Source organism: Mus caroli, unplaced genomic scaffold (assembly GCF_978045245.1).
Source record: "Mus caroli unplaced genomic scaffold, Mus_caroli_1 scaffold_7, whole genome shotgun sequence".
NCBI classification, from domain to species: Eukaryota; Metazoa; Chordata; class Mammalia; order Rodentia; family Muridae; genus Mus; species Mus caroli.
This window is the reverse complement of record NW_028227262.1, coordinates 22,575,869-22,647,957: the sequence shown is the minus strand read 5'-3', so window position 1 is coordinate 22,647,957 and position 72,089 is coordinate 22,575,869. Positions and strand designations below refer to the sequence as shown.

The 72,089-nt window shown below is 46.9% G+C and overlaps 1 protein-coding gene and 1 non-coding gene across 2 annotated transcripts; one reads left to right on the top strand and one right to left on the bottom strand.

Moving 5' to 3' along the window:
• Positions 1 to 18,187: 18,187 nt before the first annotated feature.
• Kcna5 (potassium voltage-gated channel subfamily A member 5) lies at positions 18,188 to 22,142 on the bottom strand. The gene has a single exon (XM_021165341.2). The coding sequence runs from the start codon at positions 21,844 to 21,846 to the stop codon at positions 20,038 to 20,040; it is 1,809 nt and encodes a 602-aa protein (XP_021021000.1). The 5' UTR covers positions 21,847 to 22,142; the 3' UTR covers positions 18,188 to 20,037.
• A 3,481-nt stretch (positions 22,143 to 25,623) lies between these two features.
• On the top strand, positions 25,624 to 25,731 carry LOC115031464 (U6 spliceosomal RNA). The gene has a single exon (XR_003837084.1). It is a non-coding gene; the product is annotated as a U6 spliceosomal RNA (small nuclear RNA).
• Positions 25,732 to 72,089: the final 46,358 nt, after the last annotated feature.

Here is a 72,089-nt window from a genome sequence, read left to right as displayed (position 1 = left end):
ATAATCACATCTCTAGCCTACTGGCTCTAGCATCACCCAGCCCTTGACCTCTTGCCATAAATAAGTCCCCTCTCACTTGTAGGAAGGAAGATTCTCCTCAGGAGGAGGGTAGATGGAATTTCCCTGAGACCCACCTCCTCCATCACACCTCCATCCCCCTGAGATACAGCTTCCAAAAACAGAAAATGGGTGACCAGAAAACTCACACTGCACGTCAGCAAAGAGATGAAGGATGCCACCACCACCACCTTTCCTCCTCACCCCTGCCCCCATCGGCTGATGTCTGAGCATCACCACCGAGACAGCTGCCTCTTGAGAACCATTACCCCACACCTGCCTCCTCACTGCCTGAGTGGCTCTGCCACCTCAGCTCCCTCCCTGGAGACACGCAGAGTGGATGCATAGCAACCAGAGTGATAAAGAGGAGGAGCGAGCTGCCTGACAGCAGACCGCTTCACTGTGTCCCCTGTCTCCCTGAGATAAGACCCTCCAGGCTCTCTGGGAAGCAGAAACTTAGACTCACTGAGCTAAACTCACTGAGCTCAAGGAAGTCACAGAGGGAGAATGGAAGCCCAGAATGTCCTCCTTGTAGAGTGGTGGAATGTTGTCCTCAGTGATGACGACCTGCAGGATTGACGTTTCATCTTTGGAAAACCTTGTCGGTTTTGAGTTTTTGAACACATTTTATTCTCATGTCATCTTTATTTACTGGGAAGGCTGTGTTCCATATACAAAGAAAACTGAAGCTAGATACAAAGTTCAATTTATTTCAGAGGAATGCACACACACACGCACACACACACACACACACACACACACACACACGGAGCTTCTTGCCTTCCAGCCCCATCATGGTGGCTTTCTCTGGAGTCTCAAAACACCTTCCTTTTCCTCACCTGCGTTCTTTGAGTCTGAGTGTCGAATATCCAGCTTTAGAGAGTGATCTGTTACCCAAAACTCTTCTGAAACAATCAGACATAGGACACAAGAACAGCCCTTTCTGTCCTTTGTCAAAGAGATAATGCCAGCCTTGACCATGATGTCCTTTATATAAATCACCTGCGACTTCTGCAATTGAAAACCTCTGCCTGCTGCCCGAGTCATTGCCAACCCTCTGCTGCCTTCTCTACAGTGCTCGCTCATCTGCATGAAGGGAGGAGCTTCAGTGAGCATTTTCATTGTGAATGAGGTTGGAATCTTTGCAGTGCTGGGCTGTGGTACTTCCACACTAGGCACGTGATACACTACTGTGATATCACCATAGCCAATTAGGTATTTTTCATCAGCAGGAAGCTTCCAGAAGGTCCTCAACCTGTTCAGATAGCCAGCTTCCCACGCCAGCAGTGTTTCAGAGTCAGGTCTAGGATATTCCTGCGACTAAGCCTTTGGCAGACTCTCTGCAAGGTTTTCTAGGCCTTTGTCAATGTGATTATGTCTAAATTTTATAATGTTTTCAACAGTGATTTATGACCCACTTCTGTGAAAGACATTATTTCCCTAGGTAACACAATGCAAACAAAGATGATTGAGCTGTGAGGCTAAGCCTGTGGCTCATGGAGGACATGAGATTTGCATATGTGTACCCACAACACAGGAGTGCGGTTAAAATATCACGAGAGGCAGGTGAGGGAGGTGTCTCTCATGAGTGGGGGAACTAAATTGTGTACAGATAAACACAGGCCAGTCTCAGGAGAGAAAGGCACTTCTGCTGACAAGGGCTTCTTACACAACCATAGAGAAAAGATAAAGAAAGCTTCTCACATGCCACACCTACCCCCAACCTCACCACAGGCTTCCCTGAGACGCCTCCTCATGATGTGCACAGGCAATACTGGTGAACCATTGCAGCTAGGTACCTTTTACTTCAACAGAGTGGGCAGAAACCTTATTAGTATAAATATTATTCACCACAATGCTTGGGGGGCGCCCTTTCATAGAGTAACATTCTTTCTGAGGTATAAAAAGTGTCACCTTCGTCAAGCTTCACTAACAACTTCCTGAGCTGGGTGCATTGCTCAAAAGGGAAATACACATGACCCCCAAGTTCATGAGACCCACGTACAGATCACAGCTGGAACACACAAGAAAGCCCTGCTTATTGCCTGCCAGCTTGACACTACAATTTAAATTTCCCTAACATGGAGACCAGTCAGAGGATATCTGAGTGCTCAGAGGGTGGTAACAACTGCCCAGAGGAAAGGAGCCCCTTGAAGGAGATAATAATGAAAGACCACCTACATTGGAACAACGTGGCTTCATATAATTTTGACAACTTGACAACTAGAGTCCTCTGGGAAGAGGAACATCCACTGGGGAATTGTCTCCATCAGACTGGTCTATGGGCACTTCTGAGCAACATGTTTTTGATGAATGTTTGACATGAGTGAGTTCAGCCCACTGTGTGTGGTACCATCTCTGAGCAACTGGTCCTGGGTTGTATAAGAAATGAGCCTAAGTGAACCATAGAGTGCCAGTCAGCATGCTGACAGTAAGCAAGCCATGGTTTCTGCTTCAGGTCCAGGTCTACTGTTCTAGATTCCCGCAATGATGGACCATAACCTGTAAGCCAAATAAGCCATTTCCTCCCCTAGGTTGCTTATGGTCATAGTATTTGTGACAGCATCAGAAACCACTATCTTGTACATCCCAAGTCATCATACCAGAGAGAGAGAGAGAGAGAGAGCCTTGCCTTGGTAATTATATATGCTTGCTTAGAAATGGTACATATCATTCTGCATCCACAGAACTAGTCACATGGCCCCTGCATGCCAGGAATGATGCAGAAAGAGTGATCCTCCCCCCGAAGGGAAAGAAGGTCAGAAACACAACAGGGGTCTCTGCTCCCAACCAGTAACTGAGACGTGAGATTATTGGGACACAGAGGCTACCCAATGCTCAAGTTTCTGGACATTGTTTCTTCCTCTAAGTCCACGGTTTGACTATGATTTTTCTTCCTTGAAGAACTTTAGTGAATGAAATTAGTTCATTTTCTGAGTCACTAATTCCTGGGAACTCAGATGGAATGGAATGGAAGAATCCAGAAACCTTCTTCAGAAGAAAGAATCCAGAGACCTCCTTCAGAAGGAAGAATCCAGAGACCTCCTTCGGAAGCCTCCACCATCAAGATTCTTCAAGGATGGATGACAGAAAAGTCCCGCTCTTTCCTGCCCTAATAAACACACACCACCCCGTGATAAGCAATATATACATATGCTAGGCGAGGTGACAGAGGTTTGTAATCTCAGAACTTAGGCTGTTCAGGTAGGAGAGTTATTAAGAATTTGAGGCCAACATAGGCTACACAGTTTCTCAAAAATTAAAACAAAACAACAGCAGAAACTTACATTGCAGACCCTAAGTTTGTGACTCTCCTCCACAGGAGTATGTAGTGACATTCATGCCAGCCTACAAGGCAGCACCAGGGACTCTAGGATTTTACCATTGAAGAATGATACCATTGAATCCTCCACTTTACCATTGAAGGTGAGCCAGGTACAGAGGCCTTTCCAAATAGGCCAGTGAGACCTCACCTGCCTGCAATATTCTACCTCCTCAGCCTGCTCTACATATGAGCCTAGCAAAGGTCTGGCTCTCTATGAGGTCTGTGATTGACACCTGCTTATAGAAGACCTGAAGAAAAGTCAGAGGCTATGTGGCCTTTACCAGCAAAGAGTGGCACTTAATAAATACTTACTGAACACATGAACTGGCCTCCATTGTGATGTGGCAAGATAGAAGGAGCTTGGGCTTCGGATTAACTCAGTCCCCAGCTCCAGGGGCAGATTGCTTGCAATTAAATGCTAGATTTGCAGCTTTCTTCTTATGAGGTTCTCTCTCTCTCTCTCTCTCTCTCTCTCTCTCTCTCTCTCTCTCTCTCTCTCTCTCTCTCTCTTTTTCTCTCTCTCTCTCCCTCCCTCCCTCCCTCCCTCCTCTCCTCCTCCTCCTCCTCCTCCTCCTCCTCCTCCTCCTCCTTTCTTAGTTCTGAATGATTCTTACAGTACTGCCACCCATGGGTGATAGATAGAATATACCACACTTAAATTAGTCTCTGACAGATAGAAGTGATTTATGAAAATGTTCTAACTACATTGGGTACATTGTATACATTGTGATCTGATATCAGAGCAGACTAGAAACAACTCAAAGAGGAAAGACTGGTTTGGGCTCACAGTTTGGGGAATAGAGTCCATCATGGTAAAGAAAGTATGGGGGGTGGGAGTGGCTCTTGGTGTGGTGGCAGGAGCATTGAGTTTGTTCATCTGGGAAGAAGGTGAAGCAAAGAAAGGGAATACCAGGGCTCAATGCTCAGTTAAGGTTTGCCCCTTTTGGTCTGAGACTCCAATACATGAGGTGATACCATCCACATTAAGGACAGTCTATCTTCTTCAGTTAGTCTCACCTGTAATCACTCTCACAGACATCGCTAAAGGTGTGCTTCACTAATTCCAGGGATGTTCATTAGTCCACTTAGGCTAGCAGCCCAGTGACAATTAAGCACCACCGTGGGGAATTGAAGAAGCAGCTTTCATTCTGTCCTTTGCATGATACAAGCAAGGAGGTTACACTTATCCATGGAGGCAGATTTGAAAGTTAAGATTTAAAAATTAAAAAAAAAAAAAGATGCTTCAAGTAGAATTGTCAAGAGAAAGCACCGGCTATATTTAGAGACATAGCTAGAGACAGGGTAGCACAATTGCCATCATTGACATTGAGATTGTTAAAGGAATCTGGGTGAAAGACCAGGGAACGTTGACTAAACAGATCAGACGGGTATAGGACTAGAGAAAAAAAAAAGTAGTGATTTGTTGTATGGCCTATTTCTCTGAATTTCAGCATTGCTTCCAAATTAAAACTAAATTAATGGGGGAAAGGGAGGCTGGGGAGCCCCACTCAGGTGGTAAACATGAGGTGAGCGACAGCTCACAAATGGAAAAGACTAGAAGCTTAGAAGATTCTTGAGGTCCCCTGATGGCAGCATATGAGAGAATAAACAGCTGCTGGGGTGCAGCTGACCAGCCCAGTGTAGAAAGGTATGGGTGTCAGGGCTGTGAAGCCACCTGCAAGCTGCATAGAGAGCTTCAGGGTTGCAGACTGAAGAAATTGTTGCCCATGTTGGGGTGGGCTCTGGGTGATTTGGCTGCTTTTGAATCATCACGGCTCCTAGTGAGTAACCACTCACACAGAGTCCTGGTAGTAACCCCAATAAAACACCCATTGGGTCATCAAGTCTCACCTGTAATCACTCTCACAGACATCGCTAAAGTCATTGATGCAACGATTGCTTTGGTCTGTCCTGGGCCTCCTTTCTGGGGACAGATGATGTGTAAGTATGCTGAGTTTCCCCAGGTGAAGTCTGTCACACACACCCTATTTGGGTTTGAGGGGGGAAAAATGACTCCAATTGTATACATGTCTGAAACAAATTCCACATGGTTCTGCTAAAAAACAAACAAACAAACAACCCTCGGACACTTGCCTTAAGAAGAGAGTCAGCTGTTAGAAGGTACATGCGTGCATGTGTGTGTGTGTGTGTGTGTCTGTGTGTGTCTGTGTGTGTCTGTGTGTGTGTCTGTGTGGTAGCTAATATTACCAGTGTGACAAGATCTAGAATTATCAGAGTGGCAAGTGAGGGAGTCTATAGATTACGATAAGTAAGCGAGTATGATGGCCCACTCTAACTGTGGGCTGACTAGAGAGGGGAAGCAAGCTAGTGTAAGCATTCATCACCCTCTGCCCCTTAACTGTGAAGGTCGCAGGACCATTTGCCTTCATGCCTTCCCTGCCATGAAAGCCTGGATCTTCTAAATAAACCTTAACTCCATTAAGTTGGGCTTTGTCACAGTATTTCATCCTAACAATGGGGAAGTAACTAATACTGTGCAGTGAGGACTCGAGAACAAAACCACCTAGGCTTATACCCCAGGATATCATCCCAGGGAATTAATCCTTTCCACTGAACTTGGACATGCCTCCGTCTAATCATTCCGGGCTCCAGCTTCTTCATCTATAATATAAGAATGAAAGTAGGACACCAATCTCCCTGAGTGCAACAGTGTCCCTGAGGTACTTCGAAGATTACCTGTAAGAATATTGTAACAAGGGAGCTAAAACCATCCAGTGGAAAAAAGACAGCATTTTCAACAAATGGTGCTGGCACAACTGGCGGTTATCATGTAGAAGAATGCGAATTGATCCATTCCTATCTACTTGTACTAAGGTCAAATCTAAGTGGATTAAGGAACTCCACATAAAACCAGAGACACTGAAACTTATAGAGGAGAAAGTAGGGAAAAACCTCAAAGATATGGGTACAGGGGAAAAATTCCTGAATAGAACAGCAATGACTTGTGCTGTAAGATTGAGAATCGACAAATGGGACCTCATAAAGTTGCAAAGCTTCTGCAAGGCAAAAGACACTGTCAATAAGACAAAAAGACCACCAACATATTGGAAAAGGATCTTTACTTGTCCTAAATCAGATAGGGGACTAATATCCAATAGATATAAAGAACTCAAGAAGGTGGACTCCAGAAAATCAAATAGCCCCATTAAAAATGGGACTCAGAGCTGAACAAAGAATTCTCACCTGAGGAATACCAAATGGCAGAGAAGCACCTGAAAAAATGTTCAACATCCTTAATCATCAGGGAAATGCAAATCAAAACAACCCTGAGATTCCACCTCACACCAGTCAGAATGGCTAAGATCAAAAATTTAGGTGACAGCAGATGCTGGTGAGGATGTGGCGAAAGAGGAATACTCCTCCATTGTTGGTGGGATTGCAAGCTTGTACAACCACTCTGGAAATCAGTCTGGCAGTTCCTCAGAAAATTGGACATAGTACTACCGGAGGATCCCGAAATCTCTCTCCTGGATATATATCCAGAAGATGTTCCAACCGGTAAGAAGGACACATGCTCCACTATGTTCATAGCAGCCTTATTTATAATAGCCAGAAGCTGGAAAGAACCCAGATGCCCCTCAACAGAGGAATGGATACAGAAAATGAGTGAGGTAACCCAATCACAAAGGAACTCACACAATATGTACTCACTGATAAGTGGATATTAGCCCAGAAACTTAGGATACCCAAGATATAAGATACAATTTGCTAAACTCATGAAATTCAAGAAGAACAAAGACCAAAGTGTGGACACTTTGCCCCTTCTTAGAACTGGGAACAAAACACCCATGGAAGGAGTTACAGAGACAAAGTTTGGAGCTGTAACGAAAGGATGGACCATCTAGAAACTGCCATATCCGGGGATACATCCCATAATCAGCTTCCAAACGCTGACACCATTGCATACACTAGCAAGATTTTGCTGAAAGGACCCAGATATAGCTGTCTCTTGTGAGACTATACCAGGGCCTAGCAAACACAGAAGTGGATGCTCACAGTCAGATATTGGATGGAACACAGGGCCCCCAATGGAGGAGCTAGAGAAAGTACCCAAGGAGATAAAGGGATCTGCAAGCCTATAGGTGGAATAACAATATGAACTAACCAGTACCCCCCCCCCTGGAGCTCGTGTCTCTAGCTGCATATGAATCAGAAAATGGCCTAGTGGGCCATCAGTGGAAAGAGAGGCCCATTAGTCGTGCAAACTTTATATGCCTCAGTACAGGGGAACGCCAGGGCCAAGAAGTGGGAGTGGGTGGGTGGGGGAGTGGGTGGGGGAGCATGTGGGGGACTTTTGGGATAGCATTAGAAATGTAAATGAAATAAATACCTAATTAAAAAAAAGAAAAGAAAAGAATATTGTACATTAATAATTTCTACATTTCTCAAGAATGAGCCTAGAGTGTTCCATTGCCACCTCATCATTAGAGCCTGGTATGAATGCCACTGCATAGGCTCATGGAAGAGTCTGCAAATGCAGAGCCTGTGTAGTCATGAATGTGTAGATGTTAGACCCAAATAAATATACCATGAGTTTGTAACATAGACTACATGTCTAGACAATATATTTGTGGCTTCATTTGCTTTGGAAGGAGAGGTGAAGTAGAAATTTCTGGTTTCTTTGGAGACTCGGTTGTGTCGTGTGATGTTTTTCTGAAAGCTGTCTTATGAGAGGATGTTTTGTTGAGGCAGACACTTGAGAGGACATTTGATGTTTGGAAAGAGTTTGAGTAGAACACAACAGACAATACATGAGGCTCTTGCATTAGTTCATCTTGAGACACTTTGCTGCTAGCCTTAGCTGATCTTCACTTGACCTTCATAGACAGAAACTCATCACTTGGTCTTCAGAGACAGAAACTCACCGAAGAACTTCTTGTGGTACTCAGCTGCTTCTTGCCACCTTTACAGACTGTGACAATTCAGTCATGCCTCATGGTTTCTTCTGGTCCTAGCCACTGCTGCTGATTCATGTTTGGTGTTTGCCGATTGGACTGAATTGGCACTACTGATTCGTGGTTGATGTTTTGCTCTGAACTGCTGATATCCTGACAATGAATATTGGAATCACCCTCAAAGATCTACTTGTAAACAGGTGCACACCCCCCTTATCCTACTAACCATCTTTTCTCTGACGTTTGGTCATGGGCTAGAAGGGAGGTTGAAGCACTTGAGAACCCTTATTAAAGTAGGTTTTGAAAAATTTAAGCCTATAGAGAGATAGTCTCAATAAGGGTCTACATGAAATGACAGGAATTGATCCATGATTTGAATTTATAGATAAGGAATGTGTCAGTGCTACTGTACGGCTCTATGTGGAGCAAGTGCTTAGCAACCAGATAGACCAGATAGCCTTTTCTCAGACTTCCTTCTTCCAGACTTCTGCTCTTCCATAATGTGTCAGAGTACCTTAGTCACAGGGATGATTTTCTTGTCCAGCTTAAACATAAAAGAATCAGCTCCTAAACTGGGCAGTGGTGACACATGCCTTTGATGCTAGTGAATCTCTGAATCTGAGGTCAGCCTGGTCTTCCAGCAAGTCCCCAGAAAGTCAAGGCTACACAGAGAAACGCTGTCTCAGAAAAAAAAAAAAAGATTCAGTTCCTGCTAATGATGACAGAGTTCCAACTAGCAATGCAGACTCCCTGGTGTGCAAAGACAAGACGTACTGAGAGCTGGTGTAGAAACTCAGCTTCTTTAAGGAGTACCCAGGTGATTCTTAGATGGAACCTTGAGTACACTTGGCTCTGAGACAACTTTCAGAGCTGTGGGTTTAGAGTACATCCTCACCGTCTTTGGCTTTCATTGGTTCTACAGAACAGCAGCATTACCTTGATGACTGAGGGTAATGTACATGAAAGAGCTGCTGCCGTACATGGTGTACAATAGATGCTTGCCAAGTGTAGGTGCCTACAGTAGCAATAAATTCCAGAATCTTGGTGGAACACTAGTACCTCAAAATAGCTTGGAGTCTTCACTCTATATCCCCCATCCCTGCCACAGCACTTAGCTCTCTGGCTGGTTTCTTAGAAGTGTTTAGGAGAAGATAGTTTCTGAGATCTCTAGGTATGTGTGCTGAAAGTTCTCTGGGTGTTGTTGTTGTTGTTGTTGTTGTTGTTGTTGTTGTTGTTGTTGTTTTAAGTGAATAAACAGAGATGCTGGGAGCTGAGGCCAGCTCTGCACTCACCTGACCAGCCATTTTCACAGTGCCTGGGGACACACACCACATCACATCACATCACATCACATCACATCACATCACATCACATCACATCACATCACATCACATCACATCATATCACATCACATCACATCACATCACACCATGTCACAGCCTTTGGATAGAGTCAACATGTGCCCACCCCAAGGGAAATTCTTTCAAAGTGACAGCCTTCATTTAACAACTGAAACTCCGCTGAGCTGCCTGGGATCCCAGACAGCTTGCTAAAGGAACCTCTTGGTTGTCAAAACATAACCCTGGCTTTCCTTGGCAGGGGGTGTCAGCCAATATCTCTTGTTGAACAGAGGAAAGCTCCTGGGATCTCAGTGCTAATGTGTGATTAGTAAATGGCACATAGGCCCAAGGGACTGATGTCAGTGGCAGTTCCAAAGTCACTCCTATCTCAAGGCTGTGGACAATTGTAAAGTCACCAATTCCCTTCTACTGACCATGGTCCATATTTTAGAGCATAGAAACCGAATGGCTATGTGCCTTTTTGTCTTATATTTCTCAGTAACAAATCCTCCTGTACACTAACACTAAAAGCTATTTTCATCCCTCCCTCCCTCCCTCCCTCCCTCCCTCCCTCCCTCCCTCCCTCCCTTCCTTCCTTCCTTCCTTCCTTCCTTCCTTCCTTCCTTCCTTCTTTCCTTCCTTCCTTCAACCCTCTCTTATCTTTCAGACCCACAACCTCAATGTCTCCTTTATCCCACCCATGTGTCTGGTCCCCTGTTGTAACTGGTTCAGGCTATCAGTGAATCCAGTTAAGCCAAGTTTGATGTCAGGGCTTTGACAGAAGCTCAGGCTTCTTCCTGGAGTTTTATGTTGTCGTCATAACAACTCACCTTTACAGAAGCTTTCCTGCCTGACAAACAGGTATGTGCTTTCTTTTATTATTCAGCCGTTTTATTTTCTGGTGTTGAAGGTAGAACCAGGACTTTATTCACTCTAGGTTGGTGTCTGTAGCACAGAGCCAGATCCCAAGACTGGTCAAGTTTACTAATGGAGGCATCTTTTTGTATGATGCATGAGCAGAGGCAGGAACCGTGGAGGGACGTTGCTTACAGCTTGCTCCCAGGTTCATGTTCAGCTGCCCCTTCTTATGTGGCACAGGCCCATCTGTCACCCACAGTTAGCTAGACCTTCCTTCGCTGATTAGCAATTGAGAAGATGCCCCTACAGACATGCCCACAGGCCAGTGTGATGGAGAGACTTTCTCAGTTGAAGTTCCCACTTCCCAAGTGTTTTCGGTTGACAACCAAGATCAGTCACATCCAGCATCCTCTTTTGCCTCTTTCCCAGTTGCCTTCCACTCTTAATGCCTGAATCACAACCCTTTGTGCCCTACCTCCTGGACACAGAGTGCTCTGAAGCTGCTGTACGGGGACTCCACACTACATCTCCAGCACCTTATCTCTGCAGCTATGAGGCAGCCTACTGCCAAGACTGGCTTCCTCTATCCCACAGCTGAAATTCACATTTCCAGTTTGGATATCCTTAGTTGCATTTGATTTAATTCACACCAGAGTGTGAACAAGTATCAGCCTTGTAAGGTGCAATAGGAACTTGAAATCTGTGTCACCTCCAAGGCTCGGCTATGAATCTGTTCCCTAAAGAGAATCCTTGATTGAGCCATGGTAATATTTCCTGGTTAATTGTATAACATGCTCCAAAATGGCCCCTTTGGACATTTATCTACCTCATCTCCAAATGTGCGTACCCATGCATTCACTGTTCAAGCTCTACTGAGTTCGTAGCCAGTCTTCATTCATGTCTTTCCCACACAAGTCTCACTAATGCACAGTTTCCACTGTGGAGACACTATTCCTTTGTTTCTGACCAGGCTCCCTCATCTCTGAAATACCTTGTTGTAGTACATCCCCTCTGCTACCCATAGCCTGAAGGTGGCCCAGGCCAAGCATCAGAGACCAGAGAGCTTTAATTCACTTAATTAAATAACAAGCAGATAATTAAGTAGACTTAATCTTCAACCCGGGCTTCTCCTCGAGAGCAGGCCCCCTTTAAAGCTTCAGAGCAAAGGCTCTGTCCAACTCAAGGAGATTTCTTCCAGGCTCTGTACCAGTGGCCACCAACTGTTCCTATCTGAAATATATTTCCCACGTGCAAAGCCACCCAGATAAACACCCATGATGTGGCTAAGCCAGTGTGGGACACTAAGGTCAAATAAAACTCAACTCAAAGAGGAGTGTTGTGGAGCTGGAGAGGTGGCTCAGCAGTTAAGAGCACTGGTTGCTCTTCCAAGAAACCTAGATTAGATTCCCAGTGCCCACACAGCATCCCATAACCATCTGTAACACTGCAATTCCAGGGGATCTGAGGCCTTCTTCTGACTCCCTCAGGCAAAATACTCATAAGCATAAAATATCAAAGAAGGAGGAGGAGGAGGAGGGGGAGGAGAAGGAGGAGGAGGAAGAGGGGGGAAGAGGAGGAGGAGGGGGAGGAGGAGGAGTGCTGTAAAAGACTGTCTGCAGACGGCACAGCCAACATTCTCAAGAACTCACAGTGTTTGTGGTTGCCTGCACAAAACCTGCCCAAAATGGAGCCTGTGAACATTCCAGTGAGGATCAGGATCAGAATCAGGGCAGGCCAACAAAACCTTACTCCTACATGAAGAGATATTGGCTGTCAAAAGGTGCAGGGGGAAGGTAAGTCATTTTATTTAGTGGTATAGCTACACATGGTTTGTGTGTGTGTGTGTGTGTGTGTGTGTGTGTGTGTGTGTGTGTGTGTGTGTGTGAAATAGCAACCTGAGCATCCAATGCCAGCTAAAAAGAAAAAGTAAAATATTTCTGAAATGACTTGGCTTTTGACATTTCTACACACACACACACACACACACACACACACACACACACCAAAAATAAAATCAGTAAGGAAAGCATAGAACTCTGGGGCTTCTGACTTTCTCTGGCTGGTACAGTTTTATCTTGAATTTTACATTCTTTTATGACTAAGATATCACGAAGCTTAAGCTGAGGACTGGATTGTGGTGGAAGGAATAGATTAACTCCACAAGGTTCCCTAACGTCCTATTTATACTGAAATCAAGCACAGCAGCTGGCACAGAAGAGCTTAGAACATCTGTGGGAACATGGTTGATCTTGGCTCTCCAGGCACTGAGCTACTGCTGCTATTGTGAACTAATCCAGTGACCCCCCCCCCCCCAGGCTCTGAAAACACAGCCAGGAACAGTGGAAGGAGAAGATGGCACCACCACCTCACTTATACCTCCTCTGAGTGGTCATTAAACTAGAAAACGGGGGAGAGGGGAGCTAGAAAGCCACACACAGTTAGAAAGGTTTCCTTATTTATAGCATGCTTGCCTGGGTTGTCCTTGGCAACCCAGACTCAGTCAGTCCATCCATCATCAAGGTGCTGACTTTCCTAGCTTGCCACCGCTGGCTTCAGCTCACTCTCTTCCATCCTTGCTCCATGGCTCCCTCTTGGTCTTGATAGCACTGCCCTGAGTCCTTGTTGATAAAACTGTCCTTATGATTCCAGAAATCTCAGCTCACAAGATATGCTTCATCCACCTGAACTGCATCCTTGGCACATAGGATAGCGCAAAGGAAAATGGTCAATGAATGTCTGCCATTCTCCCACAGCCACCTCTATGCCAAAAGCATTAGTGACTTGCTGTAGAACAATGTTCATACAGGAGCCTGAGTCAAAAGAAGTCGGTGTTTTAAAACAAACAAACAAACAAACAAACAAACAAACATGTGTGTACCTGCTACTAACACCAGATTAAAGGTATCAGGATTATAGGAGGGAAGGAGCTATATTCTGTTCCCAAGAAGGAATTTGAGCCTGGGTGGGAAAGAGGCAGGTAAGCCACCAGCCACCCACAGATGCACAGAACACGTTTGTGAAAGGAACACTAAAGGAGGAGAATGGCTGGAGAGACTAAAGACAGCTTCATGGAGAAGATGGATTTGTCATCACACTCTGGAGGGCTTTGAGAGTCAGGCTCACAGGACTAAAGTCATTTTGGAAGCCCTGGAATGATATGACAATAGGAGCTGTCCTCTGGAAAGATGGATCTGAAAACTGCAGGCAGAACTGCCTGGAGACGGGAAGTCAAAGGGAAGCAGGAAGACCATGAGGAGGTGACTATGGTTACCAGAGATGATGCAGTTCTCAGAGGTGGCATCACGACAGCCAAACAGGAACAGAGAACAGCAAGGGAGGGGGAAATAGAGGAAGAGCTGTGTCAGCAAATATCAGCTGCCCTGGATAGAGAGTCAGCTTGGATTGCAGCCAGATGCAGCTGGTCCCTGGGCACCATGAGACCACGTGCCTCGATAATTGAGGTGATGCCCACTTTAAAAACAGAACTGGCCTCCGTGGAGAAAAGCTGGAAAGAGAAGGGCAAACACATGGGTGCTAGACTCTCCTGTGAGTGGCAGGCCGGGCATTCTGAGGCACCACCCAGGCAGATGCTATCTCAGTTTTTACAGTAGCCCACCAAGGTGGCAGCCGTTACAGCAAAGCTGCTAATCATCTCTTGAGTTCCCAAAGATCAGAGTGTTGTGGAATTTTGTAATTCTCATCATTACATGCTGGCACGTTATATTACTGGCTCTTGGAGCATCCGAAAGGGCAGGATTGAGTTAAAACACAATTTATATGCTTACTAAACAATGGGCCTGAAGAATTATTAAAGGAGTCAGTTTCAAGAGATCAATTATTATAAAAGCCAAAAAAAAACCCACACTCCATTTTTTATTTTGAGTATGCGAACTCAACAATTCATTATGACCTCTAACTATCATATATTAGGGACTTGTCCTGTGTCACAAATTGCCACTGTTTTGTGCCTGTGCCTGTGCCTGTGCCTTAGCTCCTAGCTTAGGAGATAAAACACAAGACAAGATGCAACCAGTTCAAAAGGGGGAACGATGGGGGACAGCTGTGGGGTTGAGTGGAGCTTCCTGGGGGCAGGAAGATGGAGACTGTAAATCAGCTACATCTAAACTGAAGTGTCCTTCACTGCCTTCCAGACTTAGGTCAGCCTGCCAAGCATTTAGACTCAGAGGTATTTTCTGGGGTGCCTGTAACTGGGTCTTTGGATTTCAGCTCTGCCTTCCATGGCCCCCAGCTCTGGCAATGAGCTCTTCTGGTTGCAGGGGACATGGCATCTCCTCAAGTCCCCATGGACCCCACATTCCTGTCCTGACCCTGTGTTTTGCTAAGCTTCAACCTCTTTAATATCAAGAATCCCTCTGAGCCTATAAAGGCTTGGAAGGAAATAAAGGCAAGTAGATTTGGTTTAACAGGTACCCAGGAGCTGCAGTCCCAGAGAGCTGGAAGCAAGAACACAAGGCAATGGGTATGCCTCTAGAGGCTAGGCAGAGGGTGCAGCTTGCAGGGAATTTCTAGCCTTTTTTTTTTTTTTAGAACTTGCACATTGGCTTTGGAGTCAGGGAAATACAATTCCAATCTTACTTTGACAGGTGGTATGAATCATCTCTTTCTGGGCCTCAGTTTCCATGTGTAAAATGGGTAAGACAACCAGGTTACACATGAGAGCCCTTCCAGATGAAACAATCCAGGACACACAGTTTGACAGTGGAAAGGAAACACTGAGGAAGGTGGCATGTGTGTTGCTTTCTCTGGAGGCCTGCATGCTGGGGCAGACATACCACCCTCATCAGTGTGCAGCACTTCTGCAGTATGTGCATAGCATGTGCACATAGAGGCTGGGCCAGCCCAAAGCACTCTCTCTCTCTCTCTCTCTCTCTCTCTCTCTCTCTCTCTCTCTCTCTCTCTCTCTCTCTCTCTCTCTCTCTCTCTCTCTCTCTTCTCTCTCTCTCTCTCTCTCTCTCTCTCTCTCTCTCTCTCTCTCTCTCTCTCTCTCTCTCTCTCTCTCTCTCCCTCCATCCCTCCTGCCCCCTTCATACACATGCATTTAAAAAGTCCCCACAGATCACTGAAGAGCAGCCCTTGGACTGCCTGTGTGGTGTCAAGGGCCAGAAGGAGGGTTCCATGCTCTCATAGGCTACAGCCTTCCACAGAAAACTTAGGAAAAAACCCTGGTTAGGATGTCCAGTGTCACATCATCTCCATCTGCCCCACAGACAGGTGGCCAAAGCTGACTTCGACTAAGTGTCAGGAGAAAACTAGGTCTCTCCAAACGTGTTTTCTGAGCGGTGCACTGCTGGTGCACTGCCCTCTTCACATCAGGACCTTGCATTGGTGATATGTAAAGCTGAATACAGGGAAATCAGAGGGACTGCTCTGGGCATCATGGATCTGATGAAACCCCCAAGAAGCAACACAGCATGACAGCTAAGCCAAAGTGACAAGAGTGTGCAACTCTCCAGCAGAGACAGATTTGACACATGTAAAGGTTTATATTTGAAGTGGCTATATAAAGACCTACAGTAAGACAGATTTTGCCTCAGCCTACAACACCTAAAACATGCTCAAACTGGTCCCTTTCATAAATGTTGCCAAAGAGTACCACCATTGCTGAGTCTGCTGACCCTCCCCCTGAATTCTCCTTAGCAAGATTGGACACTGTGGCCCTCAGTCTTACATCAAGACACTAATTCAAAGGACCATGACAGACTTAGGTCAGGGGCTCCCTTTAGATCACTGCTGGAATTCCTCTTTGAGGTCTCTAGAAGGTCTCCAGTGGCCTAGCCCAAATTCCACCTGATCCTTGACCTTCCATTTGGTTATCCCTAGGAGGGACTTGCTCACTCACGGTCTTGTAGAACTTGCTTGTTTTACACTAACTGACCCTTCTCCATGAGTCTGGAAGCCTTAGGTGTTTGGACATTTGTTCCCAGTGTCCCACCGCCATTGGAAGAGAGTAGGCCTACAACAGAGAAAAAAGATTGCTTACCTCCACCCCAGGACCAAACTCCATTGCAAACAAACTTGTCATTTGTGGAGGCTACTCAGAGCAAGGTATCCACCCCAAACCAGACAGAGTTGCATCAGACGGAATAATGCAATACAAACCCTGTGGAGGCCTCCTCAGAGACCTGCAGTTTGAACTGTTTGAACCCCCTCCGGGGAGCAGCCCCAGCAGGGCCAACCAAGGATCTGGGGATTTTAAAGAGACTCAAGGATTCTTCTCAAACCCACAGCAGATAAAGCAAAAGAACAGAAACAGCAAAAAGAAAAAAGAAAGGGGGAAATGCTTGCCTTGCTCAGCTCCCACGCACGGCACAACCCAAAGCTCTGTGTACACCTTAGCAATGAAGATGGCAAAGGTTTCCTGATGTGGGAGCCAGGAGGAAACATCTGGAAATGTAAGCATGACTGAATCCACTTGATTTCCCTTCTTCAAGGTAAAGCATGTGGAAAAACAAGGACAGGAAAGAGAGGGGTCGGCGAGGGAAAACTCCTCAGCAGGATCAGCCTGGAAACAGTCCGGACCTCAGGTGGCTTTCCTGGTCACTGGGGCAGAAGGGAAAACTACAATGGTAGGATGGGTGACTGCAGCAACATCCAGAATCAGAAGATCAGGGGCAGTGAGCCTCTTTGAATAGCCCTGTGCGAGCTATTGACAGCTAATGACAGGCTGGTCCCCTGTCATTGCTGTGTGGGATAAGAGGGTGAACACAGAGACTGGGAAGCCTCATTAAATAATCTTGGTCTCTTTTATAGCCCTGAGCGAACACGTCACCCTGCACACATGCAAAAACATCAGTCTTGCTTTCTCAGTTCCTCTGCTCAGTCCCTAAGCATGCATGGAACAGTGTGCCCATTCCCTGAAGACTCTAAAGATGAAGTCCCTTATAAATGGGCCAATAGCTTATCAAGCCCTTGGATGACTCTAAGTCCTGAGGGCAGCTCTGTCTGCCACGGCTAATCCTGCCTATCTGTTTTGCTTTGCAGGGAAGGCTGAGCCCTAGGGGTTACCTCTCAGATCCAATTCCCAGGCCAGTGCCAAATCAAAAACACTAGCTTCCAAGGTGCAGAGGTCAGAGGTGACTCCATGGAGCAGGTCTCTGGCAGGTGCCTTGCTTTTCAGCATACTGCAAACTGTGAACCAATAGGGTCTCATACTCCCTAAGCTTGTGCACTGAAAACCAGCAGAGCCAGGCTGCCTGGTCCTACTGTCTCCCCAGTAGATCTGCTGTTATGAGAAGAGTTCTTGAGTAGAAATGACTATGGGTATCAGACACTGGTTTATTCTATTCTGTCTTATTTAAATCCACAGTCCTCAGACTTAAACTTAGTGGATTAAATAGGGAGACCCAGTCACAAATTCCCCGGGTCATCTTGAAGTGGGAATGGACCAGTGGTACCTTCCCTGGTGAGGCTGCAGAACAACCAGCCTGCCTTCAGTAGAAAAAGCAACAGCAAGAATCCAGACAGCTCAGGAACCCAGAGAGAAATTGCTGTGGGATTATCCCACAAGCCACCCAGTTGAAAGAGGAACAAAGAGAATCATTCTGAGTTGAACGATTATGGGAGCGAACCCACAGTTTGTCCTTTAACTGGAACAATGAAACCTTTCTATGCTCCCCACCATGAAGACATGGCTCCTGTGGTGAACAGCCAGAACAACACAGACCTTCATCAGACTGTGATCCTCTGAAAGGGCTTGTCTGTGAGCATCAGGCTTGCTTCTTTGAGCTCCCTTGAGCAATTAACAAGAAGGACTTGGGACTTACAGTAAAAGAGACAACCTTGAGAAACCCAGAGCCTGGGACCATAAGAGAACAACTGCAGGGTGGGGCTCATCACCCCTTTCCCTTAGCCCCAAATCTAGAGTCTGTGTTGACAGTAATATGCCCACATCACACACAGCCTAGACACAAACAATCCATCTATCATCCTTCTAAGCCAGTGGTTTTCAGCCTTCCTAATGCTTCGACCCTTTAATACAGTTCTTCATGTTGTAGTGACCCCCTACCCCCAACCATAGAATTATTTTGTTTCTACTTCACAACTGTAATTTTGCTATGGTTATTAATGCAAGATATCTGATATATGAACCCCCAAAGGAGTCTCCCCCTAGAGGTTGGGAACCTCTGTTTAAGCTAAGTGAGATCTATTAAAAAGAGGATGCTGGACTAGCCTGTGTCCATGGGATCACAGAAACTGAATCCCCAACCAAGGAGCATGCATACACTGGAACTAGGTGCCCTACACATTTGCAGTAGATGTGCAGCTTAGCTTGGCATTCATGTGAGTTCCCTAACAGTCGAGCAAAGACTGTCTCTGACTTGATTGCCTCCCTTGGGATCCCCTTCTCCTACCTGGGCTGCCTGGTTAGACCTCAGTGGGAGAGGATGCACTTAGTCTTGCCGAGATTGGCTGAGAAGGCAGTCCCCTTTCCAGGAAAAGAAGAGGGGATAATGGGAGGAAGGATTTGTGAGGGCAGGCCTGGGAGGAGAAGGGGGCTGTGATCGGGATGCAAATGAATGAATGAATGAATGAATGAATGAATGAGTGAGTGAGTGAGTGAATGAACGAACAAATAAATAAATGACGGGGGGGATGCTGGGCTCCCTGAGTTTTCTAACCCTGTCAGAGCATTTGCACTGACGATGCTCATACCAGACAGCAAGTGGCAGACTTCACTCATTAACATGTCACACCCTCAGCAGTAGACAAACTAACACTTGCCCAACAGAGTCACATTTTATTTCCTGCTATCAAAATGAAAAGAATGAAGCCTCAAAAGCCTTCTTCCAATATCCTTAAAATGCTTCTGTGAAGAAAGTCACAGGATATGTTTAAGGGGAATAAAAAAAAAATCAGGTTTGCTGCTCTTCTAGAACATTCTCTATCTTAGACACAAAGCACCAATAGTACATCCCAGAATAATGGGGAGGCTTGGGAACACAAACCTGAACAACCTCTTTAGTGTCTCTGCTCCTGGGTGTCCCAGGAAATGATGACCTCCCCAAGATTTCATAATTCAAAGTATATCTTAATAACACACCCAAATATTCTTCATGTGCGCTGCTGTACAAAATGCACTCGTCAGCCATAAGAATAATATTTGCCATATACAAATACAATCACATGTAAGGTAAATTTGGAACACAGGAATAGAGAGGGCTACGGACTCTCTTGGGATCTGAGCTATTTAAAGTCAATTTTGTTTGAGTTATCCCTCTGCTGGGTATAGAAAACTGGCTATGAATACATCCATCTTACAGTGAATGCTCACCACTTCAACGGCTCCTGCGTCATGGAATGCGATACTTTTTAAAAATAGGTGACCCTTGGTGTTATGGAAAGGGGGGGATGGGGAAGTTAGAGGGCAGGAGGGTGGGAAGGGTGAACGGGGAAAGACAGGATCCAGACTTCGGTGGGTGACCAGGTGGGCTTAAATACTCTGTGGTGTAAAGCAGATAAGCAAGCTCAAGGGGAACCCCTGTTCCCAGCTCTGCTGTTGCAAGTCTGCCTTGATCTCTCTTTACAAATCTGTTTCCCGGCTAGTGTCCAGACAGAGGGCATACAGCGACCTTCGCAGGTCCACGTTGCTCTTGGCCTTTAGGTGACACTTTTCTAGAGGACAGCTACCCCTTCTGATACTGTCAGTACTCTCCAGGGATCCCCCAGTCTTGCAGAAGGAGGCCTTGCTGCAGCTGACCTTCCGCTGACCTCCTGTGTCCAGCCCAGACTCCCGCCTCTGGATGCCTTGCTCTTCCTTCAGGGCAGCCTGCTCCTCGTGGTCTGTCTCCCGATGATAGAAGTAATTAAAATTGGAGACGATGACGGGCACAGGCAGAGCAATGGTGAGGACCCCAGCTATGGCGCACAGTGAGCCCACAATCTTGCCCCCTACAGTGATGGGCCTCATGTCCCCGTAGCCTACAGTGGTCATAGTGACTACTGCCCACCAGAATGCATCTGGGATACTGGAGAAGTGCGACCCCTGATTGTCTGCCTCTGCGAAGTAGACAGCACTGGAGAAGAGGATGACTCCGATGAAAAGGAAGAAGATGAGCAGCCCGAGCTCCCGCATGGACGCCTGTAAGGTCTTACCCAGGATCTGCAGCCCCTTGGAATGGCGGGAGAGCTTGAAGATTCGGAACACCCGGACCAGGCGGATCACCCTGAGGATGGCTAGGGACATGGCCTGCTGCCCATTCTGACCACCACCCCCTGGTTGTTGCTCTGCCAGCTCGGTGCCCAGGGTGATAAAGTAGGGGAAGATGGCCACAATATCAATGATGTTCATAATATTCCGAGAGAATTCTGCCTTGCTGGGGCAAGCAAAGAAGCGCACAAGCAGCTCAAAAGTGAACCAGATCACACACGTGGTCTCCACGATGAAGAATGGGTCAGCCAGTGTCCTAGGCAGGAGCGGAGCCACTGTGGGGCCAGAGGAAAGGACACCAGAGCCACTGCCATTGGCCCCTGGGGCAGGGGCTGGGGGCTGCGGCGGCACTGGGGGGTGGCGTAACAGTTCCCGTTCATCCCTGAACTCAGGCAGAGTCTCCAAGCAGAACGTGATGATAGAGATGAGAATGACCAAGACCGACACGATGGCGATGGCTCTTGCCGACCCAGAGCTTTCTGGGTATTCGAAGATAAGCCACACCTGGCGCTGGAACTCGTTGCGGGGCAGAGGCTTCTCCTCTTCCTTGATGAAGCCTTCATCCTCCCGGAAGCGCTCCATGGCCTCGTCCCCCAGCTGGTAAAAGCGGATCTCATCTGCAAACACATCCAGGGAGACATTGACTGGCCTGCGCAGGCGGCCCCCAGACTGGTAGTAGTACAAAATGCCATCGAAGCTGGGCCGGTTGCGGTCGAAGAAGTACTCATTTCTCAAGGGGTCGAAGTAGCGCAGGCGTTTGGCTGGGTCCCCCAGGAGAGTGTTGGGAAACTGCGCCAGGGTGCCCAGCTGCGTCTCAAAGCGCAAACCCGAGATGTTTATGAGGACCCGCTGGTGATGGAGTGATCCTGAGTCCTGAGGAGCCTGGTCCTCCTCCACTGTGCCCAGTCCAGGGTCGCCTTCTCCCTCCTCATCCTCAGCAGATGGCCTTCTAGGCTGTGGCAGCTCCTGAGGCATAGGGGGCAAAGGCTGCCCACTCTGGCCCGCATCCTCGTGTGTGGCGCGCCCCCTCGGTGATGTTTCTTTAGACTGATTATTGAGTCCAGCCGTCGGAGGGCACCCACACTCTCCCCTAGGGGTCTGCACACAGCTTGCCCCTGCCTCCCCTCCTCCTCTGAGGGTCATGGCACTGCCGTTCTCCAGGGGCACCAGGGAGATCTCCATGGCCCGGGGGCAAGGGGCATGCTGCGCCCCAGACAACCGGTTCCCACACCCCCAACTCACGCTCCGCGCCTCGCGTGGGTTTCCTCTCCAGTCGAGGGCCCCCGCTGGCTCTAGGCTTGCTGGGGTAGCTGGCCCGATCCCCTTGGCTGGTCCTGACGTCAAGAAGCTGCTGCCCCTGCTCCCTGCCTCTCTCTCTCCCTCTCAGTGTTCTGGCAGCTGGTTACCAGGCAGCAGAAAAACCTCCTTCCAGCAGATGCAACCTCCAGCAGCCCCTCTCTGGCTGAGCTCCCCGGCCTCCGCCCTCTGTGGCTCCCTCCTCTCCTCCTCCCCCTCCTGTTTCTCCTCTGGGGACGGAGTCAGAGAGTGTCTCTCTGGAGGGTTCAGCTGGGGCCCCAGCAGCAAGGACAGGAAGGGGAGGAGGAAAAGAGCCGGAGGAGCGAGGAACAGGTTGTACCAGGAGTGCTGAAAACTCCCAGGGCAACAGGATGAGAATAGCTTCAGGATCTCAGATCACCTGGGAATGCACGGAAAGCGAAAGCGAGGGGACTCCAGAGGGTGGGAACTGCTTTAGATGCAAGGGGAAGGCTTTTAGCTGAGTTCCAGTGCGAGAGATTGAAGAAGAGAGTGCTCTGGGTGTTTTTCTTTTAGAGCAGTGCCTCTCAACCTTGCTAATGCTGCTGCGACCTTTAGTACTGTTCCTCCTGTTGTGGTGAACCCCACAACGGTAAATTTATTTTTGTTGCTACTTCATAACTGTGATTTTGCTATTGTTATCATAACATAAATGGAATTTGCTACTGAAGTGTAATGTAAATATTTTTGGAAATAGAGGTTTGCCAAAAGGATTGTGAACCACAGGTTGCAAACCACTGCTTTATAGATTAACAGCCTCTCTCTTTGGGAAAAATTACACTGCAGGGGAGCAGCGAGCTGTGTGCGTGTGTGTGTGTGTGTGTGTGTGTGTGTGTGTGTGTACTCTGTAACTCTTCCGATCTACCTACAGACCCATTGAAAGGAGGAGACTGAGACCTCACAGCACCCCCTTAAGCCTGTTTTTCATCATCCAGTCATTGGTGATTTGATCTGCTAGTATGGAGCCAGGAGGAGTCTCAACAGGAGAGAAGCTGTCTGGTCTCCTGACTCTGCATTCTTCACCATCCCTCCAACCTCCTCACCTAATCCTCTTTTGTAAAATGCACAGTGAGAAAAGAGTAAATCCTGGTGGAGAATAACTGTGCACGGGGAAAGCTCTAAGCTAGCGGCTGCGTAGAGACCTGTGTAAAGAGAAGGAGGCAGAGGGACTTATTTATTGCTAGTGTGTCCAGATCATTCTCCTCTTGTGTGTTTTTGCATCAGCTTACTTTGTAAGTACTAGACTACCTTCAACATACAAAGAAACTCAGGCACAGATAGATTGACTACATTGTATACAGAGGCCACAGAACTAGAAAGTATCAACGCTGCAATTCAAACCCAAGTTGCTGGGTTTAGGGAGCTTGCTTCTTTCTCCCCTCCCCACATCTGGCCTGAGGCTGTTCTTCCATTGCAGGAGGCAGAAGAATGAGTAAGATAAAGATTAGGTTCTAGGCTGGTGGTGCCAGGGTCCCCCTCTACACTCTGCCCTTGTCTTTAGTCTCTGAGGCTGTCGTGGTCACCAAAAGCCAATGGGAGGATTTTTCAAGGTCTGTCAGCCAATTCTAGATACAGCTTCCTCCAGATGTTTTTTTTTGTTTTTACATTGCTGGAAAGTTACTGTAATTCGGAGTGTCTGATTAGATTGTCTATTTTCTTTTCCTGCATATTGTTTGAGATTCTACTCCAGGGATGTCACCGCCTATTGTCTGTGAGTGAGTCTACAAATACAGGTGCTTTGGAAACTGGAGGCAAAGTTTGTTGAAACAGCAAAGGCCACACAAACTTGTGCTACTGCTAGAAATGCAGAGGGTGTGATTTCATTAGTAGATATGTACAAGAAGGTTGCTGGGAACTGGGTGTGTGCGGACATTTGGCTGCATGTGACTTCATGTAAATGGTGTTAGCAGATATGCAAGGATGAGGATTGAGTGTAGATGTGACAGATGACATGAGGGGGTATCAGCAGCCAGCCTTACGACATTGCACTCGCCACTCCACAGTGACATGGTTTATTAATTCTTCATTTACTAAGGTGTTGAGGATCTAACCTAGGACCTGATACATACTAGGCAAGTTTTCCACTACTGCCTAAAACCTGCAGCCTCCTCTTCCCAGTGAGTTAGGTGGCTTCATGCTGGGATCATGGTGGGTGAGGTCAGAGATGCATTGCCTTATATCTTATCATGGAATGGTACATCTTGTGCATACGAAGATGGATATTGATTCAGGTGGGCCACCCTTGAGCTCCCTAGGGGGAGAGTTCTCAGGAGCATGTCTTTCTGGGACCTTTGAGAAGACTATTCCTGGCAGAATAAGAAGATAGAACATAAGCACATTAGTCAGGCCTCCTTCATTCTAATTTTGTTTCTTACACACTTAGACACTCCCCCAGATTTCCTGCTGGGTTGCCTTCAGGTGTCACATGTGGCAGCCACACAGGCAAGCTGCTGAGACCTCCCTCCATCATGAAAGACCTTTGTTTTTAGCTTACTGAAAGGGGAGTTAGCTGACAGCCCCAGCAAGATCCTTTAAGATCTGGCCTCTGCACTGCAACATAGAGTTCTGCTAACAGTCACTGCTCTGGAGCACCGCAGAGCTGGCTCAGACCTGGCAAGAGCAAGACTGGCATTGCAGCCTGACTCTTCCTGGCTAAGAGATTCTCACATCTCCCTTCACAAGTGATAACCCAGCACTGTGGTCTCAAGACTGTCCGTCAGAATGTGGATTCCCATCGCTGTTGTCCAACACCACTCCCAAGTCCACGTCACACGACTGCAGTGAGTGAGTGTGCGTTTCTTTCCACTTACGGATCTGTAGGAAAAAGGATGCCTTCACAGCATAGCAGACTCTGAGGTGTTGTGGGTCTTAGACTGCAACTTTAGACAAAGCTCCTGGGTGGTGCTGATGTGGTGCTGATGTACCTGCCTGGAAGTCACCCCTTGAATAGCAACCTCATTCAGATTGGGTCCAAAGGATGACTCTCAAGGAATTATTTGCAGCACCTCATTATTTTCCCAGAATAAAATGTACAGAGGGGAAGAAAGCAGGGTGGATTCATAAGACTGGTCCTCTAAGACCATAGGAAGCCTTGGCAAGAGTGCAGAACCAAACAGAGGAGAAATTATAAGAACAACATTTAAATGAAGGGGACCTGGAGCTACAGGAGAAGGGACAATGAAATTCAGAGAAGAAAGCAGATGAAATGCCATCTTGGTTGATCCATTATTCATTGAGAACCAAGAATGGGAGGGCACACCATTCATTAATTCTGGCACTTGGAAGGTACATGATTGAAAGTTCAAGGGTAACTTGGGCTACATAGCAAGGCTTTCTCTTACAAAAGCACTTACTAAGTCAGACATGATAGCACATACCTGCAGTTCCAGTACTTGGGAGATAGAGGTTGGAAGAGCAAGAATTTAAGAGGCCACCCGTAGCTACACAGACAGTTCAAGGCTAACCTAACTTACATGAGATGGCTAAGTGAAAACTATTTATTGTTTAAATTATTTATTATTATAAATATTATGTGTTTATTATATTATAAGTATTAATTAATAGTAAGTAACTATTTATTAATTAATTATCTACTACATGCAAGCTATTTCTCCAGGGTGTAGGTAATGTATTAACAACTAGGGCATGCTCGCTTCGGCAGCACATATACTAAAAATTGGAACGATACAGAGAAGATTAGCATGGCCCCTGCGCAAGGATGACACGCAAATTCGTGAAGCGTTCCATATTTTTAGGAACTATCAATCCTGAATATCTATGCTCCAAATACAAAGGCAGCCACATTCATTAAAGAAACTTTAGTAAATCTCAAAGCACACATTGCACCTCATACAATAATAGTGGGAGACTTCAACACACCACTTTCACCAATGGACAGATCATGGAAACAGAAACTAAACAGGGACACAGAGAAACTAAGAGAAATTATGAATCAAATGGATCTGGCAGATATCTACAGAACATTCTATCCTAAAACAAAAGGATATACCTTCTTCTCAGCACCTCATGGTACCTTCTCCAAAATTGACCACATAATTGGTCACAAAACAGGCCTCAACAGATACAAAAATATTGAAATTGTCCCATGCATCCTATCAGATCACCATGGACTAAGGCTGATCTTCAATAACAAAATAAATAATAGAAAGCCAACATTCACGTGGAAACTGAACAACACTCTTCTCAATGATACCTTGGTCAAGGAAGGAATAAAGAAAGAAATTAAGGACTTTTTAGAATTCAATGAAAATGAAGCCACAACATACCCAAACTTATGGGACGCAATGAAAGCATTTCTAAGAGGAAAACTCATAGCTCTGAGTGCCTCCAAAAGGAAACTAGAGAGAGCACACATTAGCTGCTTGACAACACACCTAAAAGCACTAGAACAAAAGGAAGCAAATTCACCCAAGAGGAGTAGACAGCAGGAAATAATCAAACTCAGGGGCGAAATCAACCAAGTGGAAACAAGAAGAATTATTCAAAGAATCAACCAATCAAGGAGCTGGTTCTTTGAGAAAATCAACAAGATAGATAAACCCTTAGCCAGACTCACTAGAGGGCACAGGGAAAGCATCCTAATTAACAAAATCAGAAATGAAAAAGGAGACATAACAACAGATCCTGAAGACATCCAAAACACCATCACATCCTTCTACCAAAGGCTATACTCAACAAAACTGGAGAACCTGGATGAAATGGAGAAGTTCCTAGACAGATACCAGGTACCAAAGTTGAATCAAGATCAGGTTAATGATCTAAACAGCCCTATATCCCCCAAAGAAATAGAAGCAGTCATTAATAGTCTCCCAACTAAAAAAAGCCCAGGACCAAATGGGTTTAGTGCAGAGTTCTGTCAGACCTTCAAAGAATATCTAATCCCAGTTCTTCACAAACTATTCCACAAAATAGAAACAGAAGGTACTCTACCCAACTCATTCTATGAAGCCACAATTACTCTGATACCTAAACCACAAAAAGACCCAACAAAGATAGAAAACTTCAGACCAATATCCCTTATGAATATTGATGCAAAAATTCTCAATAAAGTTCTTGCTAACCGAATCCAAGAACACATCAAAACAATCATCCATCCTGACCAAGTAGGTTTCATCCCAGGGATGCAGGGATGGTTCAATATACGGAAATCCATCAACGTAATCCAGTATATAAACAAACTCAAAGACAAAAACCACATGGTCATCTCGTTAGATGCGGAAAAAGCATTTGACAAGATTCAACACCCATTCATGATAAAAGTCTTGGAAAGATCAGGAATTCAAGGTCCATACCTAAACATGATAAAAGCAATCTACAGCAAACCAGTAGCCAACATCAAAGTAAATGGTGAGAAGCTTGAAGCAATCCCTCTAAAATCAGGGACTAGACAAGGCTGTCCACTTTCTCCATACCTATTCAACATTGTACTTGAAGTCCTAGCCAGAGCAATTCGACAACAAAAGGAGATCAAAGGGATACAAATTGGAAAAGATGAAGTCAAAATATCACTTTTTGCAGATGATATGATAGTATATATAAGTGACCCTAAAAATTCCACCAGAGAACTCCTAAGCCTGATAAACAGCTTCGGTGAAGTAGCTGGATATAAAATTAACTCAAACAAATCAATGGCCTTTCTCTACACAAAGAATAAACAGGCTGAGAAAGAAATTAGGGAAACAACACCCTTCTCAATAGTCACAAATAATATAAAATATCTTGGCGTGACTCTAACTAAGGAAGTGAAAGATCTGTATAATAAAAACTTCAAGTCTCTGAAGAAAGAAATTCTAGAAGATCTCAGAAGATGGAAAGATCTCCCATGCTCATGGATTGGCAGGATCAACATTGTAAAAATGGCTATCTTGCCAAAAGCAATCTACAGATTCAATGCAATCCCCATCAAAATTCCAAATCAATTCTTCAACGAATTAGAAAGTGCAATCTGCAAATTCATCTGGAATAACAAAAAACCTAGGATAGCAAAAACTCTTCTCAAGGATAAAAGAACCTCTGGTGGAATCACCATGCCGGACCTAAAGCTCTACTACAGAGCAATTGTGATAAAAACTGCATGGTACTGGTATAGTGACAGACAAATAGACCAATGGAATAGAATTGAAGACCCAGAAATGAACCCACACACCTATGGTCACTTGATCTTCGACAAGGGAGCTAAAAACATCCAGTGGAAGAAAGACAGCATTTTCAACAAATGGTGCTGGCACAACTGGTTGTTAACATGTAGAAGAATGCGAATCGATCCATTCCTATCTCCTTGTACTAAGGTCAAGTCTAAGTGGATCAAGGAACTTCACATAAAACCAGAGACACTGAAACTTATAGAGGAGAAAGTGGGGAAAAGCCTTGAAGATATGGGCACAGGGGAAAAATTCCTGAATACAACAGTAATGGCTTGTGCTGTAAGATCGAGAATTGACAAGTGGGACCTCATGAAACTGCAAAGCTTCTGCAAGGCTAAAGACACCATCAATAAGACAAAAAAACCACCAACAGATTGGGAAAGAATCTTCACCTATCCTAAATCAGATAAGGGACTAATATCCAATATATATAAAGAACTCAAGAAGGTGGACTCCAGAAAGTCAAATAACCCCATTAAAAAATGGGGCTCAGAACTGAACAAAGAATTCTCACCTGAGGAATACCGAATGGCAGAGAAGCACCTGAAATATGTTCAACATCCTTAATCATCAGGGAAATGCAAATCAAAACAACCCTGAGATTCCACCTCACACCAGTCAGAATGGCTAAGATCAAAAATTCAGGTGACAGCAGATGCTGGCGAGGATGTGGAGAAAGAGGAACACTCCTCCATTGTTGGTGGGATTGCAAGCTTGTACAACCACTCTGGAAATCAGTCTGGCGGTTCCTCAGAAAATTGGACATAGTACTACCGGAGGATCCAGCAATACCTCTCCTGGGCATATATCCAGAAGATGTCCCAACCGGTAAAAAGGACACATGCTCCACTATGTTCATAGCAGCCCTATTTATAATAGCCAGAAGCTGGAAAGAACCCAGATGTCCCTCAACAGAGGAATGGATACAGAAATTATGGTACATTTACACAATGGAGTACTACTCAGCTATTAAAAAGAATGAATTTATGAAATTCCTAGCCAAATGGATGGACCTGGAGGGCATCATCTTGAGTGAAGTAACACAATCACAAAAGAACTCACACAATATGTATTCACTGATAAGTGGATATTAGCCCAAAACTTAGGATACCCAAGATATAAGATACAATTTGCTAAACGCATGAAACTCAAGAAGAATGAAGACCAAAGTGTGGACACTGTGCCCCTTCTTAGAATTGGGAACAAAACACCCAGGGAAGGAGTTACAGAGACAAAGTTCGGAGCTGTGATGAAAGGATGGACCATTTAGAGACTGCCGTATCCAGGGATCCATCCCATAATCAGCTTCTAAACGCTGATACCATTGCATACACTAGCAAGATTTTGCTTAAAGGACCCAAATTTAGCTGTCTCTTGTGAGACGATGCCGGGGCCTAGCAAACACAGGAGTGGATGTTCACAGTCAGCTATTGGATGTATCACAGGGCTCCCAATGGAGAAGCTAGAGAAAGTACCCAAGGAGCTAAAGGGATCTGCAACCCTATTGTTGGAACAACATGATGTACTAACCAGAACCCCGGAGCTCTTGTCTCTAGCTGCATATGTTTCGAAAGATGGCCTAGTCGGCCATCAATGGAAAGAGAGGCCCATTGGACTTGCAAACTTTATATGCCCCAATATAGGGGAATGCCAGGGCCAAAAGAATGGGAATGGGTGGGTAGGGAAGTGGGGGGCGCTATAGGGGACTTTTGGGATAGCATTGGAAATGTAACTGAGGAAAATATGTAATAAAAATGTTAAAAATTAAAAAAAAAAAGAATCAGGTAATAGAACTGTGCAAAAAAAAAAAAAAAAAAAAAAAAAAAAAAAAAAAACCAACCAGGGCAAACCTCCTCTGCAACCCTTTAGTGTAACACCTCAAGAAAGGCAAACACACTGGCGCCTAATTTTACATCGCTTGTTTAATTCCAACTTGGAGAGGTTCCTCACAGAACATAGGGTGCTGTGAGAACAGTGGGCCCCGCGCTCCTATTGGAACCTAAAGAGGCTTCCCTGAGGTAGTGAGCAGAAGAGGACTCTTTAGATGGAAGGAAGGCTAGGACTTCAGACTCCAGAAAGAAATCCCAGGCCTGACTTAAAGACCAGAAAGGAAGTTAATGGAACTGACAGAGCAGACTGAGGAAGGGTTCTGAGAGACCAGCTAGTCAGGTAGACAAAAGCCAGTTCAAACTGAAGAGCAAACAGGCCATGTCTGATCTCCCCAGTCCAGGGCTTTCCTCCACACTTAGGTACATGTCTTGTCTCTGTTGAAGCAACTGTGTTTCTATACCTCTATTTCATCTCTCCCATGCTTGAATTGATCCCTCCCCTCACTTCCCATCACTTCCTCTAGAATATGCCATTGTCTTTATGCTTCAGGTGTATGTGAGCACCTACATTTGCTTTCAACTAGGCATTATTGATCATCTTTCGTTTATCTATCATCTATCTATCTATATACCTATCTATAGCATATTAATATATAGGTAAATATGTAAATCGGTAAGAAAAAGAAAGAGAGAGAGAGAGAGAGAGAGAGAGAGAGAGAGAGAGAGAGAGAATGCACTGAAGACAGAACTTGAACCAGGCCATGCTTTGCTAACTTCTGGCTTCTTACAGAATTATACATCATACAAGCTCTATGCTGTAAATTGTAATGAAGACACATTGATTGCAGCTGAACTAAGAAGGAAGCAGCTACTCTTTCAGGAGAAAGGGAAAACTGAGGGACAGAAGCAAAGGTCATTTCTAACAATAGCTATTATTATTATTTATCAATTCCACAGTGACTGGGGAGTTGATAAATGTAAGCACCATTTAGATGACCAAACAGGGCAAAGAGTAAATTAGGTTTGCTCTGACCCTCAGCTCAGGTTATATATTACTAAATTATCCATTACCAAACAAGCCACATCAATTTTGTGGATAAAAACAACATTATGGGTAAAATGACAAATTAGAATGATGGGGTATGCAATTCATTTCCTATTGTTTGAGATATAGTCACTATCTATTATGCTAATATAATGTTATTAGATTAATATATGATGCAATCCCAAACATGGAGACCTACATTTTCACCTAGGTCAGGAGAAAGCTTCCACTACTGAGCAAAATTTAAATAGACAGAAGGAGAAAGAAATAACATCTGGTTCTAGCTGCAACATCAGGTATCAACTGTGCTTTTCCACAGTGGAAGGGTGGTGCACAAAGAGACCCTCATCAGAAATGTTTCCATGACCACAGCCTGCAAACAGGCTGAGGAAGTTCTCAGGCAGCACAAGTCTGAGAGCTCAGGCTGCTTCCTACCCTTCCATTCGAGGATGTGGACCAGAGACTGCTGTGGGGTGAGCTCTGGCAGATCCCGCAGGCAAACTGAGAGATGCTGGTCTTGGGGCTGCTTCCTCCACATTCTCTGATCACCTTAGGAGGGAGCTCTTCCACATTATCCTTCTCACAGGTATGCCCCTATCCTCCGATTTCTCCTCCCTTCAAAACCTCCATTAAACAAATCCGTCATTCAGTTCAGATCAGGGACACAGTCACACCCAGGTTGGGGATGGCTTCTCCATGTGCTTTGAACCCTTTGATGCAATTCTTTCTTTCTGAGGAGCTATCCAGAGAAGGCAGAGCAACCTTGAGACTTCTCCATCTGGGCCAGTGAGAGTCTGGTGGAAAGTCAGCCTGTTTAAAAAATCTACCAAAGTGGGAATGGGTGGGTAGGGAAGTGAGGGGGGGGTATGGGGGACTTTTGGGATAGCATTGGAAATGTAATTGAGGAAAATACGTAATAAAAAAAGAATAATATCATAATGACCTTAACATAAATATCCTGGGATGTTAAGTAAAATGTAGCAAATTCTATAAAGGAAACAGTAAAGTATTAAATAAAAACAATAAAAAAAAATCTACCAAAGGACTTCTCCTTTTCAAATAAATAAAAGAAAAGTTGGTCAGTGGGTCCTTAGTAGTTTGAGTCTTACTGCTGACTGTGTAAAATATACAATTCAGTGCTACCCTACAAAGATATACGATGATGCAGGCTTGGTTAATAGAGTGAATGGTGATACTCTCTTGCCTAATCCTCTGTCCACATAAAAAACCAGGGGTGGGGGGAGAAGCTTTGCTCCCTCTCAAACCTTTCCCTCCTCATTGCCTCTCAATCCAACACCTTGGAAGGAAGCCCTGGAAAAGTGGCCTCCCTTTCCTGTTTGAAAATGCACAAAAGTAGACAGAAACAAAGTAAACACACACACACATGTCTAATGTGTGCATGCTGGAGACAGAGGAGAGATGGGAAACAAGTTGGGGTGGGCATGAAAGGAGCATCACAGGAGGCAGAGGGGGTAGGGAAAACAGATTATGCCGACATTGACCCAGATTCCTGTTTGGACGGATTAAAGTGAGGCCATTCACAAATTAAGGTTCACATCTGGAGCTTGGCTTCTTCCCTCCCCCATCTCTCCTCCCTTTCTGCCTCCCTACACAGTGATAATCGCAGAATAAATTCATTAATGGGTTCGGTGCATTTTCAGAGGACAAACAGAGTGTAATGTGACCTAAATATACAGTAGCTGGGAAGTTCATGGAACAGCTTGCCTTGGTGAGTCACGTGTGCGTCTTGCTTTCTCCTAGGCTTCCCATGGCTGTCCCTCCTCCATTGACAAGCTGCAGGGCAGAGCTGAATCGCCAGTGTTCCCCTTTTTCTCTTACATCCCTCTTTTCCTCTCCCAAACTGTCTAATCTCAGCACCCATGAAAGTCTTCTGTGAGATTATTAACTAATAGTTTCTCTTTTGTCTCAGCTTAGAGCTGATGAAATTGTATTTTTAAATTCCCAATTCCAACTCTAATTCACTCTCCCCAAAGGCTCAGATCAAAGGCACGAGTTTAGCATATTAGATTCAGAGACCTTTTCCGGCCCATTGTAGCCCATGCCGTGAAATATGCTTTTGAATCAAGGTGAGACTATCAAGATGTGTAAGAGAGTCATTTTATTTAAAAGCAGCTAAGCAAATGTGAGATGTTTTGGCTGTTGTATAATTAAAAACATGAGGGCTGAACTCAATTTATGGGCAATACTCATTTTCTTCTTCTCAGGATGCCCTTCAAAGCACATCTTCTTTATTCTGATTTGGCAAAATGAGGGCTGGATCATGGAAGAGGACTGAGGCTCAGCAACGGTGTCCAAGCAGCTGGAGGCTGAGCTGGGGTGGCCATCAGCTCAGTGCTGCTCAAAGCATGGCTTATTCACCGGCAATAGCTGAACGCAAATGGAGGCTTCCTGGGAAGTCAGTTTCCCAGGGCCGTCTCCATCCACACTCCATTAGATTATCTGGAGATGGGCCCAGGAAGCAGTGTTGTAGGAAGCTCCCACAGGATCCTCATAGCCACTAAAGCTAGGGGAGACTTACTGCTCTGTTGTCTAGAGGTACATAGTGGGCTGGGGCTGGAGCGTGAAGTCTCCTCTGCAGGCCTGGGCAAAGTCCGTTTCCTTGTGTGTGACATGAAGACCAGGTAAAGACGACTTTCCATAGATCTCTCAGTATCAATTATCTCATAAGTCACAGCTTGACACATTAACTGGCAGGAGCCAATCTGTGCCTTTGACTATAATAAGCAGGCACTGACCCTAATCAATGTCCGTTAACTGACCAGAGTGACGGATGGTGTCATTAGTGGTCTCTCCCTGTGCTGACCCCACAAAGCAGATGTGATCGCCTGGGTTAGGGGAAAGTAGGGGAAAGTAGATGTCTGGGTATCAGCTTCAGCATCGGGTAAGATCGACTCGTTGTCTTAGCTAGAGTTCCTACTCCTGAGATACGATACCGGCCAGCAGCGACCTGGGGAGGAAAGGGCTTACTTCCCCAGATCACACTCCACCACTGAGAGAAGTTAGGGCAGGAACCCAAGGCAAGAACCTGAGGCAGGAACAGAAACCGAGAACATGGAGACGCTGCTTACTGACTTGCTCCCTGTGGATTGCTCAGTTTGCTTTCTTATACCATCCAGGACTACCACAATGAGCCGGGCCCTCCCACATCTATATTAATCAAGAAAATCCCCAGCAGGCTTGCCCACAGGCAGGTCTTATGGAGGAATCTTCTCAATTGAGCCTTCCTCCTCTCAGCTGATTTAGCTTGTGCCAAGTTGACATCATCTACCCTAAGGCCTTCCTAGGTAGTGTGAGCTTTCTATTGCTGCTGGAACAAGCTGTCAAGAAAAAACTCAGTCTTTTGCAGTTCCAGACTCTAGAAGTTCAAAATCACCCTTTCTGCGCTAAAAATCAAAATTTCAGCAGATCAGATGCCTTTTAGGGAGTAGAGGATCATTCACTTTCTAGTCTGTCCCAATCTCTCGGAGCCACCTCTACTCCTGGGCTAATGGCTCACTGCACCATCCCTGGATAGCTTCCACATCCTTTGTTACATCTCCTCCCCGACCCACCTTCATTGCCTCTGTCTCATGAAGATGCGATTGCATTTACTCCACCCAAGATCTTCCCTAACTGAAGATCCTTAAAATGCACTCACATTTGCAAGGCCCTGCTTGCCGTAGGAAGCAGCACAATCATGGGTTCTGGGGATGAAGGATGCAGACGTCCTTGGTGGGTTGTTACTGTGCTGCCATACTGTTCCGACCCTAGGGAGCATGCCCCGTTGAACTTGGAAAGCTGCAAGGGATATAAAAGGTAGGCTGATCAAATAACCTCTTACAGTCTGTAAATATGCAGGTGCTTGCTCTCTGAAAGGACCAGATAGTCTCCACAACCTGAGGCTTTGATCCAGCTAAGCGGTCTCCCCATACCTCCTGGAAGATGAACAGTGACCACAAACATTCTGTTACCCCATGTGTACGCCTCAAGCTATATGGACTCAAGCTATGTGAGTCCACACTAGGAGCCTGCTCCCTCATTACTGCCACTTCCTATGAAATGAGAGGCAGCATGATCTCTCACATGCGGCAATCATTTCTTTTTCTGATAAAGACGCTAATCGGGAGAAGGGCAATTATCTCAGCGGACTCGCCAGCCTTTCAGCATGACATTATTGACTGTTTGAAATTACACAGTACTCATTTGCTGCTATTTTAACGTCTGCCTTCTCCTATCCCTCGAATCCTCAGCTCACTGATCAATCCCACCCTCCTCCCCTGTTTCCTTTGTATTAATTTAGGGAGAATAACTGACTTATTTTCAGCTGGTTGATGCTACCAGCAGGAATCCAATATTAAGAGTCATGACTGAAAATTTTAGTCTGTCGGCTGGCATCCTGCCACCACCCACTGAAGGTCTCAGAAGGCTTCACCTTCTTCCTACCAACAAAGAAATGGCTGGCAACAGACCCTGTATCTGGTTGCTTGATCTATACAGCCCTTCAGAAGCCCTGGATTATTCTAATAGATTCGTGGAAATCAATTACAGACCCTGTGAGCTGCATCTCACCGTTCAAGACAGCTTGTGTTCCCGCCTCTGTGTGTGTGTGTGTGTGTGTGTGTGTGTGTGTGAGAGAGAGAGAGAGAGAGAGAGAGAGAGAGAGAGAGAGAGAGAGAAGGAGAGAAGGATGCTAACGCTAACACTTTATGGAATTAAACAGAATGACACAAAAGACTAAGGCTGGCGTGCCACTTTGCGTTTCTGGTCTTTACTTTTTTTTTATGTTTGGCTATGTGTATGCATGTGTGCCTATATGGTGATATTGAGTGTGAGTGCATTTGCTCTTGAAGGCCAGAAGATACCAATAAGCTGGGGTTACAATTGAGTTGACTGATTGGGTGCTGGGAATTCAGGCCCTCTGCATGAGCAGTATGTGTTCTTAACCACTGAGCCATCTCTGCAGCTTCCCCAATCGGTACTTCTGATTGATAGTTACATGATGAGAATAAGTAAAATAGACCTTTGTTCTTAATTTACAAGATGGGAAAGACAGTATTGAGTTCATAGGTTATCCTGAGTGTCTGTGTAGAATACAAGTTCATGTAGAGTACATGACCTGAACTGTGTGGTCATGATAGCTGGCTTTCATCTCAGTGTCTTAGAACATAAACCCTAAGATCTTCGGAATCTTCAAAGGGTGGATTTTTCTGCATAACAATAAATGATTTGAAAGCTGAAACCCATATGATGCTTCAAGATAAGGGCTTATCACTAGAAAGACTAAGGAGGGGCTTGAGAGCTGGTTGTGACTAGAAGGACAGAGGGCTGAGGTCTGTTGGTCACCAGCAGCTAGCAACTTTATCAGTTATGGCCACACAGTGAAATCTCTATAAAGATGTCAAAGAGCAGGGTTTGAGGAGTTAGCGTGCTGAAGGCACATGGGTTCCTAGAGTGCTCTCCACAGTCTCTGTGCCTTGTTTGTACATCTCATATATCCTCATCTACAACCTTTGGATTGAATAGGTAAATGCATGAATTTCTCTGAGGTCTAGGGGTCTTTTGGGCACATAACACAAGGTAGGGGTTGTGAGCACTGGGATTCACAGCCACTGGATCGGAGGAACAGATAAAGCAGCCTGAGTTTACAAGTCAGCCCCTCACCCTCTACATCTGACCTTGTCTCCAGGTAAACTGAGTCAGAACTGAATGCTACTGCAGGCACAGTCAATGCTGGGAGGAGGATACTGTGAGCAATCCTATTTTATAGATATGGATACTGAGTGTTAGCTCAGCTAAGGAGATTGTGTGGGGTTTCTTGAGTGGCAATTGGCAGGACCAGAGTCGCTACTGGTGGTAAGAGTGTCACTGGGGCCTTCCTGTGGAACTGAGGCCAGAGGAAAATCCTTACTGGTTTGTTCCAGATTTCTTTTGCCACCATGCTCGTGGCTAGCTTAAGTAACGGAAAAGCTGGATGGAGAAAAGTCAGTGTCCACATATGGGTGAAAGACAGCCCTTCGGTCATTTCCAAGGCACAGTGACCTGCTTCTTTAACTGAGACAGCACCACCTGCTGGCTTCTCTCTCTCTCTCTCTCTCTCTCTCTCTCTCTCTCTCTCTCTCTCTCTCTCTCTCTCTCTCTCTCTCTCTCTCTTTTCCAGGCTAACTCTAGCATTCTGGTCACAGCTCAGGAAGGGAAGCAGGCCTGAGTACAAACCCTCCTAGATGCTCTTCCGCTGCCAGGAGCACTTGGCAAACACTGGAGATGAAGTGAAACTGTGAAGTGAGAGAACTCAGCTTCCAGGATGCACAGCAGCCACATCCGTACCCACCTCAGGGTGGATATTTCTAAAGGTAGCAGCTTACTTAGGAACTTCCTTCAGGAGAACTCAGCCCTTTACCCCATGACCCTCCAGGCACTCACAAGAAATAGACTTCAACCTAAGACAAGCCTGTGTTAGATGCACTCCATCACCTACACTCTGGGTCAACATGAACAAGTCCCATAACTTCTGTGCCTCTCACTTCTCTCATTTGCAAGAGAAGAGGTGTCTAGTTTGTACATCTGTGGGCTAGCACTATATCCATTGAAAGCACCAGAAGAAATGGCTGTATCATGCGCTTGGTCTGGGGCGGCTCTGACACCCTCCCTGTCCTCATCAGTCTGCTGCATAGGGACAACCAGGAAATCAATACAATGACTGAGCACCGACTCCAGGAATTCAACTCTAAAGCATGGGGGGGGGGAGTGAGTTTAAAAATCAACAAATACTCAATAATATAATATAGATTGGAGTCTGGAAAACCATTATTTTTATACACATGAAAGACGCTGAACTCCAACATGTCCCAATGTAAAGTAAGGACCAGATTTTAGGCTTGGGAAGGTTTTTCTTTCAGAGAATGAAATAGGGACGGGCAGAGGAGTTACTCAGTAAAGTGCTAGCCCACAATTAATCAGGTCCTGAGTTGGAACCCATGCAAAAGCCAGGCATGGTCCCTGTAATCCCAACTCCAGGGCAGAATCTACAAGACTTGCTGACCTGTTATTCAGTGGTTTAAGCTCCAGGGCTTGTGAGAGAACAGCCCAGGAAGGGAAGCAAGCATTATAAAGGCATGGATTCTCCTGGATGTGCCTTAGCTCAGCTGTCAGGAACACTTTGCAAATACTAAAAATGAAATGAGATTAGGTATTAAGATAGAACTCAGCTGCTCTATTAAATAAATAAACACGTGAATTCCCTCGGGTCTATGGGTCTCTCTGGCACGTGGAACATAAGGAGGGGTTGTAGGACTAGGGATTCACAGCACAGGTAGAGTAGCCTGGGTTTACAAGTCCCTCCCTCTCCCTCTACTTCTGACTTTGTATGCAGGTAGAACTGGTTGCTACTGACAACACAGTCAATGTGGGGAGGTGGATGCTACAAGCAATCCCACTTCATAGGTCTGGACACTGACTGGCGGTTCAGCTAAGGGGACTATGTGTGAGAGTCAGGGTGGGGAGGTTCCTGAGTGGCAAGTATCAGGGCCAGGGTCACTACTGGCGATGAGAGTGTCATTAGGGCTTTTCTGAGGAACTGAGGCCAGAAGAAAGTCCGAATTGGTTTGTTCCAGCTTTCTTCTTCCACCATGCCTTATGCCACCTCAAATCACTGAAAGACTAATGGAGAAAAGCCAGTATCTGAGGAGAAGTGAATGACAGCCTGGAGCAGTCTCAAACCTTTGTAGTTGTCATGGGACCATTCCCCAGGAGAAGGGTCTCCACACGGCCACGGTTGGGAAAGAGTTTTCTATCATTTCAGAGGCGGGGGTGACATACACCCTGTTCCCCTAAAATAAGCTACCATGCAATTAGAGTAGTGACTCTGTATCAGTCTCTGAGCTCTGCATGCACGTGCATCATGCATACATGTATTCCTAAATACCAGTGCGCATGTGGACACACACACACACACACACACACACGATGTCATATCTCACCAGAGCTGGTGTTTAAACAGACCAAAAGTGCATATATAAGGCAGATATAGATTTTTAAAAAAAATTAATCCTCATATGCACTAAATGCGAGTGTCAAACTATTAGCTTCTTAGAATTAGATGTATTTAGTATTGAGTTTACATTGACAGAAGCAGAGATTGAGCCCAGCCATCTGCAGGCCAACTGGTCAAATTCATCAGATTTGAAGAACCCCTCTAGAAGTCTCAGAGGCCTGCTTGATGATGCTCACTTGGTTGTATTCAGAATGGTCCCTCCCACCAGCCACCACCCCCTTTCCCTCTTCCTGTGGCCGATGCTAAGCTGAGGTACCCTGGGGAAACAACATTTACCCTAATGTGGCTCCAGTATTAGTGTGACCAACCACTGCTAGACTGGAATATGTCTTGGCCTTGGATTCCTGTCTCAGTACAACAATCTCTCTACTGGCTCTTGGGCATGAATCTTCTGCTGGGAAGACCACCCACTACACCCGGAGAGTGTTCTCTCCTGACTTTGAATCCTTTCTGTGCTCTCTGGGCAGTGAACTTCCTCTTGGTGATTTTTGTTGTTGTTGTTCCTACTTAGTGGAATTTGTAGTCACCTTTCCTGTGGGATTACCAGACTTAACAAAAAAGGCATATTTCCAGTTACTTTGGATTCCATGGATACTTTTTAGTATAGATGCAGTCTAAACTTTATGTATGACACACTTATGGTGAAATGTATTCATTGCTTGTCTGAAATTCAAAGCTAACTGGTTATTTTGTATTTTCACCTCTCAGCTCTGCCTCCTGGGCTATTTGTAAATCCACAGGGAGATCAAAGACTCTTCCCAGCTCTGGTCATCTCTAGCAGGCCATGCCATCCTCCAACATCCAGCAGTGTTTAGTAAGCTCTGGAGACTTCCCTATGTGAAAATAAATGAAGACGAACCTTTCTCACTAGTCCCCCGATCTCTCTGTAGAGGAGTTCTGTACAGTTTCCATTCAGAGTTCTTAGTGGACTCTAGTGTCTTCCACTGAGACAGGAGAGCCATTGATCTTGGATCATTTTATTTGTGAATATTTACAGAAGAGACAAGTGAACAAAGCAGAGAGATCCACACGTTGACAGAAAACAGTTCTCATCCGTGCACATGGCCATTTCTCTCACCCCAATAACAGACCATGGAACCGAACAACTGCAGAGATACACAGACAGAGGGTGGCAAGCCAAGAGCTATGGGGGAGGGGGCGGGTTGGGGGAGGGGTAACTGTTCAGCACTACTTCAGAAACCAAGTAATTTCCCACTCCAAGTCAGATTGCCAGCTATCCTTGATTTCATTCACACCCAGGCCTGTCCTTTACCAGTGGTCATGACCACCAGATGCAGAACCTGAGCCCTAGAGACACATTTGTTGAAATGAGGTAAGTGGCAGTCCCTTCTGTTAAAGGACTGTGTCTAGTAGAAGCAGGAGGTGAGCAAATAGTTACAAATCCATGTGAGAAGTGGATATGAAGCCATAGTCCATTTCATCCCTCCTCAAGTCTAGAAGGGAGGACATTGTTCATCCAACCAACTGCAGTTCCAGGAATCTGCTAAGAGCTATGCTGTCCTCTGCCAGGGTCTCCAGGAGGACAGCTCTGTTAGTATCGGTCCCTGGTTCCACTTTTTATCTCGGCATCTTCCAGGGTCCCTTGGGGATGTCTGCTGGTGGAAGCCGAAGAAAAGGATGCTGAGGCCAAAAAACATGAAGAAACAATGGTTGCTTTGGAGTCCATTGGAAAGGGGTACTTGGTGAAGAGATGGCAAAAAGCATGAGTAGTGTTGGCCACAAACTGAATCTAGAACAAAGAAACAGGAGGACAGAGATCAGGAGCATCAGACATTATCCTAAGAAAGTGGCAACACCCTTCCCTGGGTCCCTTGACTAGACACCATGTCTACAAGCAGAAGGAAGATTTCCCACTGTTCAGGGGAAAGGTCAAGGCCCAGCCCATGAATCCAGAATCTTCCTGACCCTTCTCTGCATCAGCTGTCCCTGTGTGTCACCCGGTTTTGGCATGCTAGCATTGGTGGCAAACCAAGAGACTCCCAGTCCCTGTGAGGAGCATCTCATACTGTCATCAATATGTGATGGTTCCTAAGCCTCAATGCACTCAGGCTTCTGTGTTTGATCAGCAGCCAGGGGTCACAGCATGTTTGTGTTTGGGGGTGAGCTGGCTGAAGCACCCATGTTGCAGATGATGAGAATAAGACCTGGGCACCTGTTAAAAGTTCTCTATCATGGGGTCACAGAATGTTTGTGTTTGGGGTGAGCTGGCTGAAGCACCCATGTTGCAGATGATGAGAATGAGACTTGGGCACCTGTTAAAAGTTCTCTATCATGCTTGTTCACTATGGTTATCTCAAAGAACAGAAGAGGTAGCTACTGCGACTCTGACAATAAGGAGACCAAGGAAGACCCTGGGATAAGAAAGGCTTGTGCCTGGTCAGGTATCAGGACACAGGCATAACCCAAAACATAGCTGGGGGTCAGTTCAGGCTCCTGGAGCTAACAGTTCTTTATCACCTGCCCAAGCAAGGAAGAACGATGCTTCCCCTATATACAGAACCTATGAGAAGCCCCAGGCTGCCATTCCACAGTACAAGACCTAAAGATGTACCCAAAGAGAAGTGGGTAGCAGCCTCCTTACAGCTGGGCACACCCTTGCAATGCTGTGGATAAAAACTACTAAGGTTCTATCTGAGATCTGGCATGAGCCATCTAAGGTCCTGATGGAGGGATTGGGAAGCAGGATGCTCTGTGAGTGCATAACTCTTTCTCACTCTCTGGGCTATTGACTGAGCTCCTGGAAACCCACTTTCCCAGCCTCTGGGAGAGATAACCAGGATGCTCCCAGGAACAACAAAGGCCTAGCCTCATAACTTCAGGAAAGGGTCATCTCAGAGACATGTTATGCTGGCACAGAGACACTCATCTCCTAAGCTGTCATTTTGTCCAGCAAAAAAACCTGCTTCATGAGGCCCTGAACCTCCGAAGAACGGCACTTACCTTCCCAGCCAGAACACGTGGGACACCAGCCCACCAATTAAAGAACATGATGCTGTAGCAGTAGATACACTGGAAGGGGAGCTGATATAGGTTCTTACAGAAGGAAGACCTGTAGAGGGAGGAGAGAGGGTGTCCATTCGAGAGGCCTTCTTTCTCCAAGCTTGTCTCCTGGAACTTCAGATATCACTTTGGAAAGGGTCTGGTTTACTTGTTTTACTGAAGGAAAAGCTGAAAAGAAAAACGACAGCAACCGCGCATCTGATTAGCACCTACTGTATGCCAAGTACATTATATGACTCTAAAATCATCTAAACAACACACAATAGTTGGCAATTTATGCTCCCATAGCCTCTATCTTACAGATAGGTCAACTGAAGCTCCAGAAGTTTAGATTCTTGCCCAAAGGCACACAACTAACGTGTGGCCAACCTAGGGTTTGAGCAGTCCGTTTTCAGAGACTAGGATCCTTCAGACATGCTATCCTGCTTCCTCCCATAACCTAGGCAACGAGCTGGGTCAAAGGTTCACAAGGAGGAGCCTCTTCTCTCCACACTACCACATGTGAGTTACGATGTGATCTATCCACATGGTCCTGCAGACCCTCGGGGTTCCCCAGCTGGGCTCCCCCCCCCAAGTGACATGTAAAGACGGCTTTTCTGTTTGATGGTCTTTGTCACACATTGCTATTCAGTATTCCATTTCGATTTACTCTAGAATCTAGTTGCTAATTGGTGGGTGGTACCCACCTCTATGCAGGTGCATGGATGAAGAGTGAGGAGCCTAAGGAGCCAGGTACTGGGACCAAACGTCTACATCCAGCTGGAGGAAGGTGCCTGCCCTGGATCCCTGGAACGTCACCCAGACCTGGTTGACAGAACTCCATATAGGAGCAGGTGAAGGATTTTTACTTTGCAAATAACTCAGTGCCATTTGAACGGTCACAGCACTAGCACATGTTCGCCCTCTGCTGGGCATAAAGGAGAAGTTCAGTGATGCTACAACCTACTGGGGACAGGGCTAACCAGAGAAGGTCTGCCTTTCGCTGTTTCTGTGGACTTTCTGTTCTCACAATGTCTACCAATCTGCAGGCAAATGATCATTAGCTTGGAGAAGAAGGAGAGAAGGTCCTGGTGTGATTACAAAGGGACTTCCAAAAATGCTAAGCCGGACCTTTCTCTGTGGGAGGATTGAGTTTGTTCAAAACTCAGATTCTTAGCCACACCTGTCATCCCAGCTACTGTGGGGACTGGGGCAGAAGGACTCAAAATTTAAAGCCTGTTTGAGTGAGTTTAAGAGCATCTTGAGAGAGTTAGTAACTCTGTTTCAAACATAAACAGTAAGAACTGAAGATGTAACTCAGTGGCCAAGTCCGTGTGAGATGCCCTGGGTTCAATCAATCCCCAAGCCTGAAAAATCCTAAAAGAAGGAGAAGGGAAAATGGAGAAAAATCAAAGCAGATTCTTGATTGGTTGTCATTGGCAGAGCAGAGGCTGAGAGCCTGGGGCTGAGCTGTTTCTGGGTAGCTGTTTTTCTCTCATTAAGACTCTGGCCGGGTCCCATGGCTGTACACCCATTTCCCACCCAGAGACTTGTCAGGCCTCAGATTGAATTATCCAATCCAGAGACTTCCACTCTGTTTCCGGTTGAAAGAGAGCCACTAGCAATAATGATGTGACTGTCCCCTAGCTATGACTAAGCTGTGCCAGCCCCAGTGGCAAGGGCCCAAGCATCACCTAGTTGAATTTTCTTTCTAAAACTTCCCTTTAACGGGTAGATACTGTAACTCAGTTTATGCATACAAAATGAGAGCCCCCTCCCATTCTCAGAAAAGTCCCATGTCACATGGCATGGAACTTGCAGAGCCGACATCCAAACTGGCAAAACTCCAAGGGAGCCGGTTCACTGTCCTCTGTCTGAAGACTCCAGGGTAATCGACTTTTTCCATTTCACTTCTTCTGGAACACACTTTTCTCCCAGCTTCCTGACATGTCCTCAGCCTCAGTCCCAGCCCCAGCTCACTGGAGTTGATTGACTAGTAGAAGGAGCTATGGCCAGCCAGAAGTCAGGTGTCATGACCTTGAAGGACTGGGCTAAAGGTGAGGATCATGTCACAAAGTCACAAAGCTTTTTGTAACACTATGGGAGTGCTCCCCTGGGAGCTAATGGGCTGAGCTGAACCTAAGTTTGCGCCTGCATCCTTCCCATCCACAAGGAGCGCAAAGCCTGGCTGGGGATGGAAGATGCTCTCCAACCTTCAAAGCTTGTGCTAAGAGAATGGCAGGTATACCACAGGTCAGAGGCATACAGAAAATGGAGGACTAACCTCAACAAGTAGGAGGAGACGCGGCTTTCTGGTAGACCAAGAACATGCAGAACCCAAGTATGGCTGGACTTCTGGGATCCAATAGGTGGATGGTGATTCCTGCTTAGAAAAGCAGGCCACCCACCAGAACTGAGGGAGAGGGTGTGGTTTAAAAAGAGGCTGGAGGCTGTTTAGGGAGCACAGCTTCTGCCCTTTGTTTCTTTGGTTGACAATGCTGTGTTGAAGGGCTCAACTCTTGTCCCTATGAACACTGTTTTGAGCACCAAATCACACGGATAAAACACCTACCTCCAGGATCATGGAAACCAAGAGGGCTACTGAGGATTCTGAAGAAGAATCTTGCATGGGCGAGGGAGGGTTCACAGAGGATTGGGATGGCCGCAGGAGGAGTGGCTGGCTCTCACAGTAAAACGAAAAGCTCTCAACAGCACATTTCGGGTCCTGTGAGGTATCAGTGCCCCCACGTGGTACCATATGGTACCAAGCCACTCTGCACAGCCCTGTCCGTGAAATCTGGGAGGGAGACAAAAATAAATCATGGAGCAACACACAAACCAGAGCCCCGTGGTTCCTGCTCCACAGGCTCTGGGTTGGGAGGGGCCCAGAGCAGCAGGCAGAAATGGCAGTGGCAGTGGAGTGCTGAGGCCATGGTGAATTCCACATTGGCTGTCTGGCTGCCTGACTCCCCTGCTTCTGGTTAAAAGAGTTCACTAAGGTTGGTCACGGGGATGGAATGGTCAAAGATGACAAAGGGTCTCAGGTGCTACAGTGACCCCCTCCAAGGCCTTCTAACCCTTGGTGTAGACACCCATGGTTTGACGTATCCCTTAGATGTCTCAGAAAGGAGAAGAGCTGCATGGCCCAGAATATATGTCCTAGAAAGGACACCAGACCCAGATTGTAGGCAGTAGTGATTGTGCCAGCTCCCAAGGGTCACTTTGGGACTTAAACCACAGGGCCCACTGCTATCTGAAGAAGACTGGGAGCAAGGAAGGTTCTTAAGTTCTCTGGGAGAGGCATAAGTACCAGAAGCCAGGTGTATCCTTGAGTCTCGAGAAGCAAAGAGGGGCAATGACAGTCGGGGGAGCGGCCCACCCATCCCAGACGCTCCTTAACCAGCTCCAAAGCTCACTCAGTCCTGCCTCTCATCCTTAGAATGTCAGGTTGGCTGAGAACTAATGAGGGTTTCCATGATCTCCTACCTCTATTTTCTGAGACCCCGACCTGTGGATTCCATCGCTCTTCCAGCGTATGCCAAGGGCGCACCTGTAAGTAGAAATAAGATTTGCATCTTGTCTAAGTCCTTGCTGCCTCCATGTCCTGCCTCCCTCTGTGGATCTATGAACCTGAGACCCCCATTCCATCTCCCTGACTGGCCCCTGGGACAATAGACACCTGCCACTTGCTTTGGGACACCAGACACCTACCCCTGTGGTGCATGCTATTGGCCACATGGGTCCTTGGGCTCACACCTTAATTTCTGTTTGGTATTTTCAGCCTCTAGCAGTGGCTTAGAGATGACAGGGTTCAAGGGACAGAAATATCAAGCGGGGGTTGGAGGACAGGGAAAGACAGGTACGAAGACACCCCCTCTTACATTCCCTTCTTGTCTCAGACTGTAAGGCCAGGTCTGACTGAGCATCTCTGGCTTCTTCAGCTCCCACCGAGCCCTGGGGTCCTCCCTTGCTTTACTTACTCAGTCTTGGGGCTGCTCTCGGCTCCTCAGTGAGTGCCACCAGGATTGCTGCTCCAGCTGTGCAGGCTGACAGGAGTCTGATGGAGCATCCTCTGGGATGACTCAGGCAGGACCTTGCCCTACCTGCCCTGCCCAGAAACTCTCTGATCCTGTGCTCTGGTCTGCTGGTGAGCCCTAGCCCTTTTGATCCTTCTCACATCCACATGTGTTCTCATGCACACCACACACACAAGCACACACACACACACACACACACTCCCCAACGCCATCTGTGTCCACTCTGAATGCCCTGCTTTTCTTACAGTCAAAGAGAATAAGAGACACCACAGTGATGAAGGACAGGGGTCAGAAGGAATGCAGAGAGGACAGCACCACGTGGAAGTGGATGGTCTTCTCTTGTTGTCCCACCACCAACTGTTTCACAATGTCCTGTCTTAGCAAAAGTGCCCTTACCATGTCAACAGGAACTCAATACTGACCTGGGCTACATGAAAAGGTCTTGTCTCAAAATCAAAAATAGATAGATAGATAGATAGATAGATAGATAGATAGATAGATAGATAGATAGATAGATAGTCAATCAATCAAAACAATAGCTAGATATAGAGTGCATGGGGCCTTGCCAGCACCCTGGGCCCTCCCGGTCCCAGCCTAGGCACCTTCTCCCTGTCCCAGACTTGAGTCCCCCCCCCCACTGCCCCTCTTTCACAGAGGTGAAGGATTAGGGATCTCCTTCTCAGCCTGTTGAATCCTCATCTCCCCTCTAGCTCTCCATGTACCAACCATCTGAAGGGAAGCTTCAGTCACTAAAAACTACAGATCAAATCTCCCTAGCACCTACCTCAACCTGCACCTAAAAAGCTGAGATTAAAATGGATGCCCATGCCCATTCAAATAGCTCTCCCGGGTTCAATCCACCCTCTTTGTTTTACAAGACAAGGGAAAAAATATTCCAGTTTAGAAACCAACCTGCTGGATTGAGTCATCCAGCCTATGGACACCTGTGTCTGGCTCCCAGCAAGCCCAGGACATCTCCTCCCACCAGGCTCCTTAGGACATAGTGCCTCAGTTTCTCCTTCTGACAGACTGTGCACTGTGGCGCTGTAAAGACTCAGCAGATAGGAAACTCTCCAGCTTCCACACCTGGCACCAAAGGCATGAAGAGACCTGAAGACCTGGAGAAGACTGTGGCTGCCTAGAACCATGGCAGCCTGCACACACTGGGCTGTGCACACACATGGATACACACCATATTTGAACTCACCCCTTTGCTCCGTCCTGTCTGTGACATTGTCAAGAAAGAGCCTTAGCTGGCCTCCTACCAGAAGACAAGTCCTTGCACGCCTCCCTGCCTTATCATGTGCCACTCTTTACCTGAAAGAATCACTTTTAAATCATTCAAATAATGTTTCTAGCTGGCCCTTGCTCTTCTAGAACCTCCATACCCAAGTCCTGTGCGCTGTACTGCATCAATCTGATCCTTTCATTTCCTGGAGCTCACTTCCCATTTCTATGTGTCTAAGAGGCTCTTGCTTCCACCCTTGCATCCTTATCCAGGTTAACCTAAGTCCCTTCCTCATCCAACACAAAGACTCCCTGCTGTTCTTTCCCTCATCCAACCCATGACAAGCATTGTCAATACCTCCTAAAGGCTGATCATAGAGCAGGCTGCAAATGCCCTGGGGTATGTATGGCCACTAGATACATTGACCATTCGTATGTAAACATCTTGAGACTAAACCCTGGAGATGAAGTTATTGGAAGGCAAAAGTCTTCCAGCTGAAGACGGGCACCCTCTGTTGCCAGCTCCCACCTTGTGTCTTCACACTACCAACCCCCATAATTGTCATGTGAGTCTTGAGGGACCTCCATGTGGGACCTGAAACCCTGAGATGCCCCTTTGCTCCAAAGTAAAATCGATTTTATCAAGAGAATGTCTGCTGGAAGAAGGTGCTCTCTGACTCCACTCTGAGCCCCCACTAAGTGCTCCCAGAGGCTTATAGATCATCCACATTGTGGAGGGGTGTGTCTACTGGCATCCCAGACTGAGAGGGAGGCTTGACCAGACACCACTGAGAGCTCTGTCTACCCCAAACAGTCGAGACAAGGATGCTTTACCCCCAACCTTCCTTGCCTAGCCACTCTGAACAACACTGAAGCCTGTGGGGAGATTCTGGATTAGCTGACTCACAGCTGAGGGAGTCAGGCCAGCCCTGTAGTGGAGAACTAGAAATTGTATGAGGGAAGTGCAGCACAGAAAGGTTAAGCAACTTGCTCAACATCACACAGCTTGTAAGTGGCAGGGCTGAGATTGAGGTCCAGGCCATCTGCAGGTCAGAGCCACACAAGTCAGATGCACTGTGCTCCCTGGGTTGGGGGCTGTCCTGAGGGTGGATAATAATCAGCCTTGATGCCCACAAAGAGGCAGCCTTTTTCTATCACATTCAAAATAGTCCTTTTCCTACTGGGTCTAACAATATTCCAGTGCAACTTGCAACAAAACCTTTCCCTCCCTCTCCATCCCCCTTTCCCGTCTTCCCCTTCCTCCTCCCCTGATCTTTCTGCCAATTTATGATTTGTCCTCACCCCTTATTGGCCCCATGCTTGTGTTACCTAAGGAAGTTCCTTCTCAGAGATGGCACCGCCCACACCATCTGCTCCCATTGATTCTCAGTGCACCTTTCTCAGTCTCAGAGTTGGCCAAGGCTGTGCCTTTCAGCTCCTGAGGACAGCCTCTCTGGTCACAGCATAGATGGTCAGGGTCCAACCCCATTGAGAACTGCACATTTTGTCCCTCTCATTGAATCTAGTCAATCCATTTGTTTCATCATTATCTTTTTAAGTTGCTTCAAATTTTTTATAGAATGACTTGCTGGAGGCTGTAGAAGTAAGTACGGGTGTGTATGAGCACGAGTTATCCAGACTGGGACCACGGAAGGGGTGGAGTGCTGAGTCTTGCATGGCCATGTGGAAAGGATGGTATGACATGATTTCCTGCCCCTGGAACAGTGCCAGCAGGGTGTGGGCCTCTACAAGTGTTGATGGTTGCTAGGCACAAGGCTTGTTTGTATATTTTACTTTAAATTCCTCCTTTGGGAGAATATCCTCTCTGCCAAGGACTCTATGATAATCAAAGGCAGCATGAATCTGGGAAGCAAGGGTGTGTCTAATGTCTTAGCAATATGGTAAGCACTGAGACCTCCAGGACAGCCCTTAAGGCTGTGGGAAAGAACTCTGATAATGTGAGTGGAGACTGGAGAAATGACTCAGTGGTTAAGGGCACTGTCTGCTCCTCAAGAGGACATGGGTTCAATCTCCAGTACCCACATGGCAGCTCACAACTGTCTGTAACAGTTCCAGAGGATCTGACACCAATGCACATGAGATAAAATTAAATAAATTATATTCATATGTATATATATAGTATTATATGTATGATATAATTTCTCAACCATGCAAAATATAAGGATGCAATATGAATTACATGAGGGATTTCATGGACCTAATAAACATAGGCAGCTGCACTATGGCACTATGAGCCAGTTTGTCAGAAAGATTTAGGAAGGAGATAAAGAAATTTAGGGAATGGTGGTCACAGGGCAAGATCCCACTCAGTTAATGTTACTATTTGTGCTTACAAAAAATAGGCAGATCTCTGAATTCATTTGTAATGTTAAGGAAAACAAAAACAAACAGACAAAAAAAAAACAAATGTGCTTGCTGTCTTTTTCTAAGAATCAGGGGCCTGGGGTCATGATGTTGATTCATAGGATAATCAAAAAGGGAACCTGGAGTAAATGACTGGATTGATACATAAATAAAAGACTGGGCCTTGGTCTGTGAGAGCTGAGCTCTCTGGATGAGCTGTCTGAAGATCTCTTAGAGAAAGCTGTCTCCAGCTTATACCCCATGATTGAGTTGTTTCTTTCACTGCTCTCAAACACCCCCTTCTCAGAACCCCTCTCCAAACTGAGGCTGATCCTTAGCAGTGGATTCAAGCCTGGGTTCAGGCAGCCACCCCACCCTACAGGTTGTTGATGTGTGCTGCCCAGGGAATGGTCAATGAGCAACGGTTCTGCCTCAGAGGGGAACTTGATCTTGGGGAGGGGGGGATCTCTACTTTCTAACTGAAACAGTGTTTCTACTTCTAACTGAAACAGTATTTATACTCTCTAACTGTAAGAATGTTTCTACTCTCTAACTGAAACAGTGTTTCTACTCTCTAACTGAAACAGTGTTTTTAATTAGCTCCAGGCCACTCTTTCCCTACTTCTGTATAGAATCTCCCAGAAGAAAAGCAATTTCCCTCTAATACTTCTGTATGTCCCTGGGTTCAACTTTCTTCAGTCATGCACATACCCACCTCTATCTGCTCTTCTTTATTCGACTTAGTCTGAACATCTGTAGATACAGGCAGTAAGTAGAGTAAGTCTGAGGCAGGAATCAAGGCTGGACCATGACTATGAAGCTTGGAAAAGGAAAGCACTCAGAGAGGCAGTGGGAGATGGAAACATGGTATAGGATGTGTACATTCTCTATCTGGCCAAGCAAGCTTTACCCAGAACCCTATTGGCCTCTGCCCTGTGCATATCACCACAGAGCTTTCAGTAATCCTTCCCATGCAGCTTTGCGATGTGTGGGTCAAAGTGGCAGACAGGAAGTCCAGCCCAGCCTCACATTTCTTGCAGAGCTAGACATCAAGCCCAAGGCCTTGAGCTTGTCCAGCAAGCTCTGCCACTGAGTCTTAACCCAGGGCTTGTTTATTGGTTTCCCTTTAGATGTTTCCAGCACTTGGTGGGGGCTGGATGGGGCTGTGGTCTCTGGCAGAGAAGAGAGAGCTAATTGTAAAAGCCGCTCGCAGGTGCCTCCGAGGGCATTCCTGCCAGCTTCGTGGCTGCAATAACGAGTTTCTGAGCATTGTGGGCTATTCCTAACAAGGATAACTAAATCATTCATTTCATTACCGACAGAGCTTGGCAGATAATTGTGCAAGAGGCAATTATCATCACACACATTCCAGGAAGGAGCGTGACCAGCTGATCCTCAACAGCAATGCAGAAGGAAACAAGAGACAGGGCTGAAAGCACTCTGGCCTCCTGCCTGAGATGAGCTGCTTCCAGGCTCATGGCTTTATGAAAGGAAGGGGGGAAAGAGAGAGGGAAAGAGAGAGGGCCACAGGAGAGAAAAGGGGAGAGAAGGAAATAGGCAGGGACGGGGAGGAAATGAGAGAGAATCAGAAAAGAGGGTAGAAAGAAAGGAAAATTCAATTCGGGAGTATCAGGAGAGTAGGAGATGGGGAGGGCCAGTGACTGGGGAGAAAGAAAAGGAGGAAGAGGGGCAGGAGAGAGTGAAAGAGAGAGACTGGAAGAGAGGAAAGGGGAAACAAGTGAGAGAGAGAGAAGAGAACCAAGAGAGGTGTGGGACAGAGAGGGACAAAAGGTCAGAGGGGGACAGAGAGAAAGGGCAGAGAAAGCAAAGAGAAAGGGGAGCTGGGAGGAGCCATAGGGAGATGGAGGCTGCACCTGGCACAGAGGTCTCTCTGCTCTTTCTGTCCTAATTACTGTAGCCTGACCTCTTTCGTTTCTGTCTCTGTCTCCCTGCAGACCTGATTGTCACAGGCTTGCCATAGCAACTTACTAAAAATCTAATTTTGTCTCATTAGCCTCCTGATTGAGAAATCATCCTGACTTGATCATAGCCATTGTCTATAGCTTCCAAGCACAGCTCTGACCAGTGCCAAAATTCTCCCTGAGTGTGTGCCCAGAGGCTGGGATAAACACAGTGTTCTGTATGCGTGCCATGGAACACTACTCAGTCATGCAAAGGAATAAAGGTATGTGCTATCATGCAGATGAACCTTGAATATTATGCTACATGAAGGAAGCCAGCCATAGAAGACCAGGCGTCGCAAGATCCCCACTAGAGGAAGTGTCCAGAAATGGCAGGCCTGCTTATAACTCTCAATAGAGGGACATAAAGTTGGCCAGTGGTCACCTTAAGACAGGAAAGAGAAGAGAGAGGGAAATGGGGGCATCTGCAGATGGGATGAGGTTTCTTTGGGGGAACTAATGGGAACAGTCTAGAATTAGTAATGATGGCCGCATTACTCGGTGGCTCCACTAACAGCCACTGAATTACACTCTGCGAGAGGACAAATCTTGTGGAATGAAAATAAAATCCTTCTTTGATTCAAAGTGTGGTGTAAGGTGGGAGTCACCAAAGGCTGGACATATATGCAGTCATATACTTCTCTCTTCTCTCATGTGTGAATGCGGTATGACTAGTTGTTTCAGGCTGTAGCCACTGTGACCTCCCAACAATGCTGGACTATAACCTGGAATTATGAGCTTAAAACAAAACAAAACAAAACCCCTCTTCCCCAAAAGTTTCTTTTTGTTAGGGTTTTTATCACAGCAACACAAATCAAACTAGGAGGAAAAGCATTAGAATTTCCTAAATGAAAATTATATCTGGGTAGGACAGCCCCCCAAAAATAGATCCTGACTCTTAAATCTGTTGGGGATATAGCCACACCATTTTATGAGGGGCTCCTTACATCAGTCCTGTAATTGGTTATTGCCACATGTTAACGTGGTGACACCTACTAGTGGCAATCAGTGGCAAACTTCCCAAGATTCCTGCTTTTCTGAGGCTTCTTGCCACAAAGACCCCCTTTGGGTTAGGTCATGTGACCTTCCTCGGCCAACGTGACATAATTGGAATGTCATAAGGACACACATATTGGAGTGCAGCCTGCTGCAGACCTCATGTATCTCTGGCAGCCTTGAGCCACCAAATGAAAGGGCCAGTGACCTAGGAGGATTCACCACAAGAGAGAAATGCCTGGCCAGCCTCTGGCTCGTCCCACCACCCAGCAGAGGATCAGACATGTGTGTGAAGATCCAGCCATGGACATTCTAGCCCCAGTTACAATCAGATTAAACAGAACACCTGCCCCCATACAGTCCCATACAGCCTCAGAACTCAAGGGAAACATCATGCTATTGTCTTCCTAAGCCATGCAAATGCAGGCTGTGATATAACTACAGATGATCAAGACACTGGTACACAGCTGGATCTGAGTGAGATGTGTCAGGCTCATTATTAAGAGTTTATTTCCTTCTTTTGATGAAAGGAGAGGTATCTTTAAGCCACCTTTCCAAGAGCCAGACCAAGTTTGGCTGGGGTAGAGTCCCACATGGCGACAAAAAGCCCAAGGGGCCGCATGCTCCAGTTCACTTGTGACTCGTGAGCTCCAGGACCATGGCCTTAGGGAAGCAGGCTGAACTAGGATTTTCAATGTCATGACCAAGGTCACAAGAGTTCTAAGTAGAGGAAGTGGGGTCCAACTGTCTAACACGCTGTCTTCCCCATCGCTTCCTACACTGGTGTTTAATTATTGGCACCACATCAAAACGGAATGTGTATGGAGCCAGGAATCAGACCCTGGCTAATGATGGTTGAAGCTCCCTGTATCTCTAAGGAAAGAAGAAAGTTGGGGAGCCCTGCTTGAGCACACAACAAATACCACACTGGATGGAATGATAACTCCAGTGCACTTAGGCTAGTTTGTGTACATTTATGGGAAAACAAGAGGACATTTTTAGTGTTCCAGATTTCTTGATGTCTATTTTTCATGTGTCCAAGGTGACTCTTTGATGTCTCTGTGTGTATTGTGAGACAATTACTACATCCAGTAATTCACATCTCTGTCTCTTAGCTTATGTGTCATAACACTAAGAATATCTTAGGACATCGAAGTTTACAGTCACGTTATAACCATGATCTCTGCTCTCTCCACCAGGACTCTCCATCCTGCTTCACACTCAGAACTCACTAAATATTGCTGCCAGTCCCACCTCCAGCCTGCTCCACATTCTGTACACTGGAGGAAAACTTTAGGTATCCAATGTAAATGGACTCTCTCTCTCTCTCTCTCTCTCTCTCTCTCTCTCTCTCTCTCTCTCTCTCTCTCTCTCTCTCTCTCTCTCTCTCCTCTCTCTCTCTCCCTCTCTCTCTCTCCACCTCTCTCACATACACACACACAAACACACACACACACACTTTACCCTTTTCAATAGACACTATAATGGTTTTAGGTCTTGCTACACTGCACAGAGTTAAGAGGAACACCGTGAGCAAGTGGTTCTTCGACACGCTAGCTTCATTTCCTTTGGACACAGGCATGACCCTGGACTGGGATAATGTAGATCTGTTTTTAACTTGTTTTGAAAAACAAAACACTGCATATTGATCTCCACAAGCATATCCATGTTCCCACCAACAGTGTATGGCCTCTGCCTTCTCAGCTCCTCAGCCACGCTTGCTAGCTTTTTGCTCTTGATCATAGGTGTCTAACAAATGTGTAGGGAGAATGCCTGACGTTTTGGGTTTATGTGTGTTTGGTGCCTAATGCGAGTACAGCTACCTCTTTAACTCCTAGAACCCAAGACAGGAGCAGCTACATCACCCTGTGGTCTCTTGCCTGGTTCTCGGCTCTTTGGGGGGTGCTTCTGTGTGTGCAATCACCAGACTTCACATCTTAGTGAAGAGATGGGTGTCAAGTGGCTCTCCAAGCCACAGCTGCATCCCTGCTGCTTGGAGCCATACTCTCACATATAGGTACTCCATATTTGCTGAGTGGAAAAAAATAAGCAAATAATTAAGTGGGTGAAATTCAAGACTAAGGCCTGGAGTGTGCCCCCACCTTGTGGCTCAGCTTGGATCTGCAACCCTTGGTGACCCAAAGCCAGTCTTCAAGTCTGGCCACAGGGCTGCCGAGCCTAGCAGGAAGCAGCTGTCGTCGTTCCTGACCCTGCCACGAGGGGGCAGATGTGTCCCATATTTTCAAGGCAACAACAGCCGCTCTGTCGTCCTAGCTGCAAAGGCACCTTGGGCATCAGGCTGAGGGAAATGTTAAACTGCTCTGCCAATATCCGTCCAGTTCAGGGACTGCTACATAGGTACCAAATGGGGCAGGGATGGGGTGGGGTTATGAAATGGACATCTTGGGTCCTTACCCTAAGTGCGTTGGGTGCTGAAGTGAGCCTTACGTATTCTGTTGTTGAGGCAGCGGGATCCCCTAACCAAAGCACTGAAGCCCTCTCCATGTTTTGATTCCAAGCAATGTCACCAAAATGGAGAGGTAGTATTGAATCAGCTCCTACACCTCGCTGCTTCCTACGGAAGGAGGCAGGATAACCAACCAGGAAGCTGCGGAGGCATGGATTAGCAGCATGTGTTGTCTGGCTGGGCCTGTGAACTGTCCTGGGTGCCTGTGTCCTTGGCTCACTTCAGCTGGTCCCTCAGGCATCTCAAGGCAGGCGATGAACACAGTGATGCTGCATTTTTAGGTCAAGGAACTGAGAGAGTAAGAATGGCTAGTTAACCAGCTGATAGGCACTCCACTGGGATGTGACTGGGCTGGGATTGCAACCCAGGCAGGTCATCTGGCTTCTGCCCACCGTGAGACTAGGGATTTGGGAAGGATGAAGTCTGAGACTTAGAGGTGGCAGTTGAACACCAGGGGAGGTTGAAACATACAAACACCACTGAGTGCCAAACGCCTTACCTCTTTTAATGTTCAGAGTCAATCTCTAATCTGACCAGGGACCTGAGCACATTCAGGCCCTTCATTCCCTCAGATGGTATGGAAGGAGCTAGCATCTGGGAAGGCCTCTTACTTTATCTCTAGAGGTGGAGGTAGAGGTGGAGGGCGATGCTGTCACCCAGCTCTCTGCAATCTACCACACACAGGGAGTTCTAGTCTCTATGGAAGTCTTTGGAAGCTCTTTGGAAGTCACCTCTATACCCTTTCTCCCAGCTCCCAGAGATTCAATTCTGGCTGCTCCACTGTCCAGAAATGACAAGGGTGGGTATAAAGAAAACTAGACTGTGTGCCTGAAGTAAAATATGTCCTCGCTGTTCCCTTTCAAGGGTTTGGGAGGGCTAACTCAGACCTAAAGGGAAAAGCTTCAGGCTGGTCTCTCTTCCAGTGCAGTATCCCTCAAACCCTAGCTCATTCAGATGTGGAAGGGGGCAGGGATCAGCAGAGGTCAAGGACAGGGACCTCGGCAAATAGCCTGGGTGAGTGCAGGCAGCTCGGCTCTCGTGAAGGTCAAAGTGGCAGAGAGGTCAGATGTCCTGAGAATGGAGGGCCTAGGCAGGCACGTTTCTGCCACTTAGTGGCTGAGAGGTAAGTGACTTCACTGTTAGGTCAAGGACAATGACATAATCTGTCACAGACCCAGAGAGCCCTCACTTCTTGGTCACTGCCTCTAGAGTCAGGAGTAGCTTTTGTTCCCAGATGATAGAGTGGTAATAGGTACCTAGTCATATGGTTAGGGGCTCCCACTGAGCAAGGCCACTCTATCCTGTCACAGAGCCATTTCCTCTGCACTGACTGGCCTTTCTCCCTCAGTGAACCTAGCTTCCCAGTCCCTGGTGCCTGTTCTGACCTGAGCTTGGGCCAACAGAGCTGTCCCTGCAGCAGCAACTGCAGAGAAGGCTTTGCAAGCTCATGCTCCCGCCTCTGTGGCACTGGAAGTTTCCACAAGGTTCTCTTGCTTGAAATAATGAGAAGTCCATACATAGGTTCTGCAGAAGGGACAGGAAGGGACAGGGTGGGAGAGCAAGCAATATGTCTGTGTGCCATTACCGTGGGTCAGGTGGTCAGGACCACTGAGGTGCCCACCTCTCTCCTGAAACACTGGCCTGACATTGTGAGCAAATGCATTTTGAAAGAGTGTGGGGTGGGGGTGGGGGACATCAAAGGTGTCCAATCCTTGTCATCTGGGTGATGAAAACAGAGGCATGCCTGCTCCTTTCTCAAAATGAGCTCTCTGAAGTCTCTAGAAATGCAGGCCTTGCTTGCTGCAGTGTGACAGTTCATGGCACTCCTTTCCTTTCTGCAAGGAGAACTCAGGGACATCCCTCCCCTGTCTCTGACAAAGGTGGCAATAGCTCCTGCTTCAGGGATAGAGGAAAAAAGGAGGTCCCCAGAGTCCACTGTGCCTCTCGGATAGCACGGTGTTCTGTGTCTTCAGAGGGTCTGGTCATCAGCTGGGGCTGGGTTTTCTCAGAGTAGAGGAAGCAAGATGACTCCTCAAAGGCTTTCTCAGAGTGTGAATTCAGTTACAAAATTAGGTTCCAAGTGATTTCTGATGGGGTGCGAGGGGGAGGGGGAGGCACCTAGGCACAAGGAAAAAGAAATCTCATCCTACATGCCTTAGCATACCAAGACACCCTCAGGACTTCCTCTCTTCCAGATAAGAGTGGAGGGCAAAGGTTGCCAGCCTGACAGTTCTGTCGTCATCCCTACCAGAGACCGGGGGATGCTGATCTGCAAAACCTCCCTCTAAGGGAAGCTGCGCTTTAGAGAAACAGAGGCGCAGAGACCTGTTACTTGATGTCCAGGGAATTGTGTGATGGGACTTTGGTCGGCAGGCTGGCAGGGTTGAGAAGGACTTGGGCACCTTTAACAGTGTCTTAGTTAGAGGATTTCTGCTGTAAATAGACACCATGACCAAGGCAACTCTTATAAGAACAGCACTGAACTGTGGTTGGCTTACAGGTTCAGAGGTTCAGCCCATAATCATCAAGACAAGAACACGGCAGCATCCAGGCAGTCATGGTGCAGGCAGAGCTGAGAGTTCTACATCTTCATCTGAAGTCTGGCTTCATATGAGGAGACTGGCTTCCGGGCTGTTAGGACTAGGGTATTAAAGCCCACGCCTACAATGACACACCTATTCCAACAAGGCCACACCTCCAAATAGTGCCACTCCCTGGGCCAAACACATACAAACCATCACAGAGAGGTAGGAATCTAGGGGCTAGAGAGACAGCTCTATAGGACAAGTGCTTTCGAGCAAGCATGAACATCACAGTCCACACCCTAAGCACTCACAGAAACACTGGGTAGATAACCCAGCACTCTGGAGGCAGATGGGGGGGCGTCCCTGGAGAGGACCGGCTATCTAGACTATGTGTATGGGCAAGCTTTGGGTTCAAGTGAGAAACCTTGCCTTAATACATAAGATAGGGGTCCATCAAGGAAGATATACCCAGCATCCCCTCTGGCCTGCACATGCATGCATATTATCCATGTGTTCACTCGCATACGTGCAAACATGTATGCACACAGGCCACATAATGCACACATGCAAAAATGGGGCTGTTTCTAGCAGAGGACCTCCAGGTCCATGCTGATGTGCCTTCCTTAGAAGCACTGAGAAGTTTCTCGTGGGTCTCTGGTTAGTTCTTGTGGGAAGGTTGTTATAAAAGCCCAGCTCCATCGCACTCTGTCTGAGGTGCGATCCTTCCACCCCCTCACACTCCCGCCATCTGCCATGCGCTCTTCACCAGAGCCTGTGTCATGCTTTTCAAATTTTGAAAGCTCTAAAACTGGGAGTCAAATAAACTTCTCTTCTTTATAAAGTTAGCCTTCCTCGGCTGTTTCGTTACAGACACAAGAAGCTGACTACTACGGACAGGAGGCACATTTACCTGGCCAGGGCTGACCTGGGATGATGGGAGGTTGGGAGAGAGGGACCATCCTTCCACTGGCTCATTCCATGTCAGAGAGGTAGAGGACTGGGGTACACTCCCAGACTGTCCCTAGGGTCAGAGCTGGCCTGACCTTTAGGATCTTGGACATAGCAAGCATGATAGTTCTGAGTCTCTGATTCTCTGTGAGATCCAAGCAAGCCAAACCTCCTCTGAGTCTCATTGGTAACACCAGGCAATGCCCATGGGTGTCCTGCTATGACAGTTCTTTGTCACGTGGGTTGGCAGATCTCACACAACCAACCCCATCCCAGACAAGCCACTGCAGAAGGTTGGGAGGCAATGACCAAGTAAGCGTGGCCAGGTTTTGAAGACTGGCAGGCTCCCTGAATTATTAAAAACGTAGTATTTCCTACCCTCCCGGACTCTTAGGCCCTTCGTAGGGAGGTTCTCCCTGACACTAGTCCTCTTCTTCCTGTCTCAATTGTATCCTCTCATTTCCTAGAAGGTGTATTCAGGATGAGACCTGTCCAGGTGCCGCCTGTCTGACCATGCCCAGGCAGGGCAGCTGTCGGCTCTACGCTCGCGCAGCCTCTCGGTGACCCAGCAGAGATCCGAACACAGGTGCTGTCCATTTGGAGACATGATTCTGATCCATGACTCCATCTCTGCGTCTCTCTGTGCATATAAACCTCTTAAGCTCAATCAAAGGGGTCTTGTCTGGTTTTTCCCAAATCCAAAAGGGATTAAGTATGAGAAGCAGAAAATAGGAAGAGGAACGGAATGAAAGGAATGTTTTACATGAGAAAATGTGAGCTTCAACCAGATCAAATGCCCCAGGCTGGAAACGGGGTCATCCTTATGCCCTGGGCTGCAGGGAGAAGTGCACCCTGGAGCCAGAGTGGACACTGCCAGGCCATCTGTTGGGTTTTCCCTGCATCCCATGCACACCGTGTGAGTGCCAAATCACACTTGAGGAGGCCACCTTATCTAAGACTGGGAGGATCTGGGCCTCCAGCCATCCTGTAAGACCCCATGGCAAACAGGTTCTATGAAGACAAAGCCCAGAGAAGTCAAGATACTTGTCTAAAGCCACAGAGGAAATCTGTTCTTTTAGGAGCAGGACACGGCACTCACACCATCCACTGAAGCCGTGATCACGCTCTGATGTCACAATGGTTTTCATGGGCTCAGAGGGGCACAGAACAAACTTGATGGGCACTGGTACTATTAAAGAGAAATCAGAAAGAGATTAGCTTTGGAAGAGTAGGGTAGATTCACATAGCATGGGATTCATAGGAGAGATGAAATTTGAAGGTGGTCAGGGTTAATGCTATTCCTTCAAGCTGTGTTTTATATGTAAGCACATGTGGACACACACGCTGAGACACAGATATCTTTGTTAGCATCTGTTGGTGTCACAGAAGTCTGAAAAGCACTAGCTTAGCCTGTAGGCGAGGCACATAGGTTCAGTCAGTCCTGGCATTGCCCTTTGGGCAATCTTGACTCTTGCATAACTTTGGGCTCCACATCTGTAAAGCAAGAACACTGAGGGGTTGCATCGCAAAGGAGTATAAGAACATTCCAGCAAAATGGTGAAAAGACCACCGGACACAAAGGCAATATCAAATACTAAATACATAGAGGATGTTGTATATATGTGTTCATGATATAGTCAAGGATACCATGCATATAAGGAGGTGTGTGTGTGTGTGTGTGTGTGTGTGTGTGTGTGTGTGTGATGTCTGTCCATACACAAGAACCTGAAACTGAAGACACTAGCTATGAGCCCTAGAAAGAATCCAACTGTATGTAAGAAGTAGGTGTTTCTTGTCCTGGCCTCCTATATGCAAACCCTGCATTTCAATCCTGCATGTAGGCATGTGCCCTAGTCTACATGCATGCCTGTGTTTGGAGGCTGAGTACCTTTGAGGACAAGGGACAGTTTGAGCTTCTTGACACAAAAGGGCAGAAGCTGAGAAGAGGGGGATCGTAAAGAAATGCCTACCTCCTTAACTGCTCAGTGGTTCAGGAGTCAAGACTCTCTCTTACTCCTCCTCCCCAGAGTACCTAGATAGACCAGGGACATCGGCTGCCATGACAGGACAGAGCTGAAGGGCATGGGGAAGATGCTGGTACCACTGCCGCTGCGTGGTGGTGGTGGTGGTGTTTACTTGTTTTCTGTGCAGAGTAAAACTCCTCCTGCCCCGCCCTCAGGAGGGAGGGAGGATGGGGAAGGATGCAGAGTCTCAGGATCTTTGCATCCAGGGATGTGAGTGGGTTTTATATTTAGCAGATGACTCACCTCTGAGCACATTAGTCACCGCCTCCCAGCTCCCATCCTGCAGGCGGAGTGCTGGGGATCACAGTGGGGTGAGATTAGACAAGAGATTGGGAGAAGGAGCTAGAGAGCTATGGGAAGGATGGTGGGACACAGTATGTACACAAGCAAGTACAAGAAAGAGTGGGGGGAGGGAGAGAGGGATGGAGGGAGGGACGGACGGGGATGAGGTGGACAAGACTCCAAATTAAAGGGTCCCTTAGAAGAAGAATGCTAAGTCAGGCCCAGCAAAGAAGTTCTGGAATGGTGGAGACTGACTCAGGCTTGCTTCAAGCACCAAGCCATTAAGGAGAGAAAGAGAATCCCAAGACAGAAGAGACAAAGACCCATGACACACACCCACACCTCTTCAAACCCTCCAAATGGTCCTCTACAGTGGGGTGCAAGCAGCTCACCAGCCTGAGTCTCAACGAGGGGCAGGCTAAGGCAGTGATGGGTGCCAGAGTCGATTACCGTGGACGGCCAATATCAAGAGATCTTGGGTTGCTTATAGGCAATGAGGATTGGCATTCCAGCCACTCTCCTCCCTGGGCTTCCTTTGCTGGGTCAAGATCTTGTCCCCAGCGGGGCCCACATGCTCCTCGTGTATATTCAGGCACAGACACCCAAGTTTGCAGATGGAGCACTCACATATGATATAATCTAAGACCCAGTCAAGCCTAGAAGGTTCTCTGTGCCTCAGTTTACCATTGAAACCCGAGTTGTTCACTTGGAAAGGACTATTTGCCTTATAAAACATTAGGAAAAGAACCAGAGGCTACCATGACATTTTCTTGTCAAAAAAAAAAATCTGTTTCCAAAGCAGAGATGGACCAGAGGCACGTCAAGAAGGCCATGCCTAGTCAGCTCCCATGGCTGCAATATGGTGAATCCCAGTATTGCAAACTCAATTCTTGACTTGCTCCATGGAATCTCATGGTGGATACTATGACCCCAGTTCCAAGGAGGGGAAACGGGGAGCTGAAAGTTCAGTGACTTAGTCACAAATGAGTGGCCAGTTCCCACTTGTCAGGACTTGAACCAAGACCTGTAGCCCTAGTTTGATTTGTTGGTTTGTTTTTGCTTCTCCAAGACAGCCCCAGCATCCTGCGGGTAAGTTACCTCCACACCTTCCAGGGGCTGGCCTTCATAGTTACGGTGTGATTTCTCTTCCATACCATCCCCACTTCCCCTCTCCCTTCTATACATATGGCCCAAATTTTAGTTTTCAGTATGGTCCTGACTCTTCCGTCTCTTCCCTCCAGGTCATGTGACTGTATCCTGTACTTAGAAAAACCCAACTCTGCCTCAAGGCTCCATCTCTCCATGTCCTGTCCTTGTCAGTCAGCATCCAGGCACTGTCAGATGCCTGGCAGGACCAGGGTTCTTGCTAGCTTCCCTCATCTGCCTGGACTTCGGGCACCTAGAGGACCATGGACGCATCGTTGCCTGTTGCTCTGCATCCATCATAGCTTAGTCATATTCTTGCATCTAGAGGAAGAATATTTCTTAACATGCAGGTTTACCATGGAAAGACACCTTCTGGGAGAGCCTCAGCATAAGCCGCTCTTCCTCAACTCACTTCCTACCCTGCACGGCCTGCCCCACCCTGGACTGAGGTCAAGTGGTTCCATAGAAATGGAGAGTACAGTCCAAGCAAGCATGACCAGTTCTCCTAAGCCTACCTGTTACCCACTACCCCCGCCCTTAGCCAGCAGGACAATCTCCTGAATAGCAAGTTCATGGCCCTCCTTTCCCAACCCAGGTATATCCTGCTACTGCCAAGGACATCATTTTGATGGAGCAGGTGCTATGAGATAAACAAATAATCAGAGACCAGTGCCAGAGGTGATGGCAAAGGGTGCCAGAGGTGTCCTCCGGGAATCTTGGTTCACCTTCCTAATCTCTGCCTAGGTCACTGTATCTAGACATCAGAAAGAGCAGGCGTATCACAAACACTGCTGGAAGCGTATTCAGTGAGATTGGACTTATTGAATGTGGCGAGCTAGGTGCCGGCTCATAAATCACATTTGTAGAGTGGCAGATAGGGAGCAAGATTAACTTTAATAGTACGAGTTGTGTGCGTGTGAAGAAATGAAGATGGCCTGTTAGAATCACAGTCTCCGCTGTGTACCAGTCACTGTGAGAGGCATTGACCGTGTCTCCCTCTAATGGCAACATCTATATGATTCTAACACAAGAGTCAAGCTCGGGGATGTCAAACCATCCACCTGAAGTGACACAATTACGAGGTATAGAGCCAAGACCTGCCTTGAATGGATACTTGTTTTCATCTCCACAGCTGAGAATTACTCCTCATAACAACCGTGTTTCAGGCCCCCAGAGAGACAAGGAGAGATTTGCTCTCAATTAAGGCACTGAAGGAAAAGAAGGTAAAGAAACCGTAAGCTACCATGGGACCTTGGCGCATACTCTGAAGTTCTAGGGCCAAAGCAGGGCAAGGTGGACACCCCTGCAACCCTAGGACATAGCAAGCTCAGAGATAGTTTGGGACCTAGCAGGAAACTGTTTCTTTAAAGGTAGTGGCTCCTCTTGAGAGGAAGCAGAGATGAAAAAAAAAAATGTTGACAGTTGTCACAGGAGGAAAGCAGAGATCATTATCAAGGCTCAACATAGCTTGTAGGTTATTAGGGAGGGACATACCAGAGATGGCATTGGCTTGGAGATTTGGCCTAAGAAAGGTCCCAAGGGAAACAGGGGATGTCAAAGACCCAGCTTCTACCAGATGCACATGGATGTAGGGGTGAGCTTGCCCAGTTAATGTGACTATTTAATGTCTTGGAACAAAAGTGTCATGGCCTTTTCTTATGACAATACAGTCCCCAGATTCCAAGATTTGGAACAAAAAGAAGGAAGTCCTCTTGTTCCATTTGCATGAACTGACTTTCTTAAAAATCTCCTTCCTGGATATCTGGAAGACGCTGTATGCCTAGCCGGGATTTCTCTTAAGGAAGAAGGAAGAAGATATTCCTAATTAGCTGGCTTCCCAGTCTAGTAGTCTGCTGGAACTTGGCTGGATGGCCAAAAACCTGATACCACAGTCACTGGGGGTGTAGCAGTGACTTTCTTGAGATATGCCCTGGCTCCCCAAAAGTCTCTGCGTCCCCAGAGAAGCATAAGACACCTGGTCCTCTGTGGCTTTGCCATGTCCTGTTGAGCACTTGGCTTGATGTACGCAGGTAGTTCTGTTTTGGAAGGATTTCTATTGAACATGTTTACAGTAATCACTAGAAGACACAGCCTGCCTTCCCTATTGCTTCATGGTTATTGTTTACTAACTTATGATTAATTAATCATTACAAAGACTGAACGGACCCAGGAGACCGAGTACCAGGACTTTTTTGGTTCTCTGTTTTCTTCGTCTGGTCCCGGGGATGCCTTAGAGCTGCATTCATGGTATTCTACATGAGAGAAGGAGAAGGAAAGGAATTAAGTGGCCTCCATTCTATTCAGGCAGCCACTGAGGTTTGGGTTGTGTGTGGTGGTCTGGCTTTGCCTAAGGTGCCTGAACATGATCCTGTTTTTAGAAAATGAGTGCAGCCATAGCCCCAGGAGCCACAGAACCTTCCACAACAGAGTTCTTGCTATCCTCACCTGGCTCAGTCCTCAAAGCTTCCTGCTCCGTAGTTTAACTAGCCTGCTGGTTCCTCTCTTTCCATGGACTCTGGGGATATCAGAGGCCTAGCATGAGCCTGCATGTGTTTGTGACTGTCTGTCAACTCATCCAAATCTTCTTTGCCTTGAATGCCACCAGAAGCCCAATATGCTGAGAACAGGATTTTCTTCCCTTCTGGAAGATTTGCTCCACCCAACAAAGGGAATTCTGTCATAAAATACCCACCCTATCACACCTAGATCACAAACACATTCTGGCAGAGTCTCCCATAGAACATCACCCCTGAAGCCTGAGAGCTCAGCCCACAGGAATCCCAGCTCTCAAAGACATCTCACAAAAGTAAATATGGCTGTCTGCATGTCTACAGACAGGTTAAATGACAGACCATCAAGGTTAACCCAGGGCCAGAAACTTGCAAGGCCTACAAATGGCATTCAGAGCTGAATCCCAGTACCACATGTGTCTCACTCCAAGTCCTTCAAGTCTCAAGGAAACTCTGCCTTCAATGCTCATGAACCTACAATTCAAAAGATGGCTATTGTGTTGCCAAATTTCAGCAGCTTGCTATAACAAAACAAAACCACTGAACAAAACCAAGTGGGGGTTCTTGTGAGTTTACAGACAACCAGAAGAATTGATTATGCAGAATGGCACAGCCCCTAGCATTCAAATACACTCTCTTCATCTACAGGGTCACCAGAGGAAGCTGAAAAATATCAACGATGCCGGTACTTGTTCAAAGCTGCTTTCTGAAGTTTTGGTCAGCCAAAGGTAGGAGTGTGTGTGTGTGTGTGTGTGTGTACATACACATACAAATACAAGCAAGAATGTGTGCTTATATGAGTGCATGTGTGTCTTCAGGAGTGAATGTGTGTATGTGAATGAGTTCCTGTGCATAGGTGAGTTATCTAAGTGAATGTGTTTGAATTGTCCACATGTTGAATGACTGTGTGCTTGTGAGCAGAAGAGTGTGGTGATAGGAAGAAGATGTCATGGTCCAGCCACCTGACTGATCCAACCAAAGCCCAGGAAAGGGATGGTTTGTAAAGAGTAACCAGGGTGGACGTGGGACGGAGCAACTGGTGCTAAGAACTCCCATAGAACCACATACAACTCCAAGTCTGTGACTATGAAAAGACAGAACTGGGCTGGGCTGATGGATTTGGGGTGGGGAGCCTTAAGCCGCAGCTTGGCTCTATCCATACCTACACTAAACTGCTTGGGATCGCCCTTTTGACCTTTCTCACAGCCCACATATCCTTGTACACAGACGTGCTTCTTCTCATGGCCAGGGCTGTTCATCTCAGTTCTGTCCATAGGCCTCAGCCTAGCATGGGAGGGCTCACTACCCATAGGAGGTAGAGAGGGAAAGGCTCTAACCTTCGGCCATCTGAGCCTGCATAAGCAATGGATATGTCGACCACAATGTCTTTGTACTCTTCTTTCTAAAATTCAGAAAGAAATGGACAGATGGGAGGGTGAGTACATTGGATCGACAGAAAAAGTCACCAAATACTCATTTTAATGATATATAGAGACAAGACAGAAAAAAATCACTAAATAATGATCATTTTAATGACTGGTTTTATACCACTGGGAACAAGGGTGAACCTGTCTACGTACATGATCTATCACTTACAGCACAGAAACCAGCACCTAGGCCCTCCAAAGGAAGGAATCCCAGGAATTACCTGTAAGCACCAGGTAAGTGGGTATTTAGGCGGGGTATTTTTTCCCTTGGTGGGTAGCTTATGCCAGGCCAGACCAGAGACTGGAAGCCCTGGCCCCTCAGGATCTTCTTATTCCTCTGTCAGGACTAAGATTTAAACCAGGGCGTAAACCAGATGCACTCACTCTGATGATCTCATTTGTCTCAATGGTTCTCACCAGAAACAGGAAGAAGGGAGAGCTGGGATGACATTCCATCGCACGCACTTTTCCTGTGTGACCTTGAATAACCAAACGTGGTTTTCTGTCTCAGTGAGCTAATCAATTGGTCATAGCTATGTTGGCACTTTTATCTCTATGTCAAATCCATCATCATTAGATCTGGCTGCTTTTGACTCTTTAATGAGGATAAGGCAAGGGACGCAGAATAATAAGACAGTTGTTGCCTATTGCCAGCATTTTCACATCTAGTGGGTGCTAAGGACAATTTTAAAAGCCCATAACAAGAATCCTCAAAGCACTAGAGTCTAGGAATCAAATGTGATTGAGTATATAGGCTTGCAGACCCAGATAAAAGTAAGTGTATCCATCCAGGGGATGCATGCCCTGTCCTCACTAGCTTAGACGACTGTTTCCATCTGAGCACCACAGACCTATGCTTACCAAAAATCCAAAAGCTACATGCAGAGAGAGGATTCACCTGCAGTCGGTCACCTTCAGAGGGCTGCACCTGCAGTCAGTCAAGCTTCAGAGGGCTGCTTCTCTTGAGATCCTGACCCACTCTCTGCCAAGCCTGCAGTGTTCCATTTGGTCAGCTCCTAAACACTACTTGGGGACATGACTGCTCTTCCTGCGCAGCCCCCTCGAGGCAAGAGAATGAAGCAGATGATCAAGGTTTGGGGTGCTTATGCCAGAACTAGTATTCTGAATGTCTACGCCATTCTAATCTCTGCATGGGTAGTATGCTGGCTTCCATGTCTCTTGAAGGCAGGGAAGCTTAGAACAGAAAGGTGACCTCCCTTCCTGAGGTCTCAGCCACTATCCAGAGCTACACTGGCTGGTTCAGCACAATACCTGTGCTGACTCTCAGGTAAGGCTGAAGTTCACGGATATGCACCACCAAATGTAACATGAGGAAGTTCTCCCTTTTCCCTGCTTCCTGTAGGTCACAGCCACCTATTAAAGCCACCTGGACATCAGATGAACAGTCTGAAAAGCAAATAACAAGGCCAGACGGAAGAGAGGACACTCATTGACTGTCACTGAAAGGGGAGGCATGAGGCCCCAGGGTCTCACCTTGCAGTAAGCTGTCTGCAAAGACACAGCCCTGCTGCCTGTGCATCAGTTCCCCCAGGCTAGCCCTGAACCCCAGAAATACTTATTTAGAGCAAGGCTTCTCCCCAGTTACGGCTGAGTCATTCTGTTCTGTGCCTTGGTAGGAATCTGTCAGCATCCTTGGCCACTATCCACTAGACTCACATGACTAAGGGTTGACAGCCAAAAACACCTGCAGACTCTGTCAGATGTCCCCTGGGGGTAGAAGGACAAAATTGTCAGGAACTTCTGGCCTAGGGCTCAGGGGTCACTGTGCAGTATGACTCTCCCTAGGCAGTAAGGATAAAGTGGGTGGCATCGGGTATCTAGATAATTATGATAGGTCACGTACTCTGCTCTGGAAGAACCCCTAGATTCCAAGGAGGGCTTCAAGAAGCGGTGCCTGATCACCACTCAGCCCAGAAACCTGAGCACCATTTCTCAGGGATAATTTCCTGGTCCCCTGACCTGAGGCAGGAGACAGGTTAGACATCAACAGCCTGGCCCTTCTAGATTTCCTGGGGGATTTATGGCACGGGCCCTTGTGATTTGGTATCTGTGACAAATGTATGAACCTGGATGCAGGCCCTCCCTTTCTTCAGGTTGAAAAGAGGACGAGCTTTGCAAATAAGAGGATAGGGTAAGCAGGAGGGCCTGTGTGGTCTGCTTTGGCCCCAGGGTCCACAGTGCTAGCACATAACACTGTCTCCATCCCCACACTCCTACTCTACCACTGCTTGCTCCATCTTACCCTGAGGACTGACCTTTTGACTGCCAAGGACTCACCTTCCAGACATCACCAAAGAGTAACTCAAGACACGATTGGACACTGATGTCTCAGGAATTCAGAGTGCCTATCTCCCCAGACTGTTGGCTGACAGCCATGCCCAGGTCGAGGATGGGGGCGGGGAGCAGATCGCTGGTCACTCCTTCCACCTCAATGAGGCCACCAGGTGTCCTCTGGGGAGGGATGCCACATGACATGATCACAGCAGTAACTGGCTAGTGCTGAACAGGCTGTGTGGATCATAAGGTCCTGGGCACTCCCTGGGTCTTTCTGCTGGCCTTGCCCTTCAGCAGCCCTTGGCTGTCCTTCTCAGCAGAAGTCATGAATCCTAGGTTCTTCTCCTTCCCACAACAGAGGCATGTCAGGATGTTTTCATCAAGACATTTAAATGTAAGAGGAGTCACACTTGAGTCAAGTCTTTGTTTCTGGGAGGACCTTACTCTCTTCTTCTTGGCTGCACGTTCCCGAGGTGTCTTCAGCCCAGTGGTGGCAATAGCTATTCCTAAAAGCTTGTTATAAACACACAAACTCAAGTCCCACCCAGACCACTGGACCTAAGCCCACCTTCTAAGAAGGTCCCTGGGCAGTGGGCTGCACAGTAAAACTCAAACACAAGGTGTTTCCTTGAAAGTATGAACCCCTGGGGTTGACTACAGCAAATGTGCCCTTCGTGACTTACCCCCATGTCTTCTACAATCCCACAAGTCTATCTTGGTCATAGACACCCCTGGAAAAGATGTCTTGCTGCCACTGGCTTATCCTAACAGCCCCCAGGATGCCAACAACTGGGTGGCTCTCCCTTTTTCCTGCTCTCTATCTTGCCCGCCGCAACTGTGGCTGAATTCTACTTGCGCAAGCCTTAACACTTGGCTATTCAATAAGATTTCATCAGCTTAACGACAGTGAGTCACGGGTCGCTTTATGGCTCGTTGCTAGTTATTTTCAGAGGAAAAGCCCGAGGCTACCACAGTAGAGACTGAACACACAGCCAGACACAGAGGCCAATACAGAATGAGCGGGAAACTCCATCCAGCTGATATAGTCAGCTAGGAAGTATCAGGATTTCAGGCCCTCTCTTACCCCATGCTACTGCCTCTGCTTGCAGAGAAGAGATCAGGGAATGTAGAAGCAACAGCTCCAGCTTGGGCTGGGGTTCCAGCACCCAGGCTCTTCGGTGGGCAGTCAGAGAGAAATGGAATGCTGCCTGCAGGTGAGACCACTGGAGCCACACTCCATTCTTGGGGCCGTGTTGCTAGGCTGCTGCAGGTAGGATGCTGTGAGGACCTGGGGCTAAACTCATACAGGCCTGGGGCTCCATCCATGCCCGGGAACACTCTGTGGCTTAAGAATGCCCTGCTGCAAACTGAGAGAGAAGAACCATGTTCTTTAAAAACAACAGAGTGCATCCAGAGCTCTCAAACCTAAGCCCCGCCCCGGAAAGAGAAACGCAGCTCCTCCCACCACTCGGGTACTTCCTTCTGACCCTGCCTCTCCTTCTGAAGTCTCTGCCTCTTAATCGGCCTGTGAGGACCCTATAGTGTTTTATTGGTTTGTCTGTTGTAGGTTTGGGGAGCAGGGTCTCCCTACCTAGCTCCGGGTGGCCTACAATTGCAATCCTCCTCCCCCAGCCTTTCAAGCCCCCCAGATTCCAGGGGTGCCCGGCCTCAAGGAGCAGCTGAACTTCAGGCTTATCTAGGACAGGCTCCCAGGCTCCCCTGTGTGAATTAATGAAGTGTTCCTTTTCCTGGGCTCTGCAGTGGTGTCCTGACATGACCTCCTGCATGTAGCCTAGCCTCCGCTGCAGTTGTTGGTGATGGAGTTGGTGCCACAACTCCAAACTATATTCCACACTCACCTGATACCTTAGCAAGGTGATTTAACCCACAAACCTTGGGTAAAAATGGGTACAATAACACTTATCTCTTAGGAAGTGAAGGCAAATGGGGCAACGGATAACATGCCACGTACCTAACATACCCCCTGGCACAACTGTGTGCTCATGCAGTCACTGGCGCTAAGCTGCCATATTGTCGCTAGTGGCATAACCATGAAAGCAAGAAACCCCAGTGGTCACTGGCCTGTGCTCCTGGGTGGAGAGAGACATCTTCAAGTCACCTTTGACCTTGGCAATGTGCTATTTGTCAGCTTGACAAAATCTAAAATCAGCTATGGGATTGTTCTTACTACATCAGCTCATGTGGGGCAAACCTGCATTCATTGGGAGCCAGACCCCTCCTCAGGAAGTATAAAATGGAGACCAGGAGCATCCACAATGGTCTCTGCTTCTTGGCTATGGGTTCAGTGTGAGCACCCCGCTTCACCAAGCCCCTGCAGCTTATCTTCCCTGACATAATGGTCTGGGCATCAAAATGCTAGCCACAGTGATCATTTCTGAAGTTGTTTGGGTCAGGGTGTTTTATCACAGCTACAGGAAAAGAAACAAGTTACCGTGAGTCACACAGAAATGCACCTCATGCTGTCCTGAGGCATGGAAGGGAGGTGGATAAAGGTTCTGATTGGTTGCTCCCACAACTAGAGTACCTATCTCTCACCAAAAAGTTCTGGAAACCTCAATGTGCTTATTTAAGAAAATGTGTCTTCGATATTCTGACGTTTCCATACTGGAATTATGTATGGAAGGTTAAAAGGGCTTAAGAGTTAGGAGATGGGAGCCTGGGGCTAAGCTAAAACATGAATACTAGAGATACTCAACTTTGTATCTGCAAACTAGGAGCTGGTCGACAGGAACCGTACAAGCTATACGTCCATGTTTGCGGTGGGTCTGAGTACAGTCTCCCATGTCTCTGTGTAACTCCTGAGATGTCTCCAGGACATGTTTGTGGCAGGCTGTGTAGATTATGTGTTGGAGCTGACTCAGAACTTTGGGGGTTTGTAACAGAAGAAACAGGAAAGAGCCCAGCCTCCTGCAGAAAGGTGGGGAGGGGCTCGAGATCTGAAGGAATCAGATGATCTCCAGGATCTTAGGAGAGAGGTTCTAGGGAGGAAATCTGCATTGGCATCTCTGTTCAAATCAATACCTTCAACCCAGGTCATGAAACCTACATGCCCGGAGGCAGAAAGAAAGATATACTAGTTTCTGTTCTCTACCTCAGAGGAGACAGTGGAAACCAAACTGCATATAAATGTGTGTGCGCGCGCACACACACACACACACACCTACCTCACTCACAGATAAATCTAAGCGATGGCTCTCTGTTAATAACTATAAACAATTTCCTGGCAAGTGAGAAGTCAGCGTGACTGACAGAAACTGCACAGGGTGACAGCTGGGCTCCTCTCTCCTGCCTTCTACAGTCCCAATGAGCTCATCATCTGCCACCAAGACCATTTGTTCTGAGGCTGTACCAGGAGCACCATCCAATGAGAGGCATGTCTCCAACCTGAAGATCCTTCCTTGTACACCCACAGGGAGGAAGCGCTCCCTCAGAGCTGGACTCACATAGTGTCTACCTTTTTAACCTGTACATTTGGAATGACCTGGACAGTTTGAAGCCTTCTCCAAATCCCAGCTTTCCCCTGTGGGAGGGACCATGAGGAGGGACACTGGAGGGCTCATGTAGAGAGCAGCTGATTGTCACTGCATTGCCAGTGTCAGTGACGACTGCGCAATCATGACTGTGTCTGGGTCTGTGGGATGCTTTAAGTCTATCCCAGATTCCTGACCTATAGCTTGGCTGCATCTCCTGCAGTCACGCCCCTATATTCTAGGAGTCTTCCCATCACTGAGACTTGTTGTGACTTCCCATCCATGGCTTTTAAGAGTGGGCAACTTTTCTGCATTATCCCAAC

Coding starts and splice junctions, on each gene's coding strand:
- Kcna5 (XM_021165341.2), bottom strand. CDS start 21,846: ATGGAGATCTCCCTGGTGCCCCTGGAGAACGGCAGTGCCATGACCCTC.